Here is a 72,089-nt window from a genome sequence, read left to right as displayed (position 1 = left end):
TCCTCATTATTCATCTGAAGTGATTCATGAACTGAAACTCTGAGTCCGATCAGATACTGTGTATTAATACGTCTATACTGCAGATTTTTTGCCTCCTTTAGAATAGAATAGAATTGAATAGAGCTTTATTGTCATTGTAAACAACGAGATTACAAAACGTTTATTTTCTGCCAAGTGAAAATTGTGCATCTTATCACTTAGTAAAGTCCTCAAGTTGTCAAACTCTATCAATGATCGAAAGCCTTATAAAAATAATAGAAATGGTACGGAAAGTCCTCATTATTCATCTGAAGTGATTCATGAACTGAAACTCTGAGTCCGATCATTTTCTCCTCAGATACTGTATATTAATACGTCTTTAGTGCAGGTTTTTCGCCTCGTTTAGAATATAATAGAATATAATAGAATAGAGATTTATTGTCATTGTAAACAACGAGATTACAAAACGTTTATTTTCTGGCAAGTGAAAATTGTGCATCTTATCACTTACAAAGTCCTCAAGTTGTCAAACTCCCATCAATGATCGGAAGCCTTCTATAAATAATAGAAATGGTACGGAAAGTCCTCATTATTCATCTGAAGTGATTCATGAACTGAAACTCTGAGTCCGATCAGATACTGTGTATTAATACGTCTATACTGCAGAACAGAACAGAATAGAACAGAATAGAATAGAATAGAATAGAATAGAATAGAATAGAATAGAATAGAATAGAATAGAACAACATTGTAAACAACGAGATTACAAAACGTTTATCTTCTGCCAGGTGAAAATTGTGCATCTGATCACTTATAAAGTCCTCACGACATGCATGATGTGAGGAATCATTAAACACAAGAACAAATATCTGCCAAAATTCAAACAAGATTATTTTTTGACACATCTGGCAGAAATTTCTTCTCGTTTTAAGCATAAACTCACTCATATTTCCAGAAAGCAAGACTTTATCGAATCGTATATCTTATATAATTTTGCTTCTCCAGTAAATGTATCTTGATTTATGAATCAAATTTAGATATTTGTGCTGTAAAAAATAAGAGGCGCACAAATATATCAGGGTTATTATTATTATTAACTAAAACTATTAAAAACATTTTGTTTATTGAAATAAAGCTGCAACCAAATAAAATACAAATATTAGGTGAAAAACTTAATCTAAATGAAAATATTAAATAGAAATATTGCCTTGGCAATGAACTGAAATAAGTTAAAGTTGAAGGACTAACATTATTAACTGGAAACTAGAATCTTAGTTAAAAAAATCTATAAAAAAATCTAAATAGCAATGTTTTTAAACTTAAAAAGTAATAAAATGACAAAAGCACATAATGAAATGACTAAAAAGTAAACTAAAATGAATATTAATTTTTAAAAAAGCAAATCAAAATATGTAAATCACAATAATAAAAAACTAAAATGAAAATAACACCGTTATATAATATATGTTCTTGTAATATATGTGTATGAAAAATATTTTCATAATGCATAAATTTCATACGACATATGCATGTTTATTTATGGCACAAATATCAAATTTGATAAAAGTAAGAGGATGTTTCAGAAGCCTCTGCAGCGAGTGATGATGATGTAGTGTATTAACGAGGTGATTAATGAACACATGAAGTGTGTGTGTTGCTCTTTTCAAACAGCAGGCCCTGATGGAGAAGGACAGGACATCAGCACACACACACACACACACACACACACACACACACACACACACACACACACACACACACACACACACACACACACACACACACACACACACACACACACACACACACACACCTTTACTCTGACATTTAATACCTGATAATGTTCTTAAATAAAACACTCATCCAGCCTGTCAGGTCTGATCTCGTCACAAATTAAAACATGCTGACCAAATGTTAACCAAGACCACTAATTGTAAGTGATTGCTGTAAATTCACACCCTAATAATAAGCCGAGGGCTCAACTTTCGTATAAACTCGTATCTGATTCTGTTCTGCACGCAAGGCCGAGGTGGAGCTGGATTTGGACGGCTTGTAATTGAAAAGAGCACCAGATGTAGTAGAGCTCATTCATTTCACTTGGACACTCTGTGATTTGAGAAAACAATTTGAAGCCGTTGGTTAACCGCCGTAAGCACACAGAACATGTTTAATGTACTTAGGGGGGAAACATGGTTTCCCTCTGAAAAATGAATTTGTGCAGCGCGGCCCCGACTGTGTTGCGACACGCGGGTCTTTCCGCAGGAAATGTGACAGAGGGTGTGTGTGTGTGTGTGTAAGAGAACGGAGAGAAGTGTTTTTCTTCTGATTATTCTTAGATTTTTCACACAGCTCTTGTTTTTGTCCTTTTCTGTCCTGAGCAGCAATGCGTTACACGTCAAGTCACATACATTTATCTATAAAGCAGTATATACATGATTATGAGACGCTGTAAAGCAGCTTTGTGGAGAACAAGTGTCATTATTCAGCTCAAATCATTCAATGTTGCTTCATCAATTATGATACAAATCTGATTTCAGCTGTAAAGCAACTCTACTGAAGACAATGGAGTCATTATTGGGCTAAAACTAACACATAAATCAAATTGTTTTCTGGAAGTTACTAGTAAAACAACATATTTGTGTTTAAAGTTACACCACAATGAAGGTTCATCAACATCCCAGAGTCACATGACCTCTCTATTTATACTTAAGTTGCTGGCATACTACAGTGACGTTTGGTCAGAAATGGAAACTTGATTGGCTAAAGAAAAAAAATCAGAATTGTGGGATAAAAATTTAATTTTGAGGGGAAAAGTCAGAACTATGAGATATAAACTCATAATACTGAGAAAAAACTAATGTGAGATAAAAATGTGAAAAAAAGTCAGAATTGTGAGATATAAATTAAAAAATTCAAGAAGAAAAAGTCAGAATTGTGAGATGTAAACATGAATTTTTGAGAAAAAAGTCGGAATTGTGAGATATCATTTTTTTGTGTGGAAAAAGTTAGAATTATGAGATAGAAACTTGAAATTTTGAGGAAAAAAGTCAGCATTGTGAGATAAAAACAGTTTTTTAGGAAAAAGTCAGAATTGCGAGATATAAATATGAAATTGAGGAAAAAAGTCAATTGCGAGATAAAAATAAAAAAAATTTAAGAAGAAAAGTCAGAATTATGAAACAGAAAATAAAAAATTTGAGGGAAAAAGTCAGAATTGTGAAATATAAACATACATTTTTGAGAAAAAAGTCGAAATTGTGCGATATAATTTTTTCTTTTGTGAAAAAAAGTTAGAATTATGAGATAGAAACTTGAAATTGAGAAAAAAAGTTAGAATTTTGAGGTTTCAAATTTCCAAATTTCCCGGTTTCAAAGCGGTCCGGTGCGAGCGAGAGTTTCCTGTAAGCTCGGGAAGTGAGGAGATGTGTGTGCTGCTTTGTTCCAGAGACCACGAAACTCCCCCGAGGCGGCCGAACACGTCAACGGGGTAAAAGAAGAAACCCTGAAAGCTGTTTGTTCATCGGCTCTGAGATCGGGTCACCTGAGGGATTGGCATGGGTGGGGGAAAGAGGAACCTAAAACGAGTGCCAAATTATTATCTGAAGGTGATTTATCTGGCCAAGCACTCACATCTGGGAATCATCCGAGTTCTCCTGTTAATGTTGATCATCTCCTCATCATCGCTGTCAGGTCTCAGATGGGCCAAACTATCAGTGCCGAGAGGAACAAGACCAACTGTAATTCCTCATTCGCTTCATGCGATGATTTCATGGACGTCAGCGCAGCTGGAAAACATGATATCAGTAATACCTACAGCAACACAGACCCGGGAACAGGGAGCGTTTAACTGTTACTTGTTTCGGAATGTTCAGAGAACTTTCAAATGTAACGTTCACACAATGTTTGCAAAACGGAATGTTCCCTTTAAGGGAACATTCCGTTTTGCAAACATTTTGTGAACGCTACATTTGAATGTTCTCTAAATGTTCAAACTGTTTAAAAAAGGGTTTTTTTTTCTTTGTTATGCGCATGTTAAAACATTTTTAACATTTAGAGAACATTCAAATATATAAAGTTATCATAAGTTAAAAGGTTTTGTTAGCTGTGGAAGCACTTACCATGGCAAAAAAAAGAGTCCATTTCCAAACTCAGATGATTCATTTAGAAACTGAAAGGATATATCAACAATGGAAACCAATTCTGTCTAATTCTGACATTTAAGATGTTTTCAACTCGTTTGACTTGCGATGACAGTCATTCAAAATGTAGAATATCAGACCATGATGTCTGTAGTTGTAGATTAAACTTAAAAAGAGAGACTATTATATTACCCAGCGATATATATAGGCTAAAAGTTGGATAAATACTATATCTTATACTGTAACTGCGCACTCTTTCGTCAGACGCTTCATAGGCTATTGAACCTTGCGTTATAATATAAGATGATTGTGACTTTTTATCTCGTAATTCTGACATTTTTCTCAAAATTGCACATTTTTATCTCGCAATTTACTTTTTTCTCAATTTCAAGTTTATATCTCGCAATTCTGACTTTTGTCTCAAAAATTGTTTATATCATACAATTCGGACTTTTTTTCCTAAAAATTTCAAGTTTCTATCTCACAATTGCATTTTTTCTAAAAATGTCGCATTTTTTATCCCACAATTATGACTTTTTTCCTCAGAATTGCGAGTTTATATCTCACAATTCTGACTTTTCCCCTCAAAATTAAGATGTAATCCCTCAATTAGCCTATAACCTTTCCCTCAGAACTGTGAGTTTATATCCTACAATTCTAAAAATTTTTTCTCTAGAATTGTTTTTTTCCCCCTCATGGGATCACTTTATGGATATAGTTTTAATTTTTATTTTAATTAAATGTTATGATCTATCTAGCTCGTGAACAATTTATCAGTCGAAAATATTTAATTAACCCATTAAACATGAAAGTATTATGCAATCATATAAGACATTTCTCCTTATATAGGCATAAAGCATTCGAGTCAAGAACCCTTGGGTACTATTTAGACCCACATTAAACCTTTTTTTTAATAAGAGTGCAAAAATATAAACTATTATTGCCCAACTCATTATATAAAGTTGGATATATAAGTATATCCAACTTTAACCACACATTTCTTGAAAAGGAAAATGACTTGTTTCAGAAAACAAGGCTTTTATACAAGTGCTGAAAAAAGCAATACCTGGGAGCAATTTGGTGAAGGACTGGTAACAAATTGAACTGGTAATTCTGACTAATTTCCAGTCATTTGATAACCAGCAATTTAACACTCTCGCTTTAATGGGACCCGCAGTGTGATTCTATGAGGTTTCTAACAATGATGTCATTGTTCCCCGAGCAAGTGCTGTGATATACAGTATAAGATTATAATACTGCCAATACAGTGTTGATGAGACCACAGACATCATAACTTCATAAGTTGACCTTGAACTTAAACTGATCTGGTCTACATGTGTGCTTGAGATCTGTAGAGTTTTGTTCTCCTTAAATGAAGTGCCAAGCTGCCTGAATGTCTATAGAAACTTTGAGTGAATGACTATAAATGCATTTACTGACAGACTCTAGAAATAGTGTTTCAGCACAATTTACATTTTCTCCGCAAATGACAAGAAAACAGATTTGCTATATTTTCTTCATTGTGTCTGTCAACATGACTATTATGAATAGAAAAAAGACAACGGTTGGCTAAATATATATATTTTTAGTTTCAATATCAGTATGGAGTGTTGGAAAAACATTTGAATTATTTTGTATCAATAAGTTACACATAATTACAATCGGCATGAAAGGGAAGTCGAGTGAAATGGCTTCTCAAACAAGAAGAAATGTAGGCGGGGCTTGATTTCTTCCACGGGGAATTGGTTATGGTTTGCTATTGGTGGATCTCATGTGAGTGACAGGTTGCCCCGCCCTCACGCCAGTAAACACATCATCAGAGAGGAGATGTTGACGGACCAATAAATAATTTATAATACTGCAATATTCCATAAAAAAAGAAGAATTGTCATTTTAATTGTGTATGCCACTTCTCAATTAATACATCAACAATATAATTTTTTCCCAAACAGGCCGCTGACGTGTTATGCCACATTCCATGCTAATTTTTGACTCATTTTAGGTTTTTTTGGAAGCATAGAATTGGCATTCCAAAGTGGCATTGGAAGTGGAGCCAGCGAGCCAGCAATCCTCGAACACTGACATCATCCAAATAAAAAAACACTGCTTGCACACTCCACCCAAGAGCCCAGTCATACACCGTTCTAGTGGAGTTCAGTTCATCTTCTCCCCTCCTGAATCACTGAGTCCATCAAAGAGGGAAAAACCTCCACTCAAAGTGAGCATTCATGGCAAACTCTCCTCTGGTGCATTACGTCTTTTTTCCAAAAGTTTTCCTTTACAGTCGAGGTTACACATCATTACTTCTACCAAGTTCTCTCTCTCTTTCTCTCTTTCTCTCTTTCTCTCTCTCTCTCTCTCTCTCTCTCTCTCTCTCTCTCTCTCTCTCTCTCTCTCTCTCTCTCTCTCTCTCTCTCTCTCTCTCTCTCTCTCTCTCTCTCTCTCTTTTTGGAATCGGATAAAACCAATATAACTCAATCACTGAGAGGTGTTTTAAAAAAGAAAGCACACAAGGAACTACGTAATAAATTATATATAATTCATGCATTCATATTTTTTATAATACACAAAGTATTTTATTCATTGTAAGCACTTGAAAAAAAAAATGCGTTGCACAGAAAAACATCAATGAAGCTTGGAGTTTTATTTTGAAGTGAATCCTCAGATGAGATACGTTGATACTGCGCATGCGCGTTCAACAGTTGAGGAATGAGCGCGATCGGGATCCCGCCTCTCACACTTTTTCGCGTTTTAAAGGTAGGTAATGAGGGGAAAATGTTCAGATAACATCTCCATTTCAAACCCAAACGATAGTAAATAAGTTAAAACAGTAAACTGTCAAAAGTCATCTTTGCGTTGGGTGTTAAACTTCTTCATTTCAAGTAAGTGTGACACGAAGGGAAAAACGTTTGATGCACCTGCTGATTTTTGCTTCCATATATTTTAATTTTCTCAGTAAAGACTTACATTACGAAGATAAAATGTTTATAATATCAGGTTAAACCTGATTGAATTTGTATGTTATTGAGTACTAGCAAAGAGTATATACGTCCTTTGGTACTAGTTCATATTTGGCGCGGCAATCGCGCGGGCTTCTTTTGCGCAGTAGTCACGTGATAAGCCCAGTTCGGGGCGGGGCTTCACGTGTCGCCCCGCCAACAACTCGCTCATTGGTTAGTTAGTTGCGTGACGTCGACGTCTAGGTAAACAACAAATGCGGTTAAGTGCATTTTAAGCTTACAATTCATGTATGTATAAAAAAGAATACACAATACATGTTGTACAGTAGGTCTAAACAGTTAACAAAAGTGTGATTTTATTGTTAATATTCTTGAAAAGATGTAGTTATATACAGTGTAGAGTAGACACCATTTGCAAACCTGTAGCCTACACAGAACAAAGTAAATACGAATATACTTATTTGTAATCATTCTTATATCCAATCCAATATGTAGCCTAATGTGTACTATCTATATAGTCTATATGAAAAATTATGTTTAGGCACATTGTTATTTTTTGCATTGTGATTTAAAATAAGCACTAGCTAAATGTATGCACACAAATTTACTATGGTAATTTAAGTACTTTAACAACTTTTCATTGAACAGTTGTATTATGTTGACCTCAGTCATGAGATTGAGGTTTTTCGTTAGCTATACAATAAGTTATTGTGAATAGGGGCAGAGAAAATGTGTTTAATTTAAAATAAGGTTGCAATAAATAAATATTTTTATTTGATTTAGGGGTGAAATATGGCATTTTTTCTTGTGAAATTCTTGTGTATAAATTTAATTTAGCTATTTCTTGTTACACAATGATATTCAGTTGTATTAATAGATTGCAGTGTGATTAATTGATAGAACTGCAGACTGAAATGAAGAGTATTAAGTCTATTGTAGAAATGTTTAGAAATAATCATGAAGGATTTGATTGATTTTCTCGCTCTCATTTTGTTTTGTTTTTTACTTTCAGGAATTCTTATCCATTTCCTCGATATCCTGAGCAAACACCTGAACATCTACTAATACCTCAGAGTATGTGCTTCACATTAAATATCATAATCATAACACCTCACTGTTAACACAAATTCATCAAAACATATAATCTGAATATAAGCGACGACAGATCACAGATAAAACCCTGCATCACCAGCCTACTACACTATAAAAAAATTATATGATCAAATAAGTTATAACAACATGTTTTTACATTGTTTTAACTCATCAAAATAAGTAATTGTAAGCAACTTTTTTAAGTCATACAAGATTCAGTTAATTTAAGTCAGTTTAAATTTAATTTAAGTTAAAATGACTTAAAAATCTAAGTTTTTTTAACTTAAAAATTTAAGGCAGCACTTTTTTTAAGTCATACAATATAAGTTACATTTTTAAGTCAGTTTAATGTAATTTAAGTTAAAATGACTTAAATTTTTAAGTTAAAAAAACTTGGATGTTTAAGTCATTTTAACTTAAATTACATTAAACTGACTTAAAAATTTAACTTGTATTGTATGACTTAAAAAAAGTGCTGCCTTAAATTAAGTTAAAAAAACTTGGATGTTTAAGTCATTTTAACTTAAATTACATTAAACTGACTTAAAAATTTAACTTATATTGTATGAATTAAAAAAAGTGCTGCCTTAAATTTGATTTTTTTAAACTTTTTTTTTGCACTTTTTTTTAAGTCATACAATATAAGTTAAATTTTTTAGTCAGTTTAATGTAATTTAAGTTAAAATGACTTAAACATCCAAGTTTTTTTAACTTAAAAATTTAAGGCAGCACTTTTTGTTTAAGTCATACAATACAAGTTACATTTTTAAGTCAGTTTAATGTAATTTAAGTTAAATGACTTAAACATCCAAGTTTTTTTAACTTAAAAATTTAAGGCTGCACTTTTTTTAAGTAATACAATACAAGTTAAAATTTTAAGTCAGTTTAATGTAATTTAAGTTAAAATGACTTAGACATCCACGTTTTTTTAACTTAAAAATTTAAGGCAGCACTTTTTAAGTCATACAATACAAGTTAAAATTTTAAGTCAGTTTAATGTAATTTAAGTTAAAATGACTTAAACATCCACGTTTTTTTAACTTAAAAATTTAAGGCAGCACTTTTTTAAGTCATACAATACAAGTTAAAATTTTAAGTCAGTTTAATGTAATTTAAGTTAAAATGACTTAAATTTTTAAGTTAAAAAAACTTGGATGTTTAAGGCAGCACTTTTTTTTTTTTACAGAATACTAGAAGAGGAATGAGAAAATCCATAAGGACAGTGAGCGAAACCCTCACTCAGCAACGATCTCCGCTGAAATATGCTCCCAATTCTCCTGAACAATAAACATTCATGATCCTCTCAGGTGGAAAATGACCATCAGCCATCAGTGAGAGCAGGTCTACACACACAAACACACAGGGGTGACAGCATTACGTCGTTCCTACAAGAGAGGGACCACACAAGCAGAGCGTCGACTTCAATGCGGGAGTCTTTCATCTGGATGAGGAATGAAGGATGAAGGGGTTGATGGAGGACAAACGCTTTCTCGTTCAGACTGGAAGATGTGAACGAGATGAGACCACGGGGTCTGTGTGTGTGTGTGTGAGAAGACTCAGTGAAGTCAAGGTAAAGCTTGGGAGGTAAATGTAAAGATATTAGTTTAATAATTTTGTTAACAAGTTTGGAAAAAACAAACAAAAAGTGTTACATTTCCAAAAGCATCATAAGCCTAAGCAGAACGCCGGGTTAAAAAGACGGACTATTAAATGTATTAAAAATGTACTTGAGTATGTTTTTAGTACAATACAAATATACTATAATGCATTTTTAATACATTTAACAGTACGTCGTCTTTTTCACCTTTGGTTTGCGATCAACTTTTTTCAACAAGATTTTCTCCTGGATTACAAAGTAAACAAAGGCATTAAACTATCAACCTAGAATCTGACGACATTGATGATCCGGACTTGATGGCGAAGCTTTGTCTGATTAGTCTAATTGAGTTTATTTATTAATTGTAAATGGTGATTCATACATCTAAGGCCTGTATAAAAGTAAAAATGGCAATTTAAGGTGGTAGATATCATCCCTTAATGAAAATGTTCAAAGGGGTTCGACTCACGATAAACATTGGGAATCTCTGAAGTTGAAAATCAAGACTTTCGACTTCCGTGTTAAACGACTTAATTGTAGTCAAACGAAGTAATTGTGTCACCTCCTTAATAATAATAATAATGATAGTTTATAGCACTTTTAAAGCTTCTTAGCACTTTAAAGTGCTTCACAAAAGGCAAAAAAGACGAGAAGTGCATGACAAAATATAAAACCAAAAACATACTACATATATATATATATATATATATATATATATATATATATATATATATATATATATATATAAAAAGTAAATAAAACCCCCCACAATAATCTAAATACTACACAGTAAAAGCACATTTATACAAATACGTTACATAGTAATGCGAAGTTCGGATCATTTTACTGACTCGGATCTTTGAATCTTGTTCATCAAAATGAACGAATCTTTTTTCAAGTCAATTCGTTCATTCCATCAGAATTTAATTAAAATCTTACATGTTAACAGCCAAATTCCCCAAACACATCAAATGTTGATCACATTTAGAATAAGAAAAAAGTAATGAGAAACAGAAACGATTAATTCATTGCTTCTCTGGGTCTTCAGGCTATGCAGTCGTTACCGGATACAGAATTGATTCGTTCACCTCAAAACGAACGAATCGTTCACGACCGACTGATCACTTCTCCTTAAGCACATCTCAGTTCTCAGTTGCCAGAGCATTTTGACACCGGCTTCTGTTCACACATGACCTTTAAATGGAAAAATGCTGTTATATTTTCCATTTGATTCATTTTACTTGATCTTGCCAAAGTATGAGCCACTTTACAAAAATTAGTACGTGTTCAAACCGAGAATCCAAAGATTGCAACAAAAAAAAAAAGTCAAAATGTGATCCTCTACATCCCAAGATCACTGGAACTGAAAATCTCTCCAAACATGTGATGAAAAGAGAGATAAAGAGGGAAATCACACAAATGTGGCCAAAGAACATTGGCAAAGAGAGTCTCTTTTCTTTTGCTTTATTGCATTAAAGAGCACATTTGAAGTAAATTCTGCCTTTAAAAAACGACAAAATAAAGCGTAACCCAATACGGTCGTTTAACTACAGAGAAAAGGGTGGGCGAATGTACAAGCCAGGGAAATAACGCTTGGCGCATGTTTGTCTTGCCGTGGCATTAATCCTGTCGCCTTTTTCATCCCTAATCCTTACAACAACACAGCCTTCGGGAACTAATAAATGGAAGGATTCAATTTCCTCCATCCATGCCAAACTCCACACCTCACCTTCAGATCACGAGGGTCAGAAAATGAAAAGGGGCTCGACCGGGTTGTTTATATTCAGGGCGTTTTCCTCTTTATTGATATTACATATCAGCTGGTGCTCAGCACAATCGGCCTGGGTGGGTAAGTATTACAGATAAACCCAAGGTAAGTCATGTGACACGGATCATATCAAAGGCCTGGTTTACCCTTCACACACACACACACGCACACACACACACACACACACACACACACACACACACACAGAGAGAGATTCAGGGATTGAAGGGCCTCAGGGAGCAAAAACACAGATGCCATCGTCCTCAAGCACATTTTTCTGTTTGTACAGTTTTTTACACACATGCTTCAAAGCGTCCAAAGTAGAGTCAACAGCAGCCCGTGAGAACGGCCAGCTGAGGAGAGGACCTGATTGAAAGCAGTGCCACTTCACGGTGCTCATGACCTCATGCGTTCGCTGAGATGCGTTCGCTGATAATAGACGAGAGGCTGTGTGTGTGTGTGTGGTTTGAGTTAAGTCGAACACAAAAAAGCGCTTGTTTTCAGTGGCTGGAATAGTGTAGCGCATACAGGCATAATTGCATGTAAAAATGAAAACATTTCTACAGATTTAGATCAGGAGAGCATGGAGAGCATTATGGATTTGCTCATTTTTGTCATGTAAACATGGACAGCGATTAGAAATCTACATCAAATGTCTCCACTTGAGACTGTAGTTCATTTTCTGCTGAAGGTTTCTTTTTTCCCGGTTTTACCATTTGTTATTTTTATAGTCATCTGACCCCATTGGCAGATATTTTTTTCTTGTTCTAAGCATTATAAACACACTTAATTTTTAAGTGTCATTTATAATCTTAAAATGCCCCTATTATGCTATTTTAAAAGTTCCTAATGTTGTTTTGGAGTCTCCTACAACAGGTTTACATGCATCCAAGGTAAAAACATTACATTTTCTAACAATAAACATTGGACATCACCTCATTTCTCAAACCTTATGCAATCTTACTCTGCTCTGATTGGTCAGACGGCCCACTCTATTGTGATCGGTCTACCACTTACAGCACGTATCGGAAAAGAAACATTTAAAAACAAAACTTTCCTTTTCCTTTAATCCTCGCTTATGCTACTCTAAGCAATGCCAGAACTTTCTATTTTTGAGCACTTCTTGCGTTGTTTTTGCCTCTTCATGACGACTCGCTTGCTTTAGTCCTCATTTGTAAGTCGCTTTGGACAAAGGCGTCTGCTAAATTACTAAATGCAAATGTAAACACCTATTACCATATCTGAATTCAGTGCGTCCTCAGTGCTTGAGTACACAGTGATAGAAACAATGGCGTTCCTACCAAAACATGAGACGTCTTCTCCTTAAATACAATACAGCAGCACCAAACACGACAACTTCGCGACGATCCATAATGATCCAGTGATGCACATTTGAGGATGAGCGCAACTTTGAAATATTTACGAACACTCGTTTTAAGCGGGAATGCAATTAATTTGCTCACGTTAACACCGATTTGACCAATTGCACTAGATGCAAATGATAATAATAGCTAATTATTAGTGCTGTCAAACGATTAAAATATTTGATCACGATTAATCGCATTAATGTCATAGTTAACTCGCGATTAATCGCACATTTTTATCTATTCTAAATGTCTCTTGATTTCTTTTTGTCCCATTATTTTTTTCTCATTTTAATGCTCTTATCAACATGGAAAAGTGGATCGGCTTGCTTTGTGCAAATGTTTTTTATTGAAAACAACATTGACATATACTGTGTTCAATTTCACACTAACATTCTCACTTGGAGCAAATAATTCTTACTTGGAGCAAAAGAAATACTGACGAGGTCCTGATATTGACGAGGGGGCGGAGAATTCGCATCAGCTGTGTGTGTGTGTGTGTGTGTGTGTGCTTGGCCATCATCAAGTGGTATTTCAGACTGGACGTGCTGTGATGATGATAGCTCAGTTCACAACGACAAAACACACAGATCACTTTGGTCTTGTCAGTGGAACCATTTGGCAACTTTTTAAAAGTAAACTTTCCATTCAGAATCTTATTGGCATCCATTTCGGCGTCTTGCGCTCGTCATCCACTCAAAACGTAACGTTAACCTACTATTTGGCCGGCTCGCAGACCCAAACGAGTGTGTGCGGCGTGCCTGTTGTTTTGTTTCCGGTCTAGCTAGATCCGCTTGCGCTTTGGTCGACGTAGCAACAAAACGTCCCCGCGCGTCTCAAGCGCAGCGCCGCGTCCTGTTGCAAAAGCATGTGAAAAAAACTACAAAGTTTGCTAGGCCAAAAAGACCGTTAATCGCGCGATAAAAAAATTGACGCCGTTAAAATGGGTTTGCGTTAACGCCGTTAATAACGCGTTTAACTGACAGCCCTACTAATTATTCTTTTTTTTCCGACCAAATGTGACCAAAACGGTTATAAAAATGCTGTCATTATAAAAGGTTTCTAGTGTCAATGTATTGCTTGTTTTTTCTGTTAACATTTCATGTTGTGACACTTCTCTTCTCCCATGATCGAACTGCTACGTCAGAGCGGCCAAAGCGTCAACAAGCTTCCCCTTGTTCCCCCTTCTTACAAACCTGCGCACATATACTCAAACGCACATAACTATAGAATCAGTTCTTAATGCGCATGTGAACGCCATCAGCGTTTATCACAGGTTCAGTTTAAAGTCTGTTTAGAGAGAACGGTGTCGTCATTTCGACGGAAGTGAATCAATCAAAACTAACTTTAGCTGGAAAATAACATTAACCAAGAACCGCTATAAAACCAAACCAAAATTATATTTTTATCTCTGTAAAGCTGATTTGAAACAATCTACATTGTTAAAAGCGCTATATAAATGAGGATGACTTGACTTTCCCGTACTTTTTGACAAGCGTCCTTGACAGGGCGGCCAGAGCTTCTTTGCAGCTCAAATGTACGTACGGCGGTGTGTACGTCGTATAGTTAATGGGTCTCATTCATGAAACAAGAGCAGAACGAATTGTTGTGTAAATCGTGTGTAAAGTGGTTCTGGCGTAAATTTTCAGATTCATTAAAATGTTCGTATTTTCCAAATGTTAGTTGGTACACATGAAATTTACACCTGCTCCCAGCCACGCGTACATAGTGCGCTTAACACCCGAACGTTTTGCTCATTAATAAGGCTTTTAATTCACCTTAATCGGGTACATATTTGCACAGCATTTTGAAAAAATATTATATATAGTAATTACATACGGTTTTTCTTATTATGAGAGCCAGTAATAGCATCTGCGATGGTGGTCCTTCTTCAGTTTGAATACTATTTTTCCGAAGTGAACTAATTCGTTTTTTGCTCTCAAGCTTAATGTCGAACCATTTTCTTCTCACTTCTGGGAATGTTCGATTAACAGATGAAACTCCAGTAACTGCATCTGTAATATGCTCCCAAGCTTCCTTTTTTTTTAGGACCCGATACGCCACGCTTGAAAATAAAATGTGGCGTTTTGAATGAACTTCTGATAATAAAACTTCAATTTCTGCATCTGAGAATTTTTTTTTTTCATTCGCATTCATGTCATAATATGATGCCCATATATAGTTGTCAGTCGGATTTAATGGGCGGGATTTATGGTAATTGAGAATGAACGTGCACGCACATCCCATTTACGACTGATTGGAATTCATTAACACACACACACATTTCACTATCACATCTGACGTTTACGAAGTATTTGTGAATCAGGAGAAGAGTTTTCGGGAAAGTCTCTTTACGCGCAAATCACTCGCATATTTACTCGTATATTTACGAATGTTTCATGAATGAGACCCAATGCAATCATTTTAATAAATCAGATAGCTATCCAATCAGTAAAAAAACGCATGAAGTGACCAGGTGTAAACTCTCCAACTCTGTCCCTGTCTGTGATCCATGTGGCGGCACTTGACCTTTGTGTTTCTGAAAAGAGATACAACATCAACAGTGACACGCAGAGAATTACATGACTATCCTACAGGCATTTACCATGTGTCTGCACACATGACAGAAACTACTTTAAAGCTGGAGTGGCAAAAGCCATGAGGAAGAAAACTCTTTTTGCACCATGTTAGACATGGATATTGTCTACAATAAACAAAGGAGGAGATGTCCTAAACACAAGAGAAGCAAGATTACGCACCATTATGTTTCAGGATGTACGAGAGGCAACACCAGGTGTTCATCTTTTCAACTGTGGCTTTATGAACACAAAGCAACGTGCAAAATACTCTTTCTCCATTCTCTTCTTTTTTCCAGGAGATTTTTTACCTCTCGCCACTCACTTAGGCATCATATGCTCCGCCGTGCCCAACGCTCTCATCGGTTTATTTGCAAAAAGACATACCAGGAACTACAACTTCAAACAATGGCCTGAAGTTATAAACCTCATTCCTGTCTCTGGCCCACCTGGATGTAGACACCTAGCCATGAAACGGAGGAAAAATTCCTTCGGTGGGAATGGACGCACATGCCATTTCGAGGACTCACCAAACAAAGACTGTCTGGGAGAAGCACATTTTTGGAAAGGTACAGAAAGAGGGAGGAAAAAATGTCTCGAGTTTATAGTTTTCGCTCTTCTGAAACGGCTGCAAAACTTCCTAAGATCTCTGGTACTAGTGTGTGGAAGACATGCTGAACACAGATAGTGCCGCCAGATATAATACAGATCACACATCTTAATTAATTATGCGTGCTTGGATTGCGAAACATAAGGAAGGTGAAATGCCCGTATATTGTCGCATTAAATCAGACATTTAAAGAATTGGAAATTTGCCGATCTTATTGTGAACAATTCAACCGTGCATTTTTTTTTTTTTTTTTGAAAAAAAAAAAATATTTTAGTGATGAGCAACGATTAATTGCATCTGAAATAAAAGTTTGTTTACATAATATGTGTACTGTGTATAATTATTTTGTATATATGGCTAAATACACACACACACATGCATGTATATATTTAAGAAAAATGTTATTTATATATAAAATATTTATCTTTATGTATAATCTAAATTACACTCACCGGCCACTTTATTAGGTACCCCATGCTAGTAACGGGTTGGACCCCCTTTTGCCTTCAGAACTGCCTCAATTCTTCGTGGCATAGATTCAACAAGGTGCTGGAAGCATTCCTCAGGGAGTTTGGTCCATATTGACATGATGGCATCACACAGTTGCCGCAGATTTGTCGGCTGCACATCCATGATGCGAATCTCCCGTTCCACCACATCCCAAAGATGCTCTATTGGGTTGAGATCTGGTGACTGTGGAGGCCATTTTAGTACAGTGAACTCATTGTCATGTTCAAGAAACCAATTTGAAATGATTAGAGCTTTGTGACATGGTGGAAGTAGCCATCAGAGGATGGGTACATGGTGGCCATAAAGGGATGGACATGGTCAGAAACAATGCTCAGGTAGGCCGTGGCATTTAAACGATGCCCAATTGGCACTAAGGGGCCTAAAGTGTGCCAGGAAAACATCCCCCACACCATTACACCACCACCACCAGCCTGCACAGTGGTAACAAGGCATGATGGTTCCATGTTCTCATTCTGTTTACGCCAAATTCTGACTCTAACATCTGAATGTCTCAACAGAAATCGAGACTCATCAGACCAGGCAACATTTTTCCAGTATTCAACTGTTCAATTTTGGTGAGCTCTTGCAAATTGTAGCCTCTTTTTCCTATTTGTAGTGGAGATGAGTGGTACCCGGTGGAGTCTTCTGCTGTTGTAGCCCATCCGCCTCAAGGTTGTGCGTGTTGTGGCTTCACAAATGCTTTGCTGCATACCTCGGTTGTAACGAGTGGTTATTTCAGTCACTGTTGCCCTTCTATCAGCTCGAACCAGTCTGGCCATTCTCCTCTGACCTCTGGCATCAACAAGGCATTTCCGCCCACAGAACTGCCGCTCACTGGATGTTTTTTCTTTTTCGGACCATTCTCTGTAAACCCTAGAGATGGTTGTGCGTGAAAATCCCAGTAGATTAGCAGTTTCTGAAATACTCAGACCAGCCCTTCTGGCACCAACAATCATGCCACGTTCAAAGTCACTCAAATCACCTTTCTTCCCCATACTGATGCTCGGTTTGAACTGCAGGAGATTGTCTTGACCATGTCTACATGCCTAAATGCACTGAGTTGCCGCCATGTGATTGGCTGCTTAGAAATTAAGTGTTAACGAGCAGTTGGACAGGTGTACCTAATAAAGTGGCCGGTGAGTGTATATGTAAATATATACATGCAAATATTTCTTAAATATATACATGCATGTGTGTGTATTTATATATAGAAAATAATCAATCACAATTTTTTATTTTGGATGCAATTAAAAAAATTATTATTATTTTTTTACTTTTTACCTCATAATGTTAAATCATAGGGCCTGGTCACTTCATGTGTTTTCTCTGATCAGATAGCTGTAAAACGTCCTCCGAAACACTTTCGAGACGGATTCAAATCCAAATCACTTCAAACCACTTTTGGTTTAAAAAGCATTCCAGACAAAACTTGCAAACCTTCTTCTTTTTCGATAATCTATCACACTCATATTATTGTGCATCACGACACGAAAGATCGGATTCGTCACGACACGGAAGAAAAGATGTCATTAGTTCCATTTCATTATGACTTTAAATAGTTCCTCATACTTTGTGGACTTTTGTTTATGTTTTTTGTGCTGTTGCGAGTTAGCAGTGTGACGTGATAAATGGACATCGCAACTTTCCATGTTGTTTTATGTGCAACTAGTAGATCCATGTATTATTTTGCTTATTCAAAACAAAGACTCAAATGGCTGAAAGCACAATGCACTTTTCATTCCCTCCACCTTTCATTACGAATAAAAAAAAAAAGTGTTGCTCCCATTGGGATCCATATATATATATATAGACTTCATGTGTGTAGAGATGTTTGATGGTCTGATGGTGCATTTAATTCAAGTTTCCTCTATTATTTAAAGACTACCTTGTTGGCTTGCAATCGGTTTCCTTGTCTGGTAATATTTTCTTATATGGTATCAGTACTATTCAGTTAAAAATTGAGTTTTTTAAAAAAAAATACAGTTTTATGACCTTCACCATCTGTTTTTCATATTGAGCGACCAAATGAAACCCTCCTGTCAGTGTCTTTGAAAGAATTCTTCTGTTCTCTTTCAGCATCTAGAGCAGCTTACATAACACACAAGTTAAGGAAAAAAGAAGCTAGCGAGTTGTTGAAAGGTACAGATTCCTCGGGCCAAAGAGTTAAAGCTATTCAGGAGCTCAAATGAGAACGAACGCAAAGCCCTCTGCGTATCTCGTGAAGGCGTTGCGCAATCATACCCCTCAGGTTAAAGGTTGGTGTACGTTTCCTGAAAACGCACCCTCGCGAAGCTCGTTAACCTCCTCAAACGACCCACACACAGACGAACTTACCCAGTGCTATTTTTAAACATTACCTCAAACGAGAACGGAGGTCAGCTGCCCCTATTTCCCCAATCGTGCCCATGTGTGTTCCAGAAAAGTCTTGAGTGGATCACTTTAACAGACGAGCCATTCAGCTTAAGTTTTCTATTTAAAGAAAGACCCCTAGATGCACGTGCCGGGACTCCCCTCGTTCGTTTGTTTACTTCTAACCTCCCGGGAGGCCAAATATAAGAGTGTGCATTCTTGAAGGGCCCCTAAATTGGATGGAAAGTGTCTTGTAAAGAACGGGAACATTTGCCTCCTTTCAAAGCTTGTGTCTTTTGAACCTGTTTGTGCGGGATTTGTTTTTTTGTGTGTGTTTTTTTTCACAACCATTCTATATAGAATTGTATATTTTACTTAATGTAGGCTAGAGAGATATTCTCATTTGCTAAAGGTTTGGGTTATAAAACTGTTGATTAGACGGTTGTTGTTTTAAAGTCGCCCTATGGTGAAAATCAAGCTTTTAATGTTGTTTATACTGTATGTCTGTGTGGTGTTTTTAATACGCTTTAAGACAAACCATGTGTAAGTTCATAAGTCGACAGCATTGCTGAGTATATTCTGCTTAAAACTGCAGTGAACCAAAGACAGTCTCAAAAACACGGTTTGAAATTGCTGGTGTTTCTGACGTCACAAACGAGCTTGTAACCAATCAGATCAACGTGTGATCGTCAACCAGTGGATCTCTGAGCTGAGTGAGTGAGTGGAGGCGGGGCTCATTTGCATATTCATAGAACCGCGTATATTAAATGAGGCACGTGTGTCGAGTTACATTCAAGCTATTTTAAGGCACAAAGAATGTTTAAATATGTAATTTTTGGCTTCAAAAATTAGTTTTAAGGGATAAAATTGACTACAGGGTGCATTTATGCATATAAAAATCTTGATCGTCTGAGCACATTTATGCACATAAAACAACTTTCAACACAATCAAATATTGCATCTCTCAGTCAACTTTATCCAGTTTGGATAAAGTGGTACTTGTGTGGTTTGTCCCATTTAATATAATCGTGGTCACTTCAGACAGCCGTAGGACTCACATTAAACTAGACATGGGCCATTTATCAACCACCTGTAAAACTCTGCTCAAGTAATCACCTGCGGTTCCTCGTAGATCTCACTGGGATATTTAAGCCCAACACAAGAAAAAACCTGGAACAAAATCCATAGTCCAACTAAAAAACATTTGGCCGCGCAACAAGCCTATTTCCTCTCTCCGCAATTACTGAATTTCTATTAATATTCCAGGTGTTTTGTTTTCTAGGTTCATTATAAAGGTGAATTGCGGTCTCATGCAGGACTTGAGTGACGGTGTGTGTTGAGCATAACATGTTGTGATGTGATAAAACTAGGGTTTTTTGGTCGTGTCTTATTACTAAGGTAAAGGACACACAATGTTAGACCGGCAAATTAAAGTCATTTCCAGCATGAACTCTTTCAAAAAGAGAATCAAGGCCTGGTTAAATTGATACTTTTTTATGTTATGTCATTGATTATCCCACAATCTGTAAGTGTCTTGTCCCAATGTTATGTGTTCAGGATCACAATGGAAATAAGTCCTGGACTTTATTGTGTTTTTATCCTCGATTGTATTTGATGCCTTTTTGGATTCATATGTAAGGCATTCTTGATACAATTAAATAAATCAAATCATATGTAATCAAAAACTTGGTCTACACTAGGGCTGTCACTTTACGTTCGAAAATCGATTGCACAATCGATCGGACCAACCAACACAAGTTTCGAAAACGAAAATAGGGAATTGATTTATTTGTTGCGCAGTGACATGTGTAGGGATGGGAATTGATAAGATTTTATCAATATCAATGCCACTAACGATTCTGCTTATCAATCCGATTCTTTAACGATTCTCTTATCGATTCCTGATAGCACTGTGTGGGAAAAAGTAGTCTTTTTCGGGGGAAAAAACAAGTGGTTTTATTTGTTTTAAAGCTTACACTTGACTAAGCAAACTGTACTTTTTATGTAATTTATGTAATAAATGGAACCTTATTGTAAAGTGTTACCGATTAGTTATACACCGATTAAACGTCCCGTGAGTTCAGTGTTGGAAAGATCAGTTGTTTTAACCATTCATTAAAACGAATCGGTTCAAATGAGTCATTAGTTCGCGAATTGTCATTATCGGACGTGTGCGCGTTGTGTGATTATCCCGGCAGTTGGGACATCCCACAAGATGTGTGTCATCACAGAAAACATTTCATCACTGGATCGTTTTTTTCGTTTATTTGAAGTGTGCTCCGAAGAGAGAGAGAGTGCGTGCGCGCGACCGGGGCTCTCTCTCTCTCTCTCTCTCTCTCTCTCTCTCTCTCTCTCTCTCTCTCTCTCTCTCTCTCTCTCTCTCTCTCTCTCTCTCTCTCTCTCTCTCTCTCTCTCTCTCTCTCTCTCTCTCTCTCTCTCTCTCTCTGCTCGATCAGTTTAACATGCGCCCTGTCACAAGCGCAGCGGTTCATCTACATTACCAGAGAGAGACAATTTTACTCACTGATCAAATAAGACTTTGCAGGACAAAGATTAGCTTTGGACGCCGTGCTATGGTGCTTGATAAAGGACAAAAGGGACAGTTGTGAGTTCACGGTCTGTATACATACTATGGCTGACTCAGAGCAGGAGCATCGATAAGAGGACTCGTTAATGTGGAGGGCATACAATATCGATGGATCGTAAAATTTAGAACCGGTTCTCAATTCCCATCCCTAGACATGTGTGTTCAAGTGAGCCAGAAATGCGCAGATTCTGCAATACGCTGTATTTAATATATCATGAGGATCACGAGTTGCGTATTTGCGCTAAACCCGCGCAGATTTGGCTTACACGAACTTCCCCAGCAAAGTAAGCAAACATAGAAACGCCAGATTGGCTCGTGATTTGACAGCGTTTCCCGCCAAAGTTGATTTTTACCCGCATTTGGTGAGTCGGAGGATGTTAATCTCAATCCCTGAATGTTGCGCTCCTGTTTGTCATTGTGCACGAAACTTCACGCCAATAAATCATCAGGAATATTGCTGACTTGTGCGCGTCTCAAACGCCCTCTTTACGCTCGTCCTAACGCCTGTTAGGTGTCCGTGGATTTGCCTGTATTTGGTGTTGAAAATGGAAACGTCTTTAGACATTTTTACAATCGATTCAATGAACACTCAAAAAATCAAACAGGATTTTTTCACAAAAGTGACAGCCCTAGTCTACACTGGTCAGGGTTAGGTTAGGACTGGTTGCAAACATTAAATGTGCAGTATGGTGTAAGTCATGTAAAAAAGTTTGCCATTTCCTATCATTCTCTAGAGAAAAAGATCAAAACATATAACTTTGATTGAAAATGGCTAAAAAAAAAAAGTGAGAAGCTGATGGAATTAAAAAAATTATGATCATTTTGACCTTGTCTTCTACTGTAATCCAAACGCAGTGTGTTTGTCATTTTCTGTGGTAATTGCAGTGATACAAATGCACTGGAAATGTTGTTACTTTACTTAGCTTTCAGAATAGGCTTGTTAGGGTAGCCAGCGTGACACAGTGTTCGGCTGTACACCGATTACATTACTTGCATTACATTGACAAATAGTACACGTGATCACGAATTTCGGAAAGTGAAAACCAAGCGTGCATTTATAAGCGCCCCCCCCCCCCCCACTCCCACTGTCTTATCAATAATACTGATGTTGTTGCATGTTTATATAACGGTGTGAACATTTCCTCACCGTGACATCCCTAAATCAGACATTAATCGAGTAGCAGATTGTCTCTTTTGACTTGAAAACCACCTAAAACACTTTAGCAACATATGAAAAACCACTCAAGCAATCACATTGAACCCAGCATGAGGCAAAAGGCAAAGATTTGCAGTCCTGGGTGGCAGTGAAAATCTGCAAGCGATTAAAAAAGACTTCAGATTCTTTCATGATTAGATACAAGTTCTCCTTAAGGTAGCGCATTCATGAAGTACAGTTACCACTTTAAACAAAACTAAGTCACATTTTATAAAAGGTTTTAATGAAATGGCGTTAGGTGTGTGGGTGGCTTTCTGAGCTTAAGTGTGTTGGTTTGTATATGGATGGTTTTATGATGTTGTTTTGTTAAGTGTCTTAAAAAATTTCCTGTTATCGTCACCCGTCAATTTCATTGCTTTCTGGAGTGTGGAGAAAGTAGATTAAACCACACACTTGAAATATTTTTGGCACTGAGTTTATTGCGCCTGTTTAAAGCAAACCTGTCGCAATAATTCTCACAACTGTGTGTAATAAATGTGGTGTCTGTGCCAATAATGAATCACCAAGACTTGAGCAGAGTTGAATAGACTGGAAAGCGTTGTGACTCTTTGTATGAGGAATAAGCAGAGTTCGGACTGTATTTTTTATCACAATGTTAGTGAACTTCTGGAGATACTTGATCGGGGTTTGACGTACACAGCCTGGTTTAGGATGAGAACAACTCCCAGAGGCACAACAACTATGACCTTCAAAAGATATGTAGAAAATCAGAGAAAGCTCAAGCTTGTGGGGATAAAAATAAATCAAATGAAATGTCAGAAAAGAACAATAAATTCTGAACAAAACAGGGTGTCAAAAATGTTAACCTATGCTAGAAGGAAGGCAGCGTCATAATATCTTAGGTAACATTTGACCGATGATGTGTTTCTCTGTTTCATGAGCTCTTGGTTATCAAGTTTAAGAACAGTTTCTAAGGTTGGACTCATCAATATAATTTTTTAAGGTCAGGCTAGTATTGATGAGCTCTTTCCAGGGAACTCAGGAGTTAAGCGATCTCAAACTAATTGAAGATAAACTGATGAAATCTGTTTGGAGAAAGCGAGTTTGCATATTTGCGATGTATTTGCATGCCAAACTACTATTTAATATGTAAACTATAGGCTTTGTACTCCAGTCGCATTTAAATATTGACATAAAACATCATCCTTCACATGTACCACAGTCTCACTGAATGGCACAGATTGTAATACGGACTATTTAAATTGAGCACTGTAACTTTTTTGGTTGACTTTTATTTTAATGGTTAGCAATGCTAGAACTTGAGTGTGTGTGTTAGATCATTATTTTAAGGCATCATTCGAAACTGTAAAGGGTTTACTTTTATTTGTGTGCACATTAAAAACAAAACATTGCGCTTTTATAAAACTGAATGCCATCTCGGTTTCCTTTCTGTGAACTCTTTTGTGGAGCGCGTCACAAAAATGAAACGAAACCCAGTAAAATATATTTAGCCTATTTGTTCCTTTTTATATATATGATTTTTATTCAGTTTTTCTCCGTTCATGGAAGCGCTGCAGGTTCATGAATCCTCAAGTTATGTTGTTTATGCTGCTATTTTCACATGTAAATCTAAACATCACAGACACTTCTAATAAAACATTATATTGTCAGTTAACAGTAAATGATCAGTTAACGAGCTTCGGTTCTCGGTTAGGGGAAAAAAATGAAATTAACATCCCTAATGTCTTCTTAATCAGTAAAAAAAAGTAACTTTGGATAGATTTAATTTGTTGTACATTTGCTACATATTAGATATTATATTCTATATTATGTCTTTGTTTGGATATATTTATCACTTTTCATTTACATTGTGTCTATCTTTTTTCAGTTGTCACTGTTATTTATATACACTGTTTACATCGTTTATAGTTATCCTGCTAAATCTCAAGAGCTGCTAAACGTGTTTCGTTTTCAATTCAATTCACGTTTATTTGTACAGCGCTTTTCACAATACACATCATTTCAAAGCAGCTTTACAGAAAATGCATGAGTCCACATTACAATCTAGTTTATCTGTTATCAGAGGAAACTGTCTAAGTTAAGAATTTCAGAAATGTACATATACAAAGTCACAGTTAGCTAAAAATGTATTAATTTAAACAATACAATAATTTAATGCGGATACAATGAGCTAATTGAAGTAATGAATACTTGTTTGTTAAATGATTACGGCATTTAGAAAATATAGCATCTTTAAACAATGACTAATAAAGATCTATCTATCTAGATGTTCAATGGACAGACAGTGGCAACTAGTCTATTTATGGGTTTATTGTTAAACAGTTTCCATCGACAGTAAAACGTCCGATCTCAGCCATATAGGGCTCCCAAAAACCACAAGCCCAAACACACTTAGCTTCGGGCCGGGCCACAAAGGCCTGCTGTTCACCTCCCCTCTGACCAACACACACCCGGCATGTTTAGAAAACAGCAGTGTGGTCCAAAACACACAACCAGTTTCACCACTGAAATAAATCTCAATTTCCTTCAGCCTTTCTCTTCATTTTGCAGTTATGTAATGAATTAGCAACTGGGTTGACTGCTGAAACCACCCACCATCTCACTCACAGGCCAGTTAGCAAGACTACGCCATGCGACTGATGAAGATGAAGATGAGTCTCCGTTGATCTTCTACAGAACGTCTGGTAAAAATGATGTGTCTGATTTACTTAAAAAAGATATATGCAGCATTTTTGCATCACACTTTTTGAGTAAACCCAACTTGGAATAATTTTACTTAAAATTAACAAGAAATATAAAAATATATATATAACGTGATATAATCCACTAACACAACTTGCAATTACTTAGTGGATTATATCACATTACATATATTTTTAAGTAAAGAATGTTGAGTGAACTCAAATATTTAAGTACATATAACAAAGCTTTTTGTTAATTTTAAGTAAAATTTTTCCAAGTTGGGTTTACTTATAAAGTGTGATGCAAAATTGGTGCATATATATATATATTTTAAGTAAATCCAACACATAATTTTCACCAGTGTGGTAGCAGAAAAGGAAGCGTAGTTGACCGTTATTCCCAAGACTAACGAAGCCATGTCAGATTTAATGGAGCTGTCAGGAGACGCTAAGGTGTGTTGCCAGTCATTTTTCCAAATAATTACCTTTTCTAACAGAGGCCTGATTGTGTTGGGCCATGTGGTCCAAACACTGGGGAGAGCCAGAACATCTAGGGGGACGATCTGTGATTCACACTGGTTGTGTGGTCCACATCACTGGCTACGTTTACATGCAAACAAATAATCCGTTAGTAATGGGATTGACGGCTCAATATGGCTGAGACGCCTTCATGTAAAAACACCTTAATTGTTCCTATTGAGCTTGATCCAAATGAAATTTCAATCGGATTGAAAGATGTGGTTTGGTTTATTCCTTTTCTAATGCGATCGAGAGAACATGTGAACACTTGAAACCGAAACTGAAAGGACTGCGCATGTGCAATAGCGTTTCCATTAACCGATGTTATGCGACTAAAACTTCATTTTTTCCTCTCGCGATCATGGCGTAGGATTTTGGTAGGTTTACGTGTATCCCAGCCACTGCACTGCCCATTATTATTAATCGAGGGAGACGTAGGTGTGTGTGTTATCCAAGCATTAATGGTAAGGAAAGACCCTTATACTGTGAGCGGCACATATGAGGTGTGTTTCTCCCTCATTTCTGCTTCAAGCTCTTGATCGTGGCATTTCTTTGAGGTTTAGAATCAAGTATTCCTGTAATACTTTTGTCTTATGAATTTAATAAAGAACTCTGTCTTGTATTCTGTCCAAACACACCGCGTCTTCTACGTCAGGTGACTGTAAATGCGCAAAAACTGTTTCCATTGAAGTTTTGCGAAATATTTCTTTTTCGAATTGCCTGAAAAACCTCCTCATGCGAGCGTAAAAACTTTTTTTGCGATAAATGGGAGTTTTTGCGAAATTGGCGTGTTTGCGTATTTTCAATTTTCAATTTCAATTTGCGCAAGTTAAAAGGTAATGGAAACGCGGCTACTGTCTCCAAATTATGACCAGAAATGGATAAATATTAAGTCTGATGTTTAAAACAAATAAAGAACCAATGTAGAAGAATAGTTATTATGCGGAAACAGCAGAAAACTCTGTATATTAATGCAGTGTGAGCACGTCAAAAAATATATCCCGATTTGAAGCCTGTGACGTATAAACACACACATCAACCAGATCACATGGTTAGCGTTCATGTAAACACTACATTCAGATTCATCAATCGGAATAAATTCAGTCCGATTGAAACACAAGTTGTGCATGTAAACATATCCACTGTCAGCCATGTTGGAAAAATCAGTATCCCATTATTTAGAGTCGATTCGGAAGAGCCTCGTTGGAGCAAACCGGTCGATTAGTCATAGGAAGAGGAAATTAATCACTTCTGAGTAACACGACGGGTGGAGTGCAAACACTTTGGTCATAAACCATGAGCTGTTGCACAAAACTCTGGGTCACTCGTCGGACTGGGTTAAGAGACCACTCTTTCAGTTCTTGAGAGTTTCAACATTTCTTCCGCCTTTATCTTGAGCAAACTCTTCTGTTCATACAGCACTATCCATTTTAAAGAGACTTACTGTTCATCTGAGGTGTGTGTTTTTATGTTCTCTGATCAAACAGGTGGTGCATAGGTCTACATACCCTGAATTTATAAACTCATTGTAGATTTTTTTATAAATATTAAAGTCGTCAATAATTGTATCCCCTAAAACTCATCTTTGATCACCAAAATTACATATTTAAATGTTTTTTTATTTAAAAAAATTCTTCATGCCTTACAATATCTTGAATGTAACTCGACACCCTTGCCTCATTTAGTATGCGTGGTTCTATGAATATGCAAATGAGCCCCGCCTCCACTCACTCGGCTCTGAGATCCACTGGTTGACGATCACACAAGCTCGATCATACAAGCTCGTTTGTGACGTCAGAAACACCAGAGATTTCAAACCGTGTTTTTGAGACTGTCTCAAACATTGACATATAAACAGTATTAAACGCTTGATTTTCACCACAGGGGGACTTTAAAGATCTTCTTTCTTTTTTTTTTTTTGATGCTCCATAAAATATTTACTTATTTCCCACAAGACAAAATAATAACAATTCACACTGGTCATTCTGTTTACAAACATTTACATCCATTTTGAGCGTCAATAAATGTTTGCATCTTTTGCACTTTTCCCAATGTTTTCAAACAACATCGGAGCCCAATCACTTTCAGTGTATGGACAAAAAAATGCAGATATTTTTCAAAACATCTTTTCATGTTGAACATAGTCAACCAGGATTGGAATGACATGAAGGTTTTTTTTTTTTTTTTTTTTTTAAATGATCTATTTGAAGTTTGACTGTGTGTCTGTGCCTAGCTGTGCATATGAACCGGCCTGCGTGAGTGCAGTTATGTGTGTGGTCAGGTCTAGTGCTCTGAAAGTGGCAGTAGTCTGGGTTATGGGTGTCCTGTCATGACTAGACAGACAGCTTGTTCAGACGTCAGGTCTCCTGTGTTTGTGCAGTCTCAAGACCGGCAGAATGAAAAAAATACCAGCGTGGCAGACCCAAAATAATCAGGCTGTAAATATTTGTACAAGTTAGAGCAACATAATCACTCAGGGCTCTTACCTGCCGTGGGTCTGGGCTTTATGTTTCCTGTCTTAATCATACTGTATGGATGGCCAGTGACACACACACACACACACACACACACGTTTGACCACTTCAAGATATTCACCCAGTCCTCAGCTTAACAGATCCTACTGAATGCAGGGTCTAAATAAGCAAACCGTTTCTCAAGCCTAACCATTCATAACACAGTACAGGACACATGCCATAAACTAGTCCGTGTGTCCCACTAGGTTTGTATAATATGGCAAGATCTGACTGAAATCACCAGTTTCACCTTGTAAGAGCAAAAAGAAAAAGGTTGCATGCTTTATATGCATGTCTTTTTTTGACTTAGCTGGCCAAAAATTGGATAATCTTTTGCAATGCGTTAGATAGCCTGATCATCTTTTGTACAGTCAAACCAAAAATTAATCAGACAGCAGATATACTTTTTGATATATTTTTACTAGTGTGTGCAGGACACCATAGTTAATTTATGTAAGTGAGGAGAGCAAAATAAAGTAAACTGACATATACCCAGAAACTCTTCATACAGTGACTACCAGTAAAATTTGGGACCAAAAATTCTTCCTCCACTTTGAGCTGATCATGTTTTCTTCAGTGTGTTTTCTGTAATTGCTAATGCTCTTTTTACACACAGACTGAACAACATGAAGCATTGCTTGGTCACTGGTTGAGCTAAACTGGTATTATCTAATTGTGTAGTTAAATTTAACAGCTGACAGATATTCAACATAACAGAAGGACGGACAAAACCAGTCAAATATCCACTGAGTTCTGCTCATATTTATCACCATTTTCTAGCGAATAAACTGTGATAATATGAGAAATGTTGAAGGTGTCTGAATAAAATTTTGTTTTGACTGTAAGTATATCATGCTATTGTAAGACAAAAACAGAGGTCAATGTGGAACTTGCAACACATTTATGGTAAAGCGCGAGCAGAACCACATCAGACCAAAACGGTGCAAAAAATGGGTCAATACATTCCTTTCCCATGTAGCATTTATGAGAGTGTCGAGCAACTCTGGTTTCTGGGAGAGGAAAAAATTAAGGAGAGAGAGAGAGAAGGAAAAAAAAAGAGAAGTGCGGCTCTGAGGTGTTTAGGAGTAAGCAGAAGTGAGTCTGTTTTGAAGACAGTTTGTGTTTAATTACCCCGTGTAATATATGCTGTAATCCTGGTTTGCGTGCATTTCCAGACGCCATCCATGAGAGGGCAGCGTTCAGGGACGGCTATCGCATCTCTGACCTACAGATGGACTTGCATAATTTCATAATAAAAAATTTTGTTCAGTCCAGGTGCGGAAAAATTAATTAAAGCCCTTCAATTGCAGGATATTTTAAGTCATGCTCAATCAAAAGTTATAATCTGTTTTAAAAAAGTAGAATTTGAGGGGGTCGCGATTTTACAGATGTCTCTTTGGCGGGAAAACATCAAAGCATCCGTGATAAGAACTTAGTCAAAAAAGTAAAACTTAAGTTTTAAGTATGCTTAAAAAAACACCTTTTATCAATAGCTTTTAACCAGGTGTAATGTTTATATTGTGTTGTGTCGTGTTCTTTTGTATTGTTGTATTTGTATTGTTTAGTATCAGATTTTAGTTGTATTGTACAGCACTTTTTGTGTCAACCTTGAGTTGCGTTGAAAGTGCTTTATAAATACACAAAAAGGAAAAAGGAAAGGGAATGATCTGTGAAAACGAAACCAGAAATAAACAAAGCCTACGGTACATCATGGTGTTTCATCACTTCGGTTTGTTTCAGGTAAGAGTCTTTTTTTTTTTTAAACTGTTAATCCAATAAGTAATGTGGTCATGTTTTCATTTCAGAACTATTTGTGCTAATTAAATTGTGTAATTTTACACTTAAAGGCAACAGGAGTCTCCGTTTACGTCACAGAATAAACACCTGCCGGGGAAAAACAAAATGATGTAAGTTTTAAATATTCGTTTTGGTTTGCTAATTAGCTGTGTGTGTGTTTTTTTCTTCTAATTTTTCTAATTCTTTCCTCATTTAGCATATTTCAAGTGGTTTATGAGACGACACGCAACATCTGAGTCAGCAATGATATAAGATGATAATGGCTGTTGTCTAAACTGGAGATGAATGGCATCCCGCTTCTGTCCACATGCCATCCTTGATCAGGTGTGTGTTTCCCGAAAGCATCGTTAGCCAACTATAGTCGCAAGTTCATTTGTTATCAGCAGTTCAACGAGTCGGTGTTTCCCGAAACCATCGGTCCAACGAACATTCGCAAACAGCGTCGCAGAGTTGTGTGTGTGAGCGACAGATCTCGAGCTGCGGTTAGAAGAAGAGTTTCTAGTTTGCATGACATGTGACTCAATACATCATTATCTTGATCAAAATAAGCAAGCTGACATTCAGTACAATCTATATCTTTTATTCAGAATACATAAAAATGTCATTCACGTCTGTTAGTTTGTCAAGAGATTTAAAGCGTCGTTCTTGAAGAGTGTGTGTATGTGTGAACGAGCTCTTGTGTGTAAGAACGAGTCTATGATTGAATCTGGAAATAGAGCGAAATAACTGAGAAAAATGAGAAATAGTCCTCAGATGCTGTGTCTGTAATATATAGCAAAACATCTCGCATTAATTCGATCTCAAACAGATTCATTAACAGCAGTTATTACTCCATCACCTGCGTGACATCATTAACCAACGTGGTTGAACGACCGATTTGCGACAATACGGTTTCGGGACACAGTTGTGACGAGCTAAATGATTTCTTCAAGGATGTATCGTACTATGATTGTACGGGAAACGCACCCCAGGACGATGGGCTCTGATTGGCTCCTGTGGAAAAGGCCCTCACTGACTCTGGATCAGTGTGTTGACGGATCCTCATAATGGATACGGACCACACAGAACCGGCTCTGAGTCTGCATGTCGCAGCTATTTCCTCTTGTAAATATTTTGTGCTGTTTGTGTCTGCCAAGCTGTCAGAGTGTGTGTGTGTGTGTGTGTGTGTGTGTGTGCGCTCCAACACAGACATTATAGCCCGGGAAGATTCTTTAATTAAATGGTGTGGTTTAGGTGCTGCCTTTCATGTTGTTTAAACCTGTTTCCAGATAGAGTCCAGGTATGCATTCGAGCATCGGTATGAAGTCGTTTTTTACTTTATGAGAATTTATTTGCTGTAATTGGCAGAATACGATGCATAACATTAGTGATCACTGAGCTTTATGCAGTTGTGTACAAATTACACTATTATCATTACCACTTGTAATATTGTCTTTATAAGCAGCCGCATTATAGGAGTTAATTAAGCAGGTTTCCATAATAAGGTTTTTTAAAAAGAGTAAGCTAACATAAACTAGCTTTCTTCCTTGGAAGAAAAAAAAACGTTTTAGAGAATTTATATTGGCTAGCTCCAAAAAGCACCATAAAAGTTGTCTGTAAGGTAATCTACCGAAGTATTTAGCTCATGGAAAACCACAACAATTGCTGTGGGTATGGTAGATGGGATATGAGACATTTAAAGGCTATAATCAGTGACTATGATTTACACTGTCTTTAAAACAAAATGTGTATGGCTTAGATTTTTACTTATACAGAAAGAATTTTGGCACACGTTTTAGAGAAAATCGATTTGTTATATTTGTTTAACTTTTTTACCCCCTGATAATTCACTTCAGTTAAAAGACATATTTTTGTGTATTTTGATTGAAAGACTAAGGGTGCTTGCCTCATTTAGTCCGTTTGAATCGCACTAGAGTCCGTTGTCCCCGTTGGTGCGGTTCGTTTGGGCCGGTGTGAGTGCAGCGATCGCACCAAAAGCGCACCAAACAAGTGTAGGTACTAGGGGTGTAACGGTACATGTATTCGTATTGAACCGTTTCGGTTCGAGGCTTCCGGTTCGGTACGCATACAAACCGAACGATTCCTTGGACCATTTTTCCTGCCGACAAAATCCGCGCTGGCGCGATCACCACAACGTTGCGCAACGTCAAACGGCAAGTGTAATGAAAGCGGAACGAAACTGCGCTACTCATTATGTGCTTCACGGATCGTTTATCAGTTTGGACCAGCAACATCTGTGCAGCGCGAGATCAAGCGACACTGTGCTAAGAGATCCAGTGAAGAAAACATTTGAATTCGCCACTGAAGTAATAACATCGCTGCGAGATCTAGTGAGAACCATTTACATTTCTCCGTTATTAACCGTAGATCTCTATTAGATCAAACAGCGCTGACGTGGGAACCAGGAAAAACATTGTGCCGTGAATGAACTAGTAATACTTTACGTCCACAGACCAGCAACATTCACCATGGATTTAATATAGGAGACTGATCTCATGAAATGGCGTATGTATGACACGCCAATTCGTATTTCCATTTTTGGCGTGCTATCAACACGCATAATCGCTTTTCAGCGTGTTTATCAACGCCGTTGACTTAACGTTACATTACTGTATAAATATATGACCTACCCCAACCCCGTCCCTAAACCTACCCGTCACTGGGGTTAATACCATTTATGAGTCTTCCCCTACCATCCTAGGAAAAAAATATCGCTCCCCAGATGTAGATCTACATTTTGCTTCGTTTCGCTCGGACATTTAAAGGCGTGTACATACACGCGGAATCACTCGGACATTTAACGGCGTAGACATACACGCGGAATCACTCGGACATTTAACGGCGTAGACATACACGCAAAAGATGACGGTTCGTTTCGGCGTGGACATACACGCGGATAGCTCAAAATGCGTATAGATAACACGCCACTTGACTTTAAAGTGGCGTGTATGTTTACGCAAAGTCATGATGCCATGTTGAATATAGTAACACTAACTCTAACCAGTTTGGCTGGAATAGTGAAATGCTTTCAAGTACTTCACACATCTTTTTCCAGCACTTCAAAACTCAAAAAATATATAAATATATATTTAAATGTTATTTTTAATGTGATGACCAAAACATTATTTGTTCATCCTTCAAAGATGACCCCCATTTATAAACCTGAAAGTTTCAAGATGTAGGAAAACTCAAACTTATTTAAAAATATTTTTTCTTTTAACAAATAGGAAATTTCTCTGCCATTTCTTTCTTTTTGCTGTATCGAAAACGTACCGAACCGTGACTTTAAAACCGAGGTACATACCGAACCGTGACTTTTGTGTACCAGTACACCCCTAGTAGGTTGCTTTCAAATTAACTCTGGAGCGGTTCGTTTGTGGTGAGAACGTGATCCGACCTCGAACCGACCCGACTGCCAAAGAACTGCACATTTTTGGACTAAACCATCTGCCGTAGTCCGCTGCGCTGTGCATTATGGGATGGGAAACTTGGAGTTGTGAGGTGGTGTGGAGCCTCATAGAAATGTGGTCTGATGACCATGTTAGGTCCCAATCAAGCGTGCCGCACAAGCCCTGAAAAGGGAAGCCAAAGCGTCTCGATCGCCCCCTGGTGGCTGGTCCCAGTATAGGTCATAAACCCCGCCTCCCCGTGTTACTCAACGGGACGTGAGACCAATTAAATTACACTTCAAATATCTTTTTTCCAAAGGTGGTTTCTGACATTTACTGTCGTTTTTATCACGCTGATGTAAGTTCAAGTGTCTGTTTTTAAATTAAGTTTGTTTTTAGTTACGTGATGCTATAAAAGCGGTGGTGTAACGTCATGATTGACAGCTGTGATTGACAGGTTCTCTGTCACTGAAGCACCAACTGACTTTTTTTTTCGGGATCTTCGGGACTAAGAAGATTGTATTTTATTTTAACAAGAAATCTTCGCTTTGTTCAGCGAACAGCTCAGGGAAAGGGTGTAATTTTCCCGCACGTTAATTCTGACCAATCGAAGTGCAGTTATGGAAATACATTCAAGACACATCTAGCCAATGAGTGATGTGGATGTTGTCACGACTCTGCATTTTGTTTCGTTTCATCAACTCGTCAACTGATTCGGACCAGGGCAATCAGTGTGGTGTGAAAAGGAACCAAAACGCCTGAAAGATCGTACAAAGTATTCATTTGTCCGGACCAAATGAACCGAACTACAGATGTGAAAGCACCCTAAAAGCTGCATTTTTTGCTGTCTCCAACTCTTTTCCAATAGAGAGTTGGATGGAAGCTTCCGATGAGCTTCCTTTGAAATATTATAATAACTTCTATGACTATACCATATGTGGCCATCTGACTGGATGTGATGTACTTCAACCAAAACTGAGAGTAAGGTGAGAATAATCAATATTTCTTCCAAAAAAAAAAGCTTTATTCTTTAAACATGATTTCTGTAGAATGGGCGGTAATGATAAAATCCAATTAAGTAGTTGAAAAGCATCTTAATAGGATAAACAGCCCATATTTATGCCTAATATAAGTCTTGCACCTTAATGGAAGATTACCACTAAAAAAGAAAACCGTTTCCTTTTCAAAGACCATGTTCGGTCCAACCGCATGTGTGCGTGAAGTTACAAAATCATCAAGTGCACACGGTGAAACGATTAATGTTCTGTTAAGTCACTCTGTGTAACTACCTTACTGAAAGTGAAAATGAATCATTACCTGTGAGTGGACAGATGTACACAGAGCTCATAAACCTGCTCACATATGAGATGTGTTCGCCCAGCCTGAGGGTTGAATTGACCTGTGAAGGTTATATGGAAACCACCAGCTCAGTTACGATGGTTATTATTATTTTTTACTTTAAACTTTGTAATTGGCCTTGATAAGACTCAGACTTTCACCCACACTTGCTTTTGTTGATGTGCCTGCATGTGTTGGTCCAATTTCCATCAATTATTTTTTCTGTCAAATCAAGCTTTTAATGTTGTTTATATGTCTATATGGTGTTTTAAATACGCTTTAAGACAAACCATGTGTAAATTCATAAGTCGACAGCATTGCTGAGTATTTTCTGCTTAAAACTGCAGTGAACCAAAGACAGTCTCAAAAACACGGTTTGAAATCGCTGGTGTTTCTGACGTCAAACGACCTTGTAACCAATCAGATCAACGTGTGATCGTCAACGAGTGGATCTCTGAGCTGAGTGAGTGAGTGGAGGCGGGGCTCATTTGCATATTCATAGAACCGCGCATACTAAATGAGGCAAGGGTGTCGAGTTACATTCAAGATATTTTAACCCTCATGTGGTGTTCAAAACCCTATAACACCTGTGGTCTTCCCGGGTCAAAATGACCGGCCTATAAAAAATAGCTTATAAATCACTCATTATACCATATTTTCACCAAATCTTGGATTCAATTTTTTTGTCAACTTGTTCTCTTTCAATTAGGACTGGTTTTGTATTTAATTTTCAAATGGTTTAATTGTAGGAGTCATTTATCCGAGCTTATGCACCTTAGTTTTTGAGTGAAAAAGCATTATTTTGACCCGGGACCCGAGATGCCTACTCTTAGATAAATGAGGCCCACTATTAATCAGATGCAAATGAAAATACAAAACCAGTCCTAATTGAACGAGAACAAGTTGACCAAAAAATTTAATCCAAGATTTGGTGAAAATATGGTATAATGAGTGATTTATAAGCTATTTTTTATAGGCCGGCCATTTTGACCTGGGAAGACCACAAGTGTAACAAGGTAACAAACCCCCCCTAAAAAATGTACGAAATTAAAAAAAAAAAACATTTGAGAAGTAGTTATACCCTTTGGGAACAAAGTCACTAAGTTTCAGTCCAATGCGATAACATTAGCTAGTATTTTTGGGAAAAAGAAAATCTTCTCCGGGTCAAAATGACCCGAAGACCACATGAGGCATGACAAATTTTTTTTCACGGAAAAAACTTTTAAATATGTCATTTTGGTGATCAAAGATGAGTTTTAAGGGATAAAACTATTGACGACAGGGGGACTTTAAAGTTCTTCTTTGAAATTAAAAGTCAAAAGTCACCTTTCCATGCCATCACACATTATGGGACAAACTAGTTTTGTGCAAAAACTCAATAACATTTAAGAGAGAAATTAGTAATAGATTCAGGTCTGACACTGATAATCTCACTGTGGTCTAATAGACTCTGCGATGCTTTCCTATAACCATGTGTGTCCAAATATAATCATGCTAAGGAACGAAAAGCATCATGCCAAATATTTGAGAAGTGGAGATCAGAGTGGAACGGCCAGGATATTCCCATTTGTAACTGAAGGGGGGGAAAACAGTTTGATTAAGGAACATATCAGGAGTCAGAAATGCATTACCGGCACCTCTGCAGAATCATTCTCTGCCTCGTTTAAAGAGGCTTCAGAAACCAGATCCAAACTCTGCAATCTAAAGTCCTGAGTCAGGGAAGTCAGGAACCCAAACACGATGCTGCAATGCTCACTTCCTTCATTTGATGAGATAAATGTCAATTTTCTTTACAAAACACAGAGCAGTCTGGGTACTTTTCCCCCTCAACAATAATCAGACTATTAATTTCAAATCAAGCTAGTTTGCGGAAAAGAGCCTTGCATGTTAAATGTACTCTTCCAAAAGACCCAGTTTAATTAGTGGTGAACAAACTTAATACATGTTGGCTTTTATTTCGAAGTTTTATACTTCACAATAGAGGAAAGTTTTATTGCTCAGAGGTTGTGCGTTTATAACTCAGGAGACATTTTAAAGTCCCCCTGTAGTCAATAATTTTATCTGTTAAACTCATCTTTGATCACCAAAATGACACATTGAAAAGTTTTTTCCTTGAAAAGAAATTCTTCATGCCTTAAAATAGCTTGAATGTAACTCGACACCCTTGCCTCATTTAGTATAGGGCTATCGTGGGGCTATGAATATGCAAATGAGCCCCGCCTCCACTCACTCACTCAGCTCAGAGACCCACTGGTTGACGATCACACGTTGATCTGATTGGTTACAAGCTCGTTTGTGACGTCAGAAACACCAGCGATTTCAAACCGTGTTTTTGAGACTGTCTTTGGTTCACTGCAGTTTTAAAGAGAAAAGTGAACCAAAGACAGTCTCAAAAACACGGTTTGAAATCGCTGGTGTTTCTGACGTCGCAAACTACCTTGTAACCAATCAGATCAACGTGTGATCGTCAACCAGTGGATCTCTGAGCTGAGTGAGTGAGTGGAGGCGGGGCTCATTTGCATATTCATAGAACCGTGTATACTAAATGAGGCAAGGGTGTCGAGTTACAGTCAAGCTATTTTAAAGCATTAAGATTTTTTTTTTTTTCAAGGGAAAAAAACGTCATTTTGGTGATCAAAGATGAGTTTTAATGGATACAATTATTGACTAGAGGGGGACTTTAACAAATCTGAGCACTTTTTTTGCGGGGTTTACAGTGTAAAGTGTCCCTCAGTTTGTCACCCCGTTGTAAATGATGAGTGACGGGGCAAGAGTGGAGAAACGCTGCCCACAAGCTCCACACCGCAGACCAAAATGACAGAGGTCATAACATGCCTCAGTGTCAGGAAATAAGACTTATGGCTTGGCTATGGTTTATAAATATAGCATGAAGGGAATCACTTAGACTCATGGCTCTCTTAAAGTCAGAGCTAAATTTGGAAAGGTCTGGTTTGTTCTCAGTGCTCTTTTAGAAACAGCTCTCCTGAAATAGACAGAGGAAGTTCGCAGTGTTTCATTCGTGACGGTGGATGGAAGAAGGTCATTGGGCCTTTAAAATCGTAATAGAGGATATAAAGAAAATCCTCTGGCTTTCTGACAGATGGTGTGATATTTGATAATGGTCCCTGTTGGTGAATTAGCCACAGGTTGAATTCTTGATGTTGATAATCGTTGTGTAACATGTAGGGATGGATAATGAAATAGTCATCCAACAACCGTCTACTCAACCAATAAGGCGATTTTTAAATCTTTTTTGGTAACAAGTTTTATGATTTTATTTTTTATGATTTATTTATGCATTTTAAGATACATTACAAAACAGTGGGAGACAAAAAAGGCACTAAAATATGTAACAGTAAACAAATACACCGAAGTCCCACAAGAAAAGAACCCCCCCCCTCCCCCCCCAAAAAAACTAAACAAAACAAAAAACAAACCAACTTACAAGTGCAATCTAATACAATCCTGCATACAGTAAACCCAATTATATATTGACCTGACAATACAGAAGTAGTATCATCTAGGCTGGTGATTGGTGGGCTTGGGGTCTGGGAATGGGGTCCAAAATCAAACACAGAGAGCAGGGTCAAGCTGGAGAGTTTGGACATGTTCACGAAGGGAAAAGCTTGATTCACAAAGTCTCCAAAGCTTGACAAAAATAGTGCTAGGTCAGTGAAGAGAGTACCTAATTTTCTCTAACTTCATGAAATAAAGAACATCTCTAACCCAGTGAGTGTGAAATGGAGGGTGAGGGCTCTTCCAATTCAATAAAATGAACCGTCTAGCCAAAAGAGTTAAAAGAGCTACAAAGTCTGAGAAATAAGAAGGCAAAAAATGACCAGGCTGGAAAACCCCAAATAAACCAATAATTGGACAAAGTGGTATTTCCACAGAGGTTATAGCTGACAATGAGATAAAAAATTTGCCTCAAAAAGGAAGACAGTGCAGGGCAGGACCAGAACACATGAATTAAAGTGGCTGAACCAGAGTGACACCGGTCACACTCCGGGTCAATAGAGGGGTTAATGCGAAGTTTTGATGATTTTAATGCCAGCAACCTACCGAATAGTCATAACATTTGTAGTTGCGCAAATTCCTTTCTCAACGATAAAAATGACACAGTGGTGTTTTATTCCACTTCCTAGATCCCAATGACGTTTATCTGTGAATTACAAACAGAGATTTGGGCCTTTATCCAGTAAACACGACCCGTGACTATGCACTATATGGTTACAAGGTTGATCATTAAAGTGTAACTGGTATTAACAAACAAAAATTTCTGTATAACATGCCACGTTCTGTTTATCGTACGTCTTCGTAATTGCTGAAAAGCACAGGGACAATTTGAAATATGCACTCGTCCTCCTTTCCAACTTGAGAAAACAACATTCCAGTGAGTGACTATAGTGTGCAGATTTTTACAGTGCAATCTGGGAAATTCTAGGAAGCATATGTTTTTAAGTGCCCTGGAATTATTTTAAGAAGAAATTACCTTCTTAAAATGGTGACGCTACTGAACTAGAGAGTATTGGGATTGACTAAATGCATTAATTAGTCGGATGCAGTGACATTATGGCAATACTTTACAATAAGATCTCATTTGTTAACATGAGTTAATGCATTAGCTAACATGTACTAACAATGAGATTTATAAAAATGTGACCTATTATGCAAAATTCACTTTGAACATGGTGTACACAACCACCATATAATGATAAAAATCCACCCTCTCATTTTTTTATATTCAAAATCTCAAAATAAGTCGTTTGAGTTTTCTTTACGTTGTGACATCACAATGTAACAGGCCCCGCCCACGACTGGTGACTGAATCGGCCTTCAGCTACGTGATAAACAACCTAAATGTTCTGTTATTGGCTGTATTAATGAACATAGGATGCATTTTCCATTCATTTGCACTACTTTTCCATTGATTTTCATTATAAATGCGCTAGATGGACGTGTTTGACTGTTGTGTTCGCATCTTTTACAGCATCTCGCGCTGTTAAAAAGTGTAGCTTTTAAAGAAAACTTGTTGTCTGTCAATGGCCCCAAATGGGATTAAAAAAAATGTTCGTTGGAAACAGCCCCATAATATTTCTCCTGTTTTGTTGTTGTCGAAGTATCCGAGGCGCGAGCTGTAAAGGCTCCGCCCTCTTCTTGAAAAGGGGGCGGGAGGAGCAGCTCATTTGCATTTAAAGATACACACACAAAAACATTGTTTTTGCTTCCACCCAAAAGGGGCATTTTGGTCATGGTATAATAAATGATCTGTGGGGTATCTGGAGCTGAAACTTCACACACATTCTGGGGACACTTGAGACTTTTATTCCATATATTGCATCTTGTAAAAAGAGGCATAATAGGTCCCCTTTAATGTTCGTTTATTGTTCATAAATGTTGGTTCACGGTGCATTAACAGATTTGAAAAATGTCTTAGTAAATACTGAAATTAGCAATAACTAAGATTTAATGGTGACACTTTACAATAAGGTTCATTAGTTAACATTAGTTATCATGAACTAAGAATGAACAATGCTTCTACAGCATTTATTAATCTCAGTTAATATTAATTTCAACATTTACTAATACATTATTAAAATCAAAGGTTGTAGTTAACATTAGTTAATGCTCTGTGAACTAACATGAACAATCAATGAACAGCTGGATTTTTATTAACTAACATCAACAAAGATTAACTAATACAGTAACAAATGTATTGATTGATCATTGTTAGTTCATGTTAGCTAATACATTAACTAATGTTAACTAATGAACCTTATATTGTAAAGTGTTACAGATTTAATAAATGATTTAGAATAATTGTTCATTGTTAGTTCATGGTAACTAATATGTTGAACTAATGTTATTAAATTCATTATTACCTGTGCACCAGGTGTGTTCCTGTCATGTCATAGTATCCTCTGAGTCTGTGAATGTGTGTGTGTGTGTGGCATAACCGCTCTATAATCTATAAAGGCGCCTCGCTTCGGTTCCCCAGTGCCCAGGATTTGGCACCACTTCTGTCTGCCTCCTCTAACTATTGGTCTAATTAATCACCAGCAGGATTTATTACACAACAAGCAGGAGGAGAGGGAGCGCAGACATTGAGACACTTGTTCATTTGTCCGGCTCTTAACTTTGCCAGAAATAAAACCCTGCGTTTCTAAACCGAGGGTCCTGACGACTGCTGCCATCACCCACCTGAAGCCCTTTGGTTGGCACCCGCCAGTAATTGGCAATTACTGTGCTTCGAATTAAAGAAAACAAGAATAACTGGCAGGCATTGCACTAGGTTGAACGAGACCTCCCTAAAAATGAGAATCGGAGAAACCGGGCCAAAGACTTGTGGCCGTCTCAGTGGTTCTGTGGCCTCGCTGTCTGCCGTCATTTCCACTTAAAATCAAATACAAAGCGTAAAACCTACAACTGTACCATAGCAACTGCAACACAACTACGAAAGTGTCAAAAAATATGCATAACAATTAAATCAGGAAGAATTAAGGCCATCAGTCCAAAGGCAAAACCAGCATTTAATACTACTGGTGTAACCAGTACAGAAGATAATGAAAAATCATACCACTATATCATTTTTGCAGTAAATAATGTGTATATTTTTTTCTGACTACATTTCTAAAATGTGCCTAGAACATTGTTTGCTGGTTACTGTATCCCACAATGCAGTGCGCTTTTTGGTTTGAAGAGATAGTTTACCCAAAATTAAATTCTTTCATCATTTACTCTGTAAAATGTCTCTAAAAAATGTAAAATGTTCTGTAAAAAGTTGTATTTTTGTTGTATTGGACCCCATTGACTTTCATTGTTTTTACAAAAACAGTTGAATCAATCTTTAAAATGTCTTTTTTGTGTGTGTGTGTGTTGCACAGAAGAAAAACTTCTGGTTTGAAACAACATGTTGGTTAGTAAATGGTGGCAGAATTTTCATTTTGGGCCTCCATTGCCAGCGTGAGAAATTAACAATATCTGGGATTTTTATTTAATTTCTGAAGCAACTGGCCAACACTTGCTGACGTCATCATACTACACAGTGAAGTCATGTAGCGTATTCACTTTTTTTTTAAAACATTTATGATTCCCAAGGAGTACAGTTTCACATAATTTGTAAAAAAGCATACAGTAGGTTACATTGTACACTAATTGACTTAATTAGCTAATAAAGTTTAACTCAAGAGGATCCTTTAGCTGACTGACGCAGAAGTATAAATGAAAACCAATAGCGTAGAGGGTCCGGCGCAGAAGTATAAATCAGCCTTTACACCTAACCATAACCTAACAGTCTACTAATACTCTAATGACAGTTAGTTGACATGTAGTTGCAAAACTTATAGTTAGTAAAATGTCCAAAGTGGACTAACGAAATAAAGTGGAACCAATTTTGTAACCAGAATAGTATGTGTGGAGGCCGATTCTCGTAACTCTCTGTATGCGCAAGTCGCACAGGCGGGTTGAATTTGTTCTGCACTAATCAGTTGTTTCACAAGGAGGCAACACTGACCCGGGCCGTTTAGAAGCAGTCAAAAACTAAACTAAAGACACAGAAAAACAATAACAAATTTACTGCAACAACAACAACAGACACCCCCATTGACAAGCGCTTGTGTGAGGGGTTATGAGATAGCCCCAGCTTTAGATAATAACGTTAAAAAATGTTAAAAATAGTCAAGCCACCTTCATTTATACAGCGCTTTTGACAATATGGATTGTTTCAAAGCAGCTTTACAGTGATATTAGGAAATTAAAGTAATTGGCTTTACAGCAGCTCTAGAATAAAGTTATTGTCCAGCTAAAGTTAGTTTTGATTGAAAGATAACTCTTTCTAGAGTGCATGTGTTGACCGTCTTCACACAATATCAAATGGAGTATACTTTTAAAGGCTACACGTTCGACTATACGCATACAATAGCAAACAAATGAAGTATATTTTGGGCTTAACACATAGAACCTGAAAACAGGAACACACTTGAGTCACCGATTACTGTCAGACTATACTTACTGTAACTGGTGAGAGGCAGAGAAAGAACAGTTAAGGAGATGTGTTAGACGAGTAAAATGGAGGTTATTTTTAGAGGAGCTTCAGGGTGGCACCGCTCAGCAGGAGAACTGACTAATAACACACACACACACACACACACACACAACCCACGGCCATGTTTACAGCGCATGGGATGAAGGGAGAATGGCCTTCCACAGCAGTGACAACACTGGGATTCCCCGGCATACCACAGCCTGACCACAGTCTTACACACACACACACACACACACAGTGGACATGCGTGTGCTGAACGCTGCTGTGTGCTTCTGTATACCACAGGCAGAGTCATTAATGTTCACTTCAGAATGAAAATTTCCTGATAATTTACTCATCCCCACGTCATCCAAGATGTTCATGTCTTTCTTTCTTCAGTCGAAATTAGAAATGAAGGTTTTTGAGGAAAACATTCCAGGATCTTTCTCCATATAGTGTCTTCAATGGGGTCCAACGGGTCGAAGGTCCAGATGTGAGTTTCAGTGCAGCTTCAAAGTCTTGACTCGATCCAGCCGAGGAATAAGAGTCTGATCTAGACAAACCAGCGGCCATTTATAACAAAATACACATTTACATACTTTAACTCTTTGGGGACGGATTGGGCGGTACCGCCCAAAATGGCATACTTTTACAAATGTGTAAATATCTTAAAAACTATTAATGATAGAGAGCTGCGGTCTTTTTTACCGTCTTCCTCAGATTCCGCTGAAAACAGTAATAACTTACCCGGCTTGTAAATATACACACTTCCTTGTTGCGCAATACCACTATGTAAAAGGCCAATGAAATCGATGTTGTTTGGCAGATTCCGCAAGCAACGACCAATGGAAAAATTGCCGATGGAGAAATATTTTTCTTATCCAATCAGAGGAAGGTTGCCATGACGTATCTAGCAAATCAGAGGACTATGTAGCCTTGCAAGGGGTGGTACTATAAAGTTAGGGATATGACGCAAACAGCGTTGAATGGAGAGGAGGAGAGAGAGCGAACGGAGGCTTACGGAGCGGATTATCAGAGAAATATGAGAGAGAGACAGAACAATTATAATATATATATTTATATACATACAATTATAACATTATTTATTGTTTTAGCACTTTTATGATGGCAAGCAGTAAAGATTTACGGTGGAACAAGCTCTGGAACAATTACTGGAGAGTGACGAGGAGAAAGCATTGCTTAGAAAATTCTGAGCATTCCTAAGAAAAACGCCTAGGACTATTTGTAAATAAAGTTACATTTTTCATTGTTCTTTACACATTTTATTTAACAATTACACATGTCTGTCAAGCAAAGGCTTTGACAAATATATGTTTTGTTCAAAAACTGTTCACTATTGTTGTGTGATGTGTGATTTTCAGAAATAAATGACAAAAATCTGATTTCCGTTTTTGAAATTCTCTAGTTTATTGTAAATTTTTCACTCATACTTCCTTTATAAACACATTACATGCATGCTTATTACATGCATGCTTATGCTTATGCTTATGGTCTTCTGAATCCATAGACACCAAACACATAGTGTTCCAGCTCCATTACATATAAGCCCAAATGTAAAAATAGAGAAAACGGACCAAAAAGGGCTTAGTCCCCAGAGGGTTAAACCACAAATGCTCGTCTTGCACGTCCATCTCATTTTCTCCTCCAACTTCAAAATCGTCCGACATCGTTGTTTTACCTTCTATTGATTTTTTTTTTAAATGGCGTTTGACTTAGTCTTTAGACGTTCGCTTTGTAAACACCTGTCACGGTATGCAGATATGACCCCCAAACGCAGACAATAATAAATAAAACACGGATTTATTAAACAGACAGAAAACAAAGACCCACGAGGGGGCAAACGAACGTTTGACAAGACTAGACTAATAAACTTGACAATAACATGAGACTAGAACTAACAGGCAGGATACAAACTCTGATCACAGGAATACACAGCTCACAGAACAGGATGACAAGATACAAAACGAACAAGGAACAAACGAACACTTAGCCCAAACCACAGGCCATGTGTTTGCACACACAACATGAGAACAAATCCTGACAACACCGGGTCGGTACTTCCTTCTACGTCACGCTTGACCTTTCAACGTGATTACGTAATGAGTGGCGCATCACAGCTAGAGCAAGACGTTCGGATATGATGCTTAAACAATCGAATTAAAATATGATTGAGCTCGATGATCTGTCCGACTGATTCAACTCAGTTTATGCATGCCTACTTTGGACGGGGGCTTACAAGACGCTCCCGATTTAGTAAGAATCTGTTATTTATTCTTATATATCCATATATTATATTATATAGTATTTTTCTTTGAGGAGAGAGGAGCGTCGATGTGTTTGCAATGAAATGGTCTTCGGTTCATTTTGTAGACACTGGACTTTCGGTAACACTTCACAATAAGGTTCATTAGTTAATGTATTAACTAACAATGAGCAAAACTGTATTTGTTAATCTTAGTTATTAAAAAACACAGTCATTCATTGTATGTTCATGTTAGTACACAGTGCATTAACTAATGTTAACAGGATTTTATTAATGTATTCGAAAATGTTGAAATTAAAGTGCAGTTCATTATTAATTAATGCTAATTAATGCAGTTAACTAATGAACCTTATTGTAAAGTGTTACCGGACTTACTTTGTCATCTTGTGAAGATCTCATTTGTTGAACAAGTTAACTCATTTGCATGGGATTCTTCTTGTAGTGACCGATTCATACATGACATCTTCCTTAGTCATTTCCTAACTATAAACATTCTCAGGAAGAAAACCAGACCAAAGTGCCCAACATCTGCGCAGTCATCACCTGCTGGTCACGCAACCGTCCCCATCACGTTCTGCTTCATTGGCTTTGTGTTAAATGACACTTTCAGTTTCAGGATGATGAACAGGATCCGGCGGGTACTTTTATTGAGTCAACATTAGAGCTGCAACGGATCGCGTTTGATCCGTACGGATCCGCCCCTCCACGGTTCGGCATGCGTGTGATTCATGGATGAACTGCTAAATTTAACCATCATAGAGGGAAAGTTAATAATTATAAAACGGATAGTTCAGCTCCTTGATTCTAATTGGTTGAGCTGCGTTCAAAGCCGTTGTAAATTACTTCACAAACACACACTGTGAGCCGTTACATTAGTGTTACACACACACACCTGTGAGCCGTTACATTAGTGTCACACACACACACACACACACACTTGTGAACGCATCACATTAGTGTTACACACACACACACACACACCTGTGAGCCGTTACATTAGTGTCACACACACACACACACACACACACACACACTTGTGAACGCATCACATTAGTGTTACACACACACACACACACACACACCTGTAAGCCGTTACATTAGTGTTACACACACACACGCACACACACACCTGTGAGCGCATTACATTAGTGTTACACACACACACACACACACACCTGTGTGCGCATTACATTAGGGTTACACACACACACACACACACACACACACACACCTGTGAGCGTATTACATTAGTGTTAAACACACACACACACACACCTGTGAGCCGTTACATTAGTGTTACACACACACACACACACACCTGTGAGCCGTTACATTAGTGTTACACACACACGCACACACACACCTGTGAGCGCATTACATTAGTGTTACACACACACACACACACACACACCTGTGAGCGCATTACATTAGTGTTACACACACACACACACACACACACACACACACACACACACCTGTGAGCGCATTACATTAGTGTTACACACACACACACCTGTGAGCCGTTACATTAGTGTTACACACACACACGCACACACCTGTGAGCGCATTACATTAGTGTTACACACACACACACACACACACACACACACACACCTGTGAGTGCATTACATTAGGGTTACACACACACACACACACACACACACACCTGTGAGCGCATTACATTAGTGTTACACACACACACACACACACACACACACACCTGTGAGCGCATTACATTAGTGTTACACACACACACACACACACACCTGTGAGCCGTTACATTAGTGTTACACACACACACACACCTGTGAGTCGTCACATTAGTGTTACACACACACGCACACACACACCTGTGAGCGCATTACATTAGTGTTAAACACATACACACACACACACACCTGTGAGCGCATTACATTAGTGTTACACACACACACACACACACACACACACACACACACACACACACACACACACACACACACACACTCACACACACCTGTGAGCGCATTACATTAGTGTTACACACACACACACACACACACACACACACACACACCTGTGAGCGCATTACATTAGTGTTACACACACACACACACACACACACACAATTCAGTCTTAAAGTGACAGCAGCCTAATATTCCTACTGGTGTTTGCGTCATTAATAACAAAGCTTTAACAAAGATGAAAGTATATTTAATTTCAACAGTGAACAAGTTTTATTTTACATGTAGGCTTAATTATTAATTTCTGCACCTGAACTCAACTGTTAAACCTTGTAATTTAGACTTATTCTCTGCTTGTAATTTGTGTATTTTTTCTTATTTTATCACTGACTGTTCACTTGTTTTAAATAATGTTTGAACTTTATCAGTCTGGCTAGTAGTTTTTGATGTAGTATCGAAGAACCTCAAGTTATCTTTAAGTCGTACATGAAAAGCAAAGTTATAGCCCCCCCATATATATATATATATATATATATATACTTTTTTTTTTTTTTTTTTTTTGCTGATCCGAACCGTGGCTCCAAAAACGTAAATGATCCAAATCAAAGTCAACAGTGTGCAAATACAAGGATCTTCTTTCCATGCAGAAGAGATTAATGCACATCCTCAAAGACAGGAATCCCAGGTAGCTCGAGAACACATTATCCGGTATAATTTGGAAATCTTAACCTACAGAATGATTATTAGCGTTTCTACAGGATGCCTGCTGGGCCTTGAACTTTACAAACGTTCCCCAGCTCACCTTCACATAGTTTCCGCTCGTTCTGGCTTCAGACGGCACTTCTAAAGCTTTAATACTCTTTACAAGCGCCATTAACTGCTCCTCTTGCTCCCGCCTGCTGTTCTGGAGGAAATACATGCAGAATGACACAGCTTTCACACACACACATCCAGGTGTTCCCCCGACATGCCGGAAATCTAGTAACCATTTTTGTCTAGTCCTCAAGGATCTTGTTCTCTCAAGCTGTTTTTAGTTTTGTCCTGCAAGTTTTTATTTTATTTTATAAAATAATAACATATAATATTCTATAATAATGTGAATTGTGCGTTTGCATTAATTAAATGATGCAATTGTAGAACTCTGCAAAATTGGCTGTGAAGAACACATTTATAAAGTTTATTTGTTTATTAAATATTTGGATAATTGCTTTCAGCTATCAAAACGAGTGAAGCACATTTTTTAATGCAAGAATTTTTAGATGCAAAATATTTCAATGCAAAATTTATCAATGCAAAATATTTCAATGTAAATTTTTTCAATGCAAAATTTTTTCAATGCAAAATTTTTTCAATGCAAAATTTTTAAATGCAAAATTCCACAGATTTACCTGTAAAATAAACATAGAAAATGCAGAAATTTTGGCCTGCAAATTATGTTTGGACCTGCACATCACCATATATTAGCTTTCCAGTAACTCAAACTGTGCAACGTGGCACTAGAAACGCCAAAATCATGTGTTCGATTTCCAGGGAAGGCAATAACACATAAAAAATGTGTCATTTGTAAGCAATGTAAGTCAAATGCGTAAGTTTATACCATCTTGTGTACAAAACTGCAAAGATCTCAGTGGAACAAAATCATTATTTCCACCTTCCAAGTGTATAAGAAATGAAAAAATGGTCATCATTTACTCAACCTCATGTCTTTCCAACGCCGTAAGATTAATCTTTGAAGCACAAATGAAGATATTTGTATGAAATGTGAGAGATTTCTGTCCCTCCATTGGCAAGACATTACTACTGCATCTCCTTTTCATCCACGGAACTGATTTTTCTTTGAAAACAATGAGCTCACATTCACTGGCGTTTGTGCTGATGAAGAGGCGTGGGTAAACTGAGCCAGAGAGCTTCAAGTCCAGTGTCTGAATCACACGGAGGTGCTTCTCAAAGAAAGATCTGCGTACTGAACTTAATTATAAATCCCATGATTTCATCTTCAGGGTCGCCTATCAGGTTTCTTTCCCCTTCTGAAGGAGCCAGCTTGGCATGAACCACTCAGTTTCTGTGACTCAATATGATCTGAATAGATTTGTGTGACTTAAATTATTTAACGGAATCGATGCACAGAAGCTCAGACTTGACTCCATTTATGAAGGTATACACTCGCCTTCATACATTATGAGAAAAGGGGAAGATTAAAATAACTAGAGACTAGGCCTGTCACTTTACGTACGAAAATCGATAGCACAATCGATCGGACAAACCAACACAAGTTTCGAAAACGAAAATAGGGAATCGGATTTATCAGCCTTTTTTTTTTTTTTTTTTTTTTTTACCAAAAATGTGTGTTAGGTGAACAGATCAATACAGGACACAGAACATGTAGGATGGTGTAAAATAACAATGTCTTTTCTGTTAACCAAATGCTTTTTAATATTCGCTATTACTTCAATGCAAGTGAACAAGCGCGCCGTTATTTGTTGCGCAGTGACGTGTGTGTGTGTGTGTGTGTGTGTGTTCAAGCAAGCCAGAAATGCGGAGATTCTGCAATACGCTGTATTTAATATATCATGAGGATCACGAGTTGCGTATTTGCGCTAAACCCGCGCAGATTTGTCTTACACGAACTTCCCCAGCAAGTGAGTAAACACAGAAACACGCCAGATTGGCTCGTGATTTGACAGCGTTTCCCGCCAAAGTTCATTTGTACCCGCATTTGGCGGGTCGAGGTGTTAATCTCAATCCCTGAATGTTGCGCTCCTGTTTGTCATTGTGCTGAAACTTCACGCCAATAAATCATCAGGAATATTGCTGACTTGTGCGCGTCTCAAGCGCCCTCTTTACGCTCGTCCTAATGCCTGTTAGGTGTCCGTGGATTTGCCTATATTTGGTGTTGAAAATGAAAACGTCTTTATAATCGATTCAATGAACACTTATGTCTCAGCCCTAGTAGAGACAGGAAGAACTCCTGAAAAAATGCATTGAATTATGTTATAAAGTCTGCAAGGATCCGAATTTTGACCAGCATCTCCACGCCACAAAACGGCCTCTCCTGCAATTGCTTGTTGGTTGGCTTTTCTCCTCTTCATTTTTTTATTGGTTCAACCCAAAACAATTTGTACTACAAAATAGATGTGGGTGTGTACAAGCTCACGAGGCGTTTTTATGAGACTGGAGTAATTACTCTGCATTGTTTTTGTTTCCTGTGGAGATTTATGTGTTTCATTTCAGTCTGGCTGTTGTTGTAATGCTTTATTCCTCGCTTGTTTGTCTTAATTTCTTAGGTACACTAAATTAGCTAACAAAAATTAGCTTTGTAAGGGCATAACATCTTTTATGTAATATCACAGTATGTAATTGCAAAAAAAATGCTTTTCTTACTTAGTATTTTTGTTTTGTTTCCAGTCCAAAAAAAAAAAAGTATATATATATCAAGAGGCATTTACTAGATAAGTAAAATGACATAAGAAATGATATCTTGTTTTCTGGGGGAGGGGATTAAAATGAACCCACACTTAAAACAAGCAACATTATCTGACAAAGTACCTAGCCCTAAAACAAGAAAAATAATCTTAATTCAAATGGAAAACAATATTATTTTTCGTATCTCATTTGCAGATTATTTTGCTTGTTTTAAACAAAAACTCACTTAATTTAGTTGATTTAAAAAATAAAAAATTCAGAAAACAAAATATAAATTCTCTTATGTCAACTTATCTAGTAGATGCTTCTTGATTTAAGAAATTTTGAGATATTTGGACTGGAAACAAGACAAAAATACTACGTAAGAAAAACATTTTTTGCAGTGAACAGGACGTTTTATATTATTTTTTATTTATTTTAACAACGATAAATATATGTATATACACAGATTATTCACTATCAACACAATAAACTTAAATAAAATATATGAATATGTTTTTCTTACAGAGGAAAGGAAGATGCATGTTCTGGACCGACATGAGGGTGCAGTAGATGATGACCGAATGCTCATCTTTAGGTGAACTTTGCCTTTAAGTTTGTGCTACTTTTAGTTACCCCCCCCCCCCCACACCCCCACCCACACACACACACACAAACACACAACATTGAATAGATCGAACTTAGAAACCAGACCATGTTAAAATATGCCTTTGACGTCAGTGTTGTAAACTGTAAAAATAAAGAAAATCTTGAAAGAAAAACATGTTTTGTTGGCCAACTTAACCAGTGACCACTAAAGAGTCCCTTTGCTTGGAATTAAGATTATATTTATTGGTTTCCATTTGAATTAAGATTATTTTTTTGTTTTCTATTTGAATTAAGATTATTTTTTTGTTTTCTATTTGAATTAAGATTATTTTTCTGACCCCGTTGGCAGATAATTTTGCTTGTTTTAAGAAAAAACTCACTTAATTTAGTTTCTTAATTTGGAAATTATCTGCCAATGGGGTCAGAAAAATAATCTTAATTCAAATGGAAAACACAAAAATAATCTTAATTCAAATGGAAAACAAGATTATTTTTCTTACCCCATTGGTTGATTATTTTGTTTGTTTTAAGCAAAAACTCACTTCGTTTCGTTTTTTTTCTTCAGAAAACAAGATATAATTCAGCATTTACATTTTTAGGTGAACTTTGCCTTTAAGTTAGTGCTACTTTTAGTTACCCAAACAACACTGAATTGGTCAAAATTTAGAAACCAGACCATGTTAAAATATGCCTTTGACGTCAGTGTTGTAAACGTCTCGGGTTATGACTATAACCCTTGTTCCCTGAGAAGGGAACGAGACACTGCGTCGAGAATCGACTCTTTGGGGACGCTCCCTTAGCGTGCGCCTCTGAAGTATGAATGAAACTATTCCAATCCTGATTGGTGTTGCGTCATGACGTAACATGTGACGGCATAACCGGATGCATAAAAGCTACGCCGGAACAAACACAAACTAGCCCAGCGATGAAGCAAGCCGCTCTCAGGCCTTAAGGGGCGTGGCAGAACGACGCAGTGTCTCGTTCCCTTCTCAGGGAACAAGGGTTATAGTCATAACCCGAGACGTTCCCTTTCGAGGGAACTTAACACTGCGTCGAGAATCGACTCTTTGGGGAACGAGTGCCCACTAGGCCACGCACCGAATAGGCCTGTCCCGGAGTGAAACTGTCTAGGCACTCAGCGAGGACTGAGCACGTGTGCACCAGGCGTATTAGGAAGGTGGAGACTGTAGAACCTAATAAAAGTATGTGGAGTAGCCCAACCGGCTGCCTCACAGATCTCCTGTAGGGGTACTCCCGAAAGAAGGGCCCTAGAGGAAGCCATGCCTCTAGTTGAATGAGCCCTCACGGCTAAAGGTGAAGGCAAGTTGCGCACCTTGTAAGCCTCAGTAATAGCTTGAACAATCCAATTACTAATAGTCTGCTTGGATGCCGGGAGCCCCTTCTTAGGTGACCCAAAACATACTAATAATTGGTCCGACCTTCTCCAAGAAGAGGACCTCTCAAGGTACACGCTCAAAGCTCTGACGGGGCAGAGCAAATTAAGCTTCTCTTCTTCTGCCGACACATGAGGTGGAGGATGGAATGCCTGAAGGACTGTAGACCGAGCCGTATTAGATGGAACTTTAGGCACATAGCCCGGACTCGGGTGCAAAAAAGCTTTTACTCTGCCAGGGGCAAACTCCAAGCAAGCTGGTGTCACTGCCAGGGCTTGGAGATCTCCCACCCTCTTAAGTGAGGTAATAGCCAAGAGAAATACCACTTTTAGCGTTAAGTCCTTAGGCGAAGCCGACTGCAAAGGTTCGAAGGGGGCCAGGGATAACCCTTCAAGAACTATTGCCAGGTCCCAGGTAGGAACCCTGGACCTGGTTGTCGGTCTCATCCTCCGAGTACCACGGAGAAACCGAATGACCAACTGGTGCCTCCCCAGAGGCCCCTCACTCAATGGTGCATGGAAAGCCGCAATGGCAGCCACGTACACCTTAAGTGTGGAAGGGGAGAGACCCGCAGAGAAACGATTTTGAAGAAACTCCAGAACTGAAGCCACTGGGCAGTTAACTGGATCCAACTCTTGTTCTCTACACCAAGCGGAAAAAACATTCCACTTGAGGCCATATAATCTCCTAGTAGATGGAGCCCTAGAACTAAGTATGGTTTCAACCACTCCGGCTGATAGACCAGCATCTAGGTACTGAACCCCCTCAGAGGCCAGACCCACAGCTTCCACAGCTCTGGGTGAGGGTGGAAGACTGTGCCCTCCGCTTGAGACAACAGATCCCTCCTCAGAGGAATCTGCCATGGCGGAGCTATCAGGAGTGATATTATGTCTGAAAACCATACTCGGGTCGGCCACCTTGGGGCAACCAGAAGTAAACTGATGCCCTCCTGACGGACCCTCTCCAGGACTCCCGGAAGCAGAGCGATCGGGGGAAAAGCGTACAGGCGAAGCCTCGGCCAGGCCTGTACCATGGCATCCAATCCCAGTGGGGCTGGATGTGAGAGGGAGAACCAAAGTGGACAGTGGGACGTCTCTCGAGACGCAAATAGATCCACTTCCATCGGTCCAAACCTCTCCCATATTAACTTCACCACCTCTGGGTGAAGTCTCCATTCCCCGGGCCTCAGCCCCTGCCTCGACAGGATGTCTGCTCCCTGATTCTGAACCCCCGGAATATACATTGCTCTGATAGACAGTATTTTCCCCTGGGACCAAAGAATAATCTGATGCGCCAGTCTGCACAGAGGGCGCGATCTGAGTCCCCCTTGTCGGTTCAGATAGGCTACCACTGACGTATTGTCTGATCGTACTAATACATGGTGACCTTTGATGTCTGGGAGGAAGCTCCTCAGAGCCCTGAACACAGCCATCATCTCCAGGCAATTTATATGCCAAGAATGATGATGGTCCTGCCACAGACCCCTGGCAAAGCGGCCGTCCATGACCGCGCCCCAGCCAGTGAGGGAGGCGTCTGTCGAAACGGTTTTCCGGCGACAAGACACTCCCAACACTGGCCCTTGGGACAGGAACCAAGGTTTCTTCCATATTTGTAGAGAATGAAGGCATCTGCGCGTTACTCTGATCATACGAAACGGATTTCCCTTGGGAGAAAACCCCTTGGTTTTTAACCACCACTGAAGGGGCCTCATGTGTAGAAGGCCCAAAGGAATGATGTTGGATGCCGCTGCCATGAGGCCCAGCATTCTTTGAAATTGCTTTACAGTGATGGCTTGGCCTAGCTTTAACCTGGATACCATCCCCAGAATTGACTCGATACGTGCGGGGGACATTCGTGCCTGCATCGTAATCGAGTTCCACACGACTCCCAAAAACATCGTGCACTGGGATGGTTCTAGCACACTTTTCTTTGTATTGAGTCTCAACCCCAATTTCTGAATGTGGCAAAGGACGACATCTCGATGCAGAACTGCCATCTCCCGAGACTGAGCCAGAATGAGCCAGTCGTCGAGATAATTCAATATACGAATGCCTTGAAGTCTCAGTGGAGCAAGGGCTACATCCATACATTTGGTGAATGTGCAGGGAGAGAGTGCTAGGCCGAACGGAAGAACCCGATATTGGTAAGCTTCGCCCCCGAAAGCGAACCTCAGGTATCTCCTGTGACATGGAAGGATGGAGATGTGAAAATAAGCGTCTTTTAGATCTATCGTGACAAACCAGTCCTCGGACCTGATCTGACTCACGATTGCAGGAATGGTTAGCATTTTGAACCTGAACCTCCTCAGAGACCGGTTCAAAACCCTGAGATCTAAAATTGGCCTTAACCCCCCATCCTTCTTTGGAACTATAAAGTACCGGCTGTAAAACCCGGACTCCCTGTCCAAAGGAAGAACACGTTCTATGGCTTCCTTTAGCAGCAGAGTCTGTACCTCCTGTTCCATCACCTGAGCCTGCTCTGGAACCACTGTAGTCTGCACTACCCCTGAAAACCTGGGGGGGCACCGCGCGAACTGCAGTCTGTACCCTGATTTTATTATATGCAGGACCCATGCAGATATGTTGGGAAGATGATACCATGCCTCTACAAAATCTACTAGGGGTGCCAGCCTCTCGAGACTGGCCTCTGGTGTTTTTCGAGCATCTTTCTCGACTCCCTGAAGCGGAATACCGGCAGGGTGTAGTCGATACGGCTTTTGTGACCATAATTGATGCTTTTTCTTTATTAGAATATTTTCGCTGGAAAGAGATGCGGCCCGAAGCGTCGTTGACGGCGGGCAACATACATCGTTTCCTAGAGGGCTCCGCTGTGAGAACAACCTCGGTTGCCCTACAGCGGAGGGGACAGCCCTCAGAGGTCCTACCACTTCGGTTAGGACCTCTTCCCCGAAGCCCTCCTAGCCTGAATGACGTCCCTCAGGTCGCCCTTCTGGTTGGAGGACTTCGACTTTTGAGAGTGTTTCCTCTGTTGCCAAGCTCCAGGAGGAGGGGCTCTAGAGGAAACGCTCTCTCTCTGCTCTGCTCGGTGTGAGGAGCCGGCTGATGGCTGGGGCTGATCTTTTGGCCCCACCCTACTCGATTTGGATTTTGCCTTACGGGGGAGGTACTGCTGGAACGCCGCAGATTGTTTCTTCGCCTCCTGAAACCTGTCGACGACCGATGTAACGGCGTCGCCGAACAGGCCAGAAGGCGAAAGCGGCGCATCCAACAGAAAGGATCTATCCTTTTCCTTCATGCCAGATAAATTCAGCCACAGATGTCTCTCCGTGGCCACCATAGCTGCCATAGAGCGGCCAATAGCGCGGGCCGTCTCTTTTGTGGCCCGAAGAGACAGATCTGTGGCTCTCCTCAACTCCGCAATATCTTCAGGAGTTGGCCCCTCCCCCTCATCCAAATCTTTCAGGAGGTCGGCCTGGTATGCCTGCAAGAGTGCCATAGAGTGCAGACATGAACCAGCCCGACCTGCCGCCATGTAAGCCCTGCCTATTAATGCAGATGTATCTCTGCAGGGCTTACTAGGCAACGCCGGGGTTTTTAGGGAAGATGCCGACTCAGGAGAAAGATAACCCGCTAAAGCCTCTTCCACTTTAGGCATCTTCCCATAACCCATATCCCGTGCCCCCATAACATTACTGTAATCCACCATACTGGGATTGGAGACACGGGATGAGTGCGGTTTATCCCACGATCTCGAAATCTCTTTGTGGAGATCGGGGAAAAACGGCAAACCCCGGCGCTGAGGTGCTGCAGGAAACGCTCATCAAGCTTGCTTCTCACTTGCGTTCCCTGCTCATCATGTGGCCAGCTGATGTTAAGTCTGGCCACAGCACGAGTCACAACCTCCACCAGCTCCTCATAACCTTGGCCGTGAACTGGCGCGCCTAGATCACGGTCATCCGCATCAATGCTGAGCACATCTACTTCCTCGGAAGCAGAGAGCTCAAGCATCGGGACCTGATCATGGGCAGGAGAAGCCGCGATGCGGGCTCCTGCACCACTCTCAGAGGCTACGAGATCCTCGGATGAAGAGTGAGAAGGTGCCTCAGCAGTCTCAATCTCATCCACAAGATCCCGCTGCGAACCCCACGATCTCAATCGCCGCGCCGCCTCAACGGACGCGGGACCAGAACCATGGGGAACGCGAGCCTGACCGTGCTCATCAAAGCACGCCAGCCGGGAGCGCAGCACTCTAATGGGAAGTGCTTCACAGTCTACACAAGCAGCTCCCTCGAGAGCTGCCCGTGCATGCTGCGCTCCCAAACAATTCACACATAAAGCATGTGTGTCCCCACCCGTGATGAAACGAGGGCAGGGAGGCACACAAGCTTTGAATTGTTCGCTGGCCATAATAACAATATTTTCTGACAAACAACACCAAATAAGACAGACAGTTTTCAACACAGAGCGCTTGCTGAAGAGCGAAAGCTAGTTTGTGTTTGTTCCGGCGTAGCTTTTATGCATCCGGTTATGCCGTCACATGTTACGTCATGACGCAACACCAATCAGGATTGGAATAGTTTCATTCATACTTCAGAGGCGCACGCTAAGGGAGCGTCCCCAAAGAGTCGATTCTCGACGCAGTGTTAAGTTCCCTCGAAAGGGAACTGTAAAAAGAAAGAAAATCTTGAATAAATGAAAAACATATTTTCTTGGCCAACTTAACCAGTGACCACTAAAGAGTCCCTTTGCTTGCAAAAAATGCTTAGTATTTTTGTCTTGTTTCCAGTCCAAATATCTAAAATGTTTTTAATCAAGAAGCGTTTATTAGATAAGTATGACATAAGAAATTATATTGTGTTTTCTGGGGGAACATTCTTTAAATAAAGTGAGTTTTTGCTTAAAACAGGCAAAATTATATGACAATAGGGTAAGAAAAATAATGATAAATTAAGACTTAAAACTTAATTGGCTTAAAACATTTTTCTTGTTTTAAGCCAAAACTCGCTTAATTTAGTTTTTTAGCAGTGTTGTAGACTTTAAAAAGAAAGAAAATCTTGAATGAGAAACATATTTTCTTGGCCAACTTAACCAGTGACCACTAAAAAGTCCCTTTGCTTTGCTGGAGAAATGCCAGACCAAAGGCCTTTAAGTAAAGACACAGAAAAGTAGACAGAAAGTGAGAGAAAGTTGAAATGCGTCAACATTATGGGCTGGACGACTCCCTTCCATCGGGACTTTTGCATCATCGCATTTTACCGCATCAACAAAGCGATTCGTCTCCGCTCAGTAGCGAAACCGTGGGAGTAGCCGCAGTATGAATAAAAAAACAAGCAGTCATATCATCAGAACAAAGCCTCGGTGGCCACAAACACAGCATTACCTTCCATATTTACAGTAGGAGCAAAGTTCATACGCATGTTTTTAGTCAAAGGAAAAAAAATTGTGTATATTTAGGTCGCTGGGTTTTATACTTAGCAGCCACTGCACAGCTGGTGACATTTTTTGATATGCGTGTTCACCAACGTCAGTAGCAAAACAAACTGTGTGTTTTCCTAACACAGGAACAGACATCAGTCTCCAGCTGCTAAAATGCATTCGGGAAACTCACAGGAACCGAGGCTGCATTAATACATTCATTTCGTTTTTAAAATCCTCTCTGTTCGCATTTGCTTTTTTCAAGAGTTTCCAAAAGTTGCTCGGCCGCACTCAAAAAAACTTGAAAATCAAGTTTTTTAATGTTGTTTATATGTCTATGTGGTGTTTTTAATGTGCTTTAAGACAAACCATGTGTAAGTTCATAAGTCGACAGCATTGCTGAGTATTTTCTGCTTAAAACTGCAGTGAACCAAAGACAGTCTCAAAAACACGGTTTGAAATCGCTGGTGTTTCTGACGTCACAAACGAGCTTGTAACCAATCAGATCAACGTGTGATCGTCAACCAGTGGATCTCTGAGCTGAGTGAGTGAGTGGAGGCGGGGCTCATTTGCATATTCATAGAACCGCGTATACTAAATGAGGCAAGGGTGTCGAGTTACACATGCTATTTTAAGGCATGAAGCATTTTTTTTTTCAAGGAATAACCGTTTAAATATGTCATTTTGGTGATAAGTTTTAAGGGATAAAATGATTGACTACAGGGGAATTTAGATATTTACATATTGGAAAAGTTTTTGGTAACGCTTCCTTTTACAGTCCTGTTACCCATATGTACTTATTATAGTAACTATAATTACTGGGTAATAACTAGGTACTAACCCTGAACCTACCCCTAACCCATGTACTTACCTTATATTAGCTAGTACTTTCTAGGTAAGTACACTGTAAGTACTGTACTGTAAAAGGAAGCGTTACCAAGTTTTTTGCAGTGTAATCATTTAAGTTATATCCACATCTGTAACTATGCTACCAAGCAGCAGCTTTAAGCAGTCTTGTTTACTGAAAAAATGTTGGAACGGTCCTAAAGAACAGAAGGAGTCATGGCGTAACACTTTGATATGGCAAAACACTTTGATGTGGGACCCAGAAAAACGTTTTCTCTCATAACACTTACTTTTATGGAGAGAAGCGGATGAAGTATTTGTGATTCCAGAGGGGCAAATGGAAATTGGCTGCAGTGACGTTGGGCTTTTGAAGGAGATCAGCGCCATGCAACAGACGCCACCCAAAAACTGCAGCTCGCAAATAAGACTTTCCATCAACTGATCCCTATATTTCTCTCTTTAGTGATCTCGAAATTCAGGCTACGTCCACATTAATCCAGATAAATTTGAAAACACCTCTTTTTTTCCCAATATTTTGGGCTTACATTTTCATTGAGATGGTATTTTTGTCCTAAGTAGTGATGTGGACTGTGAAAAAGCTATTTGAAAATAAGGCATGTTTAGTCATTGTACCGTGTTTGTACTGGTACAGTCAAATCAATTATTCAGACACAGACATAGTGTGTGCAGGACACTATAGTTCACTTATGTAAGTGAGGAGAGCAAAATAAAGTAAACTGTGACAAATTATTCCCAAAAATTCTTCATACAGTGACTACCAGTAACATTTGAGGGACCAAAAATTATTCAGACACTTTAACCTGACCATGTTTTAATTGGTAATGGACCTTTTTACACACAGACTGAACAACATGAAGCATTGCTTGGTCACTGGTTGAGCTAAACTGGTATTATCTAATTGTGTAGTTAAATTTAACAGCTGACAGATATTCAACATAACTCATTTGTGAGAGTCTAACAGAAGGACGGACAAAACCAGTCAAATATCCACTGAGTTCATAACTCTCCATTTTCTAAACTATAGCGAATAAACTAATAATGTGAGAAATGTTGAAGGTGTCTGGATACATTTTGGTTTGACTGTATGCGCCTGGTACAGTATAGGGCTTTTCACACTTGTGCTAGTTAACCCTGGGTCATTGTAAACCCCGGGTTAACGAAATCCTTGCTTCAGTGTCACTAATTATAAACGCTATACGTGATATGTTTACATTAGGGATGCACCGATCGGAAAACTTTGGCTGATACGATAACCGATAATTCTTTATATTTGAAAGCCGATAACCGATATATTTGCCGATAAAGTTTTTATATAATTTTTGAGAGCCTGATTACAAAAATAAAAGTCTCAGCATTAAAAGTCATGTCCCAAACACAATTATAACGATGATCTCATTATAATTGTATGTAGCCGATATGACAGATTTGCACTTAACCATATTTTCCTTTTTTTCCAATCATATTTCAAGCAATTCAAAACCATCATGTTGAACAGTGCGCATCTGAAGTGTCTCAACTGAAGGAAATAATCCATTATTTATCGGCTTTAATATATCAGACACATTTTCTTATCGAGCCGATAACGATAACATTAACATATATCGGCCGATACCGATATTGTGGCCGATATATTGTGCATATTTTACTTGAGAAGCAAAATGACATAAGATCAATTAAAAATCTAAATTGAGTGAGTTAATGCTTAAAGGTGCCCTAGAATGTTTTTTTTTTATTTTTTTATAATGTTTCCTGGGTTACCCTTATAATGTTAGTATGTTTTTTAGATAAAAAATAATCATAATTTAGAAATAAATGGCATTTTTCCTAGCCTGCTTTTAGCCTCTGATTTGAACACTCTGTTTGAAGGGGCGTGTCTGCTGTGGGATTCAGTGTAACCGCGGCCACTGCTGTGATTGGCTGTGGGATTCAGTGTAACCGCGGCCACTGCTGTGATTGGCTGTGGGATTCAGTGAAACCGCGGCCACTGCTGTGATTGGCTGACATGCTTGCATATGAAATAGCTACGCATTACATGTGAAACTCTCTCCCGAATACTTTTACTACTGCTATTATACGTTTTTACTATAACAGCTATCGAGATTAACGAATCGTGAGATGTTTTTAAAGTATTTAGATCTATTCCCATCACATAAAAAGTTGCCGTGATGAGCATTGAGCAGATGACAGTGTGTTGATCGCGAGAATGAAGATCTTATCATTGCAAAGCAGTTTCTGCACTCTCTAATGCTTTCACCAATGCAAACACGATGATGTAAATACAGTAAGAGCTTCGTTGTGCAGTAACGTGCGTCATTGATTTCATAACGAGTTTGGCAAGTGTCCAGATAAACTCGCGCTGTGTGGAAAGATTGTTCTTTGATCGCTTTCTGTATATAATTTGTTCACAATTAAAATACGATTATTTTCATCCTACTAAAAGAAACGATGTGAAGCTGATATTTTAGTCACTGGCTTGACTTATTGATGCATAAACAGTATTGAACGATTTTGAGAGAAAGATTACCTGTCTGAACTTGAACAATTACACATCAGAAAGTGTTGCTTGGTAGCTCGATCCGAGGCCAGCTCTGTATTGGCCCAAGTTGAGGAAACAGTCGGTGAAATGTTTGGAAATTTCCAGAGAAAATAAAATTAACCCATTGTTTCTTCAGAGGCTCAGATGAAGGAACTAAAAAATACTTTTGTGTTCATGTGTACATCCACACTGAGCAACTGCCATGCTTCGGCTGCGCAGTTCCGCCTGGCATTGAGGGCTGGCATTATGCAAATATTTGGAGGCGTACATATTAATGATCCCGACTATTGCGTCACAGTCGGTATTGTGTGGAGAACCGACCGTTTTTCAGGGGTGTTTTTCATAAACGTGAATTAAATGAGAACGCGAAAACAGTCCAGTTTGAGATTCACTCTATGTCATGTCCATGCACTGAACTCTTGTTATATGACTATACCAAGGTAAATTCAATTTTGAATTATAGGTCACCTTTAAAACTATTTTGTTTTCCTTTTGAATGAAGTTTATTTTTATGACCCCTATTGGAAGATATTTTTCTTGTTTGAACTAATTTAGCTTTTTTTCCACTTTTCACAGAAAACAAGGCTTAGTATCTTAAATCATCTCAAGTAAATGTATCTTGATTTAAGAATTTTTAGATATTTGTACTGGAAAACAAGTGTGATTTCTATTAATGTCTCATTCATGGTTAATGTGGATGTCAGCGGGACGGATCAAACATGGTATTGAAGGGGTACAGCTCAATAAATCTGCTCCAGAACCAGCTCGTTCCTTTATATGTCGTCCCAATTTGTTTTGGGTCTGCTTCTCCATGTCTTCTGGTTGGCCTCAGCAAGGCTGTTAACACACAGCACATTTTACATGCTGCCATTAAAAGCCACACTCTTTAAATCCCAGGGTTATTTTTAGCTTGTCTCTGTTCTGGGAAGGAAAAAAAAAGGGGAAAGTGGTTTGAATGCAGACTGGAGTTCATCTCCTCCAACCGTCCCGCGCCAGCTTAAATAACGCCTGTAAAAGCTCTGACTGAATCATACAAATGTGAGACATTTGCTGTCTGAAAACAGCAGTTTGATAGACTGCTTTGCATTTAACGTTTCGCCTCTGAGAACAGCAGCAAATACTCAGTCAATCACGTTGACGTCAGAGCAGCGCTATGCTAAAATCATGCTAACACTGATATTGCTCCAGCATCTCTCCGTGGGAGGTCAATCAAAGCCATTATATTACATGCAACACATGTAGAGCATTATAAACGTAATGAAAAACAGAATTAAACTGAAATTAAAAACAGTAAAGGTTATTGTGAATTGGTTGGTGTTTTATTTGTGCGCCAGAGTCCTTGTGAAAAGGTGGTCTCATTGTAAGTCTCATGGGGTCGTCTAGATTAAGAACAAATTGAAAGTTTGAAACCAGTAATAAGCATGTGATTTTATTTGAAGGGGTCAGAAAACAATCCAAGTCTAAAATAAGTCCTCGCTGCCCTTCTCCAACTCGTTTATTCACATCACATTAATTCAGAACACATTCACATTCAATTGTCATGTTCAGTGTTCATGGTTTTCAAATAATATATTAAGATAAATTAGGATGTTATGAAAGATGTGACTGCTAAATACACAGTACATTTAAAAATAATTAACTTTCTTGGAAGCTTTATTGTTTTAACACATGGATTGATAGAGAAAATATGATTTGGTCAATAGAGTGCATTTGTAATAATCATAATCAGTATATCAGCTATTTTAGATTTTAATATTCATAACGTTGTAGAGAGCGTTTTTTTCTTTTTTCATTTTTTTTTTTTCAAAATTAAGTTTAAAGTGATTTATGGTGTAAAACAACTAAACATAAAATAGGAGGTGAACACTTTTATAGGCCTGTATTTTAGGGCTGATTTGTAGCCTTTCAACTTCAGGGCTGAGCTGGAGTCAGTTACGGTATTATTTACTGAGGAAATTAAATAAAGTTGTTAAAGTTGTTTCCAGTAGTGAATTCAATTGATCAATCTAAGAATTAGACAAACTGAAATAATAATCAAGCTCTGCTGTGAGCTGGACCTTTTTTTTATTAACGAAACCCATCCATATTTTTAACTGTTAAATATCTTTTTTTTTATTCAAAAATATATATAACATTATATATTTGTGCAGTGTGACAATATGTCTCGTTTGCTTTGAAATATCTTCTCTTTTATTGGACAGTGTTCACATACATATTTAAGTTTTTTTCCTTGAAAACAAATTTCTTCATGCCTTAAAATAGCTTGAATGTAACTCGTGCCTCATTTAGTATGCGCGGTTCTATGAATATGCAAATGAGCCCCGCCTCCACTCACTCAGCTCAGAGATCCACTGGTTGACGATCACACGTTGATCTGATTGGTTACAAGGTCGTTTGTGACGTCAGAAACACCAGCGATTTCCAACCGTGTTTTTGAGACTGTCTTTGGTTCACTGCAGTTTTAAAGAGAATATGCTCAGCAATGCTGTCGACTTATGAATTTACACATGGTGTGTCTTAAAGCATATTAAACACCACATAGACATATGAACAACAATAAATGCTTGATTTTCACCTAACCCTAACTTTAAAAATTTTCAGGAAATAATGTATTCTACTTCCTTATGCCACAGTTAAGTATATTTCTTACAAGTCGCTAGGCTTCCAGTGTCCAAAAACCATTAAAAAAGTACAGCGTAGTGATATTAGTTATTACTGATGTCCATTTTGGCACTTTGCAATGTCCGGCTAATTGAGGATGCTTGGTCACTATAACTTTAGAACAGGCGTCAGCAAGTTTCTACATCTCAATACAGATTTCTCATTTCTGAGAAATATGATCTTGAATCAGAAAAGCCAGGGGACAAGGAGCATGGAAGCCCCTTTGAAACCGGGAGAAGTTTTGGCCGCCCGCTGCTCTAGAAATTGAGAGGAAAGGATTACGAGATTAGTACTAACAGGATGCAGTAAATTCTCATTATGCTATTTGGAGAGAAAAGGGCAGAAAATGTCAGACAGCTCTTGAGTAGTCAAGAGAGAATACCAAATATTTACACACACGCACACGCCAACACACACACAAACACTGTTGGACAGGCAAGCGTAGAATATGTCAGGCCATTCTGGAGGGATTTTTTGGGGGGAGGGGGAGGGGGGGTGTACGTGAAAGCTGCACTGTTGGGAGTTTTGGTTTTTAAGTGCAAGACAGGGAAACTCGTCTGGATTTGGCCTAGGCAAGAAGTTAAGTATTAAGTTCCTTGCACACTGAGTCCGAAATATTCGTATGTGTTTTTTCGTATTCGTCATCCTAAATATTCGTCATGCACTCAAACCTTGCACTGAGTCCGATGCATATTAAAGGGTTAGTTCACCCAAAAAGGAAAATTACCTCATGATTTACTCGCCCTCAAGCCATCAAACCATCCTAGGTGTATATGACTTTCTTCCCCAGACGAACATAAACATAGTTTTATTAAGAAATGTCCTGGCTCTTCCAAGCTTTATAATGGCAGTGATCGGCTGTATATTTTTTGAAGTCCATCAAAGCACATCTATCCATGATAAAAGTGCATCTATCCATGATAAAAGTGCATCTATCCATGATAAAAGTGCATCTATCCATCATAAAAGTGCATCTATCCATGATAAAAGTGCATCTATCCATGATACAAGTGCATCTATTCATGATACAAGTGCATCTATTCATGATAAAAGTGCATCTGTCCATCATAAAAGTGCATCTATCCATCATAAAAGTGCATATATCCATCATAAAAGTGCATCTATCCATCATAAAAGTGCATCTATTCATGATAAAAGTGCATCTATCCATGATAAAAGTGCATCTATCCATCATAAAAGTGCATCTATCCATGATAAAAGTGCATCTATCCATGATACAAGTGCATCTATTCATGATACAAGTGCATCTATTCATGATAAAAGTGCATCTGTCCATCATAAAAGTGCATCTATCCATCATAAAAGTGCATATATCCATCATAAAAGTGCATATATCCATCATAAAAGTGCATCTATTCATGATAAAAGTGCATCTATCCAGTGCATCTGTCCATGATACAAGTGCATCTGTCCAGTGCATCTGTCCATGATACAAGTGCATCTGTCCATGATACAAGTGCATCTGTCCATGATACAAGTGCATCTGTCCATCATAAAAGTGCATCTATCCAGTGCATCTGTCCATGATACAAGTGCATCTGTCCAGTGCATCTGTCCATGATACAAGTGCATCTGTCCATGATACAAGTGCATCTATCCATCATAAAAGTGCATCTATTCATGATAAAAGTGCATCTATCCATCATAAAAGTGCATCTATTCATGATAAAAGTGCATCTATCCAGTGCATCTGTCCATGATACAAGTGCATCTATCCATGATAAAAGTGCATCTGTCCATGATACAAGTGCATCTATTCTGTACGGATCTCAAGCTATCTGACGGACATCTCGGTATGGATGAAGGAACATCACCTGCAGCAGGGACGTGCACAGACATTTTGAGGGGCAGGGGCTCAAATGAAAAAAAGGGCACTTCTCATACGCAATTTTTTTTAAACAAAAAAGTATATATATATTAATACAACTCTGACTTCCTTTTTTAAAAAATAATTAAAGGTAATTAATTTTATCTTCTTCAAACTCACACAATTGTTTCATTTTCAAAAGATGTCTACAAAATAATCAGTTCACACAGAAACCATGGTCTCCTTATTCACTAGAGCAGCAAAGGAAACCATTCCACAATGTGCATGTTTTCTATACTAGTTTCAAGTATTTATTTAGAATAACTTAAATAACTGCATCAAGCAGAGGGGCGTGTTTTATTAATAATTTGTTTATTTTTGCACAAGGCACTACATAATTTTAATTATGGTGTTATCAGAATACATAACACTTTAAAATCAACACAAATATTCACTCTAAACTGAAGAGGGCTGTTGCTGCTATTTTGTTAAATTTACTGAAAAAATCACTGCAAAAATGATTGACAAAATACAGCAACTTAAAAAATTATTACAAAAAAGGACTGTATCATCATCATCAAATAAAACCTTCAAAATCATGGAGTTTGTTTTAAACCTACTATCCTCCATCTGTTTGCATCTGTAGATTCCTTCTAAATTCACCAATTTAGATTTCTAAATTTCAGGGGGAAAGACTCTTGATGTAAGTCATTAACTGGGGACGTTCTGTGGTGATATGCTTTAGTTATTTTGTTTATCCTATTTACCTGCATTGCCCTGTCAATTAGATGCAAATATGCGCATTTTAACAAGTTGACGCCTAATTTGCATATCAGTTTATCGATTGTGATGATGTTAGACACACACACTGTATGCACCTGTAGGGTCCCCATTTAGTACAGTAGCACTGTATGGCCATGATATATTTGCCTTAGCTAAACTGTAGCTAACTTTTTACATTAGCTAGTAGCTCATGAGGCATGCATGCTAGCAAGACACAGGTTAACTATATTTGTCTTTGAAGCAGTAAATTCGAGCCTCGAATTTAGTTTAATCTTTTGAATATAGTTTAATCTTTTGTTCATCGCCACTCACCTCAACACAAGCCAAGAAAAACACTGCTGGTAGGGGCCGCTGCTGTTGTGTGTGTGTGATGTGCCGATGTGCGCCGGCGCCGCTGCGCGGGGGGGAGCGAGAGAGAGAGAGCGCGCTTCAGAACTCCTGACCTGATATTTAGATATACTATTCAATAAATATATTTGTTTGTTTGACATGGAAGCTGTGCGCAAACAGGAATATATATTATTTTTCAAAAATTAAAAAAAAAGCACCCCAGAAAAAAGGCCACTTTCTCTCCAGGAATAAAAAGGGCAGGTGCTCAAGCCCCTTTTGATGTCTATGTGTGCACGTGCCTGACCTGCAGCTCAACCTGGCAAAGACTGAGCTTCTCGTCCTCCCTGCCAATCCGTCTCTACAGCACGACCTCACTATCCAGCTAGAGTCATCCTCAATCACCCCATCAAGGTCGGTCAGAAATCTTGGAGTAATCTTTGATGATCAGCTGACCTTCACAGACCACATTACAAAGACAGCTCGATCATGCAGGTTTGCTATGCACAACATCAGGAAGATCAGGCCTTTCCTAACTGAGCATGCAACACAACTTCTCGTCCAGGCCCTGGTCATTTAGGCTTGATTACTGCAATGCTCTTCTGGCTGGACTTCCATCATGTGCAACTAAACCTCTACAAATGATCCAGAATGCTGCAGCTCGTCTTGTCTTCAACGAGCCCAAAAGGGCCCACGTCACTCCTCTGTTCATCTCTCTACACTGGCTTCCACTCGCTGCTCGCATCAAGTTCAAGGCTTTGACGCTTGCTTACAGATTGACCACAGGTTCAGCTCCCTCCTACTTCCACTCACTACTACAAGTCTACATCCCTACCAGAAGCCTACGATCGGTCAATGAGCAACGGCTCGTGGTACCATCACAGCGGGGCACAAAATCACTCTCCAGAACATTCTCATTCACGGCTCCATGCTGGAGGAATGATCTCCCCACCCTCATCCGGAATGCAGAATCCCTGACAACATTCAAAAGACAACTAGTGCATCTGTCCATGATAAAAGTCCATCTATTCATGATAAAAGTGCATCTGTCCTAGGGCTGGGGTAAAACGATTATTAATTAAACGATTAGTCTGTCGATTATTTTATCGATTAGTCGACTAATCTAACGACTAATTGAACAATTCTTTTTTGTAACATGGAAATTGCAGGAGTGCACATTCAATGCACAACAATTTTGATCTGGTTCTTACAGAGTATCTACACTGTAAAATGTTTGGTAGGCTACTCAAATGAGCCCTATCACACTTGGATGTGGTGCTCATTTTAATGTTTTCAGTGCTCATAAAAAACATCCGGACTGATTTTTCGGTTTTGTTGACGGGGGTGGGGTTTACATGCGCTTCATAAGGCACACACGCACATTTGCACACACACGCGCAAGGTCTCTCGCTCTCTCCCTCGCTGCGCGCGCTACACGGTTTGGAGCTCGCGAGCTCTAGATTCCGGGAGATTTTAACTAATTTGCGGTCATCAGGGAGCCGCTATCACTATGCGGGAGACTTGGGATGTCAACTCCATTTGACAAAGAGCGCAAATAACGACACCTTTACGTTTGGGACTAAATTTGAAGTATTCCCATACCTTCGATGATTTAATGCGAGCTGGGGTTTTTTAGGACTTTTTCTTTTGTTGGGACTTTTGCATGGCTTTGTTGTGAATTCTGTGAAGAGGTTGCTGTTTCGTCCTCGATTCTGCAATGTTTCGGTCTCCCACGTGTGTGTGGCGAGCTGTACCGCCGGGAACGGTGCAAAAAAATAAATACATAAATAAATAAAGAAGCGTCGACAAAAAAATATGACGTCGACGAATTTTTGACGACGAAGCGTCGACGTCATCGACGCGCCGCTACAGGCCTAATCTGTCCATCATAAAAGTGCATCTATCCATCATAAAAGTGCATCTATTCATGATAAAAGTGCATCTATTCATGATAAAAGTGCATCTATCCATCATACAAGTGCATCTATCCATCATAAAAGTGCATCTATTCATGATAAAAGTGCATCTATTCATGATAAAAGTGCATCTATCCATCATACTAGTGCATCTATCCATCATAAAAGGGGAAATCGCAAAACAATATAAAATGGAGTCTTCAAGCATTGAGGATGATTTTATTGTCCTCTCTTTTATTAAAAAGAGAAAAAGAAAGAGGAAATATTGGGTCCATCCAATCCTGAGATTGCGTAGAGAGGAAGGAGAGTTCGTGCGGGATTATCCCGAGCGATTCATAGTTTACTTCAGGATGTCAGTGGCTCAGTTTAATGCTTTGCTAGCGATACTGGAGCCACATATTACAAAGAAGACCACCAATTTCCATGAACCAATTGATTCTGAACAGAGACCTGGCAGTATGTCTAAGGTGTGGACACACACACACACACACACACACACACACACCAAACTATAGCATGGGAAAGGTGCTGCTAGGCATTCTGAATTTTGCTTGAATGGTGGCTCTGAATTGTCAAAACACCTCTCAAAATGCTTGTTACGGATGCGAAAAACGCAGAAAATCAAACCCAATCCGAATTTTATCCATGACGGACGAAGTTTCGGAGGCAGTGTGTAAACGTGATTGACACAACATGAGGTCGTATTTATTTTTTACGTTGCTCTAAAATGCTCTTTTATTTCAGAATGGTTCACATTATCCTAAGCTAAAACCATGATGCTTTTCAACCTTATTTTTCAAGTCTCTTCAAGATGTTACGACTCAGTCCTGCTAGTATTTATGGTACTTTTATTGTCATTGAGTAATTATTATTACGCGCTTACCTTTTACTTATTTTTTTCTTCAGAAATTGAAGGGACTAAACTAAATGATCTTTCTTCCCACTCCTTGAATTCTTTCACTCTCCACAAAGACATTTTAAAACAATTTACAGCCACAGAGAGCCGCAACAAGGAAGTTTGTAGGATCTCTTTCACCACACCGAGGATGGTATTGTCATTAAAATGGTGAACTGAAACTAAAACATCTCACAGGTGGATCTTCAAGTACTCTAAAATCTCCCTTAATTCTTTTGTCAGGCGATTCATTGAGCCTACAGACACTATGGCTCACTCGGCACCTTAAGTAGGTTCGTTAAAGCAAATTAAAGCATGTATTTTCCATGAAATATGCCGTACGCATGCCCAGCAAGCAACTGCATCCAATGGCTTGATAGATATACCATAATCCTTGTAAAGTGATATGTGATGGAAAGTCTTTTGAATTTCGTGCTCCAAACGAAATCAAGAAAATGTCAGAAAATAGCCGTTTCGTAAATCACCTCCTCCCCAGAAAAACGAATGCGATGGCTGACTCACCGGAGAGAATTTACAGTAGGAAACATCAGGGAAACTAATATCTGGCTGTCAAACAGATTTAACATTCAAAAACAAAACATCAATTGTCCACTGAAAATGACTTCCCATCTTAATCAGAACACGGACTAACCGAATGGTCGCTGACCATGACTTTTTGGACCCATGATTTGGCCATAGAGTGCTAAGGCTTTTACCAGACCTCCAATTGAAGTTGGTCTACAGAAAGTTCCCCAGTGTGTCTCTTAAAGGAGTAGTTCACTTCAGAATTAAACTTTCCTGATAATTTACTCAGCCCCAAGATGTTCATGTCTTTCTTCAGCCGAAACGAAATGAAGGTTTTTGAGGAAAACACTCCAGGATTGTTCTCCATATAGTGACTTCAATGGGGTCCAAATGTGAGTTTCAGTGCAGCTTCAAAGTCTCGACACGATCCCAGCCGAGGAATAAGAGTCTGATCTAGACAAACCATCCGCCATTTTATAACAAAAATAAACATTAATCACAGATGTTCATCTTGAACTAGCTGTGCATTGCGTAATCACGTTGAAAGATCACGCGTGTTCCGGTACAAAAATGTATGGAAAAACTACATCTCATTTTCTCGTCCAACTTCAAAATCATCTGACATCGCTTCTATTTTTAATTTTTTTGGTAAATGGCGTTTGACTCAGTCGTTGCATGTTCGCTTTGTAAACACTAGGTCTGTTCTTCCTCCTACGTCCCGCTTGACCTTTCAACGTGATTACGTAATGTGTGGCGCATCACAGCTAGAGCAAGACCAGCATTTGTGGTTAAAAATTATATAAATGTTTATTTTGTTAATAAAATGGCCGCTGGTTTGTCTAGATAAGACTCTTATTCCTCGGCTGGGATCGTTTCGAGACTTTGAAGCTGCACTGAAACTCACATCTGGACCTTCGACCCGTTGGACCCCATTGAAGACACTATATGGAGAAACATCCTGGAATGTTTTCCTCAAAAACGTAATTTCTTTTCGACTGAAGAAAGAAAGACATGAACATCTCGGATGACGTGGGCGCGAGTAAATTATCAGGATATTTTAATTCTGAAGTGAACTAATCCTTTAAGGGCTATCCTATAAGGTACAGTACACACTGCATTTTCAGTCTCTTTTATTTTTCAGGCTGAAAAGAAAACCAGAGAGCAGAAACTTTAATGCAGACACATGCACGTCAACACAAACACTGATCAGCTACACAGCTTTCAGGAAATGCCAAGAAAGCAGTAGCAAAGTTTTACAGTGACCACACAGACTGCAAAAACACACTGAATCAAATATATACAGACAGCGAGCAGGAGAGACGTAGAGGGGGGCGTGCATATATTTGTCTCGCATTGCTGAATGGATTTATTTCCTTGGCCTGACTTCTATGATTCAGCAGACAGAAATGTGGCATTTCAACAGCTACACACACACACCTTTTCATATTAACCTGCTGGTAAAGACATTGGACCGTTAGAAGTGCTCTTAATGTTTCCTATGAACTGCTTCCAGAGGGTAAAATAATCATGCCATCACATGTTCACATTAAAGTGCACTTAAAGAAGTAGAGCAAAACCAGATTTGCCTTAGTGAGCTCAGAGAGGTCTATGATGGAGTGTTATCCTTTAGCATTCCCATTTATCTCAAAGACTATTGGCCCAAGATCCTCTGGAAAGTAGACCATCTTTGCTCTTGGATGCTCAGGCGTGAGAGTTTTTGGGTCGAGATGAAAAAGATGACCATTTCAGACTGGACTTTTCCCCTTCCTCAAACAT

The sequence above is a fragment of the Rhinichthys klamathensis genome, unplaced genomic scaffold (genome assembly GCF_029890125.1).
Source record: "Rhinichthys klamathensis goyatoka isolate OS25496 unplaced genomic scaffold, OSU_Roscu_1.1 h1tg000029l_1, whole genome shotgun sequence".
In the NCBI taxonomy this organism is placed as follows: Eukaryota; Metazoa; Chordata; class Actinopteri; order Cypriniformes; family Leuciscidae; genus Rhinichthys; species Rhinichthys klamathensis.
Note: the sequence above shows the minus strand (reverse complement) of the source record.